The sequence below is a fragment of the Ochotona princeps genome, chromosome 9 (assembly GCF_030435755.1).
Source record: "Ochotona princeps isolate mOchPri1 chromosome 9, mOchPri1.hap1, whole genome shotgun sequence".
Lineage (NCBI taxonomy): Eukaryota > Metazoa > Chordata > Mammalia > Lagomorpha > Ochotonidae > Ochotona > Ochotona princeps.
The window spans coordinates 52,683,744-52,753,969 of record NC_080840.1 but is presented as its reverse complement, the minus strand read 5'-3'; the positions used below and the strand labels follow the sequence as shown (position 1 = coordinate 52,753,969).

At 40.2% G+C, this 70,226-nt stretch overlaps 1 protein-coding gene and 1 non-coding gene across 11 annotated transcripts; one reads left to right on the top strand and one right to left on the bottom strand.

Moving 5' to 3' along the window:
* Window positions 1–11,552: 11,552 nt before the first annotated feature.
* MYBL1 (MYB proto-oncogene like 1) lies at window positions 11,553–51,610 on the top strand. 10 transcript variants are annotated; one of them, XM_058668693.1, is made up of 17 exons: window positions 11,554–12,023; window positions 20,456–20,561; window positions 20,876–20,947; window positions 24,699–24,791; window positions 26,618–26,838; window positions 28,613–28,784; window positions 31,650–31,724; window positions 32,475–32,576; window positions 35,930–36,160; window positions 38,692–39,060; window positions 40,818–40,960; window positions 41,396–41,510; window positions 46,992–47,108; window positions 47,196–47,300; window positions 47,668–47,847; window positions 49,638–49,762; window positions 50,931–51,609. In XM_058668693.1, exons 1-17 carry the CDS (start codon window positions 12,004–12,006, stop codon window positions 50,959–50,961), a joined length of 2,277 nt encoding a protein of 758 aa, XP_058524676.1. In that variant the 5' UTR covers window positions 11,554–12,003; the 3' UTR covers window positions 50,962–51,609. The 10 variants fall into 10 exon arrangements, 9 of the variants coding, with proteins under 9 accessions (XP_058524679.1, XP_058524676.1, XP_058524678.1 ...); XM_058668695.1 differs by having other exon boundaries at window positions 32,472–32,576; window positions 36,062–36,160; XM_058668692.1 differs by having other exon boundaries at window positions 32,472–32,576.
* Window positions 26,205–26,311, bottom strand: LOC118757526 (U6 spliceosomal RNA). The gene has a single exon (XR_004995238.1). It is a non-coding gene; the product is annotated as a U6 spliceosomal RNA (small nuclear RNA).
* Window positions 51,611–70,226: the final 18,616 nt, after the last annotated feature.

Below are 70,226 nucleotides of genomic sequence, written 5' to 3'. Positions count from 1 at the left end.
ACATAGTGTTAGGGCAGATGATTTAGTTCTTTCTTTAGTAAATGTTAAAATGTTATGTTAAATTTACCTGGTACAGTGGAGCAATTAGAAAATTAATTCTGAAAAAGAAGTAATCTGAAATTCTCACTGCAATAGCCTTGAAGTTTTTCCCGTATTCTTTTTTTTTTTTTAAAGATTTATTCATTTTTATTGGAAAGCCGGATATACAGAGAGGAGGAGAGACAGAGAGGAAGATCTTCCGTTCGATGATTCACTCCCCAAGTGAGCCGCAACGGGCCGATTGCGCGCCAATCCGATGCCGGGAACCTGGAACCTCTTCCGGGTCTCCCACGCGGGTGCAGGGTCCCAAAGCTTTGGGCCGTCCTCAACTGCTTTCCCAGGCCACAAGCAGGGAGCTGGATGGGAAGTGGAGCTGCCGGGAATAGAACCGGCGCCCATATGGGATCCCGGGGCGTTCAAGGCGAGGACTTTAGCCGCTAGGCCATGCCGCCGGGCCCTCCCATATTCTTTTTTAAAAAAATATTTTTTCAGAAGTGAACCATTTATGGAGTGAACCAGCAAATAAAGATCGCTTTTTCTCGCTCCATTTTTCCCTCTCATTTTCTCTAAATCACTTTTTCTCTCCCTCTCTCTTTCTGAAACTCTGCCTTTAAAATAAATAAATATTCTTAAATGGTAAAAAAAATATTTTTTATTGGAAAGGCATATCAGATTTATGGAGAGGAGAGACAGATTTTCCATTTGCTGGTTCACTCTCTAAATGACTGCAGTGGCCAGAGCTGAGCCAATTCAAAGGGTACGGGGTGTCAAGGCTTTGGACATTCTACTGCTTTCCCCAGCCACAAGCAGGGAACTGGATGGAAAGTGGAGCAGCTAGGACATGAACTGGTGCCCATGTGGGATCCCAGCACATACATGGTGAGGATTTAGCCATTGAGCCATCATGCTGGGCCCTGTTTGTTTTGTTTTTCCTCAATAACAGAGAGGAAAAGGTCTTCCATCCACTGGCTCACTCCCCAAATAGCAGCAATGGCTAGAGCTGAGTTGATCCAAAGTTGGGAGCCAGGAGCCTCTTCTGGGTCTACCACATGGGGTGCAGGGGCTCAAAGACATGGGCCATTCTCCACTGCCTTCTGAGACCCTAAGCAGGGGGCTGTATCAGAAGTAGAGCAGCAAGGACATGAACTGACCCCTATATAGGATGCCCATATGGAAGCTGTATGGTTAGCCTCTTGAGCACTAGCCCCATAATAGTTCTTTTTTTAAAAGATTTATTTTTATTTGAAAGTCATATACACAGAGAGGAAGATCTTCCATCTGATGATTCATTCCCCAAGTGACCACAACGGCCAGAGCTATGCCAATCCAAAGCCAGGAGCCTGGAATCTCCCCCGGGTCTTCCACACGGTGCAGGGTCCAAAGGTCTTGGGTCATTCTTGACTGCTTTCCTAGACCACAAGCAGGGAGCTGGATGGGAAGCGGAACAGCTGGGATTAGAATTGGCGCCCATATGGGATCCTGGCGCTTGCAAGGTGAGGACTTTAGCCACTAGGCTACTGCACCAGATCCTATAGTTACTTTCATTTCTTTTTTTTTTTCTTCCTATAGTTACTTTCAAAGTAACACATGTATATGGTTAAAACCATTCAAAATGATTATTTAACAACAACAAAAAAAGAGCACACAGTTATCCCCATTGCTAACTCAACCATTTATCTCTGGTGAAAATTTCTGTTTTTTTTTTTTTTTTTTTTTAATGAGTGAGTCTGAGGGACAGAGAGACCAACATCCCTACATAGCTCACTCCTCAAATACCTGTCACAGCAGAGACTGGGTCAGGCTGAAGCCAGGAGCAGAAAAGTCAAGATCTGCCATTTGAGTGACAGGAATCTTTGCTGCCTGTCAGGGTCCACATTGGCAGGAAGCTGGAATCAGGAGCTAGAAATGGGCATTGAACCTAGGCAGTCTGATATGGAACTTGGGCATCACAACACATGTCTTCACTACTAGGTTAAACACCTACCCTGAGAGAAACTCAATATAAACAAGATGTTTATAGCTGTAGTCTCATCAACTTTAGTTGGTGTTGTTTCAGTTAGGAATGATGAGTCCTTTTGTACCTATTTAAAGACTACCTTCATAAATTTAAACAATATACCGAAGTCTGTTGATATGTCAGCTTTAGGCCTTATCTCATTACTCTTGTCTGTAAAACTGTCATTTCTATTATTTCTAATATTCCCATCCTTCCATTCTACTTCCTGGCTTTTATCAGCTATGTATTACTTTTACATTGTTAAGGCTTATGGTCTTTTTTTTTTTTTTAATTTATTCATTTTATTACAGCCAGATATACAGAGAGGAGGAGAGACAGAGAGGAAGATCTTCCGTCCGATGATTCACTCCCCAAGTGAGCCGCAACAGGCCGATGCGCGCCGATCCGATGCCGGGAACCTGGAACCTCTTCTGGGTCTCCCACGCGGGTGCAGTGTCCCAATGCATTGGGCCGTCCTCAACTGCTTTCCCAGGCCACAAGCAGGGAGCTGGATGGGAAGTGGAGCTGCCGGGAATAGAACCGGCGCCCATATGGGATCCCGGGGCGTTCAAGACGAGGACTTTAGCCGCTAGGCCACGCCGCCGGGCCCAAGGCTTATGGTCTTCAAAATAAGTTCTTGAAGCCATAATTGTTTTTTAGAAAGTCTTATAGCCTCCTAAAAGTGGTAAACTGAGGAGAACCCCAATGTTAAAATGCAAACAATTTTCTTTAATATAGTATCAACTGGAAGTGAAGCTTTCCGAGGCAGACACTATAAGTTAATTTGTGAGAATGATCTTTTTATTGTTTCCTGAGTATAAGTGTACCAGCAGTTACTCTGCAAGAAGAAAATAGGTTTAAAAAAAGCGGGAAGGGGGGTTGGAATAATTTGCAGAGGAAACTAATGCAGAAGTCTCAGAATTTACAAACAGCAGCATGGAAATTCATATCTTGTGGATATTATGTTCCCCAGCAACAAGTTATAAGCCTGTGTTAAAGATTTTGTGGTATGCTGGTAAATTATTTGGTTTTCTTTACATAAATTTAAAAAAAAAAAGATATATATTTTTTGAGAGTCAGAGGGAGAGAGACAAATTTTTCATCAATTTATTCACTCCCAAGATGGCTGCAGTGGCAAGTGCTGGGCCAGGCCGAGCCCATAAGCTCCATCTGAATTTACCACGTGGATAGCAGGGGCCCAAATGCTGGCTCATCTGCTGTTTCTCCCAGGCCATTACTAGGAAGCTGGTTGGAGGCAGAACAGCTGGGATAAAAACCATGCTCAGGATTGCCAGCATTGTAAGTGGAAGGTTTACTGCTATGCTACAATACCTGCAGTTTTCTGTTTTTAATGCCGTAAATACATTCTCTCATAATTTAGTCTCTATATTTTATTTTTAATAGTATTTGGAAGGCACAGTGAAAGGTAAAGAGATCTGTTGCTGATTCACTCTCCAACATGGCTGGAAGGCCACAGGTAGGAGCTTGGAATTCCTTTCTTGTGGTTTTCCCATGTGAGTGGCAGAGGTCCACATGGGCCACCTTCTGCTGTTTCTCCAGCTGCATTAACAGGGAGAGTATTGGAAATGGAGCAACTGGGACTCGAAGCAGTACTGAGACGCAGGGTGCTGGTGTTGCAGGTGGAGGCTTACCCTTGCAATGCTTGCCACCCCCTTGCTTCCTATCCTTTATTTTAAATCCTCAGGAAGCTCACTATGGTAAACAAGGCTATAGTTTAACCTACACAAATGATTGCTTTTTGAAGAAAAAGCATATTCCTCGTTATTATAGGCCAAAAATGTTGGCAGTTTCAGAGGGGGTATGTTAGTTTCCTATTACTACTGTACCAAAACACCATGAACTTGATTCAGTACGAACCTAGATTTTGGAGTTCAAAAGTGCCAAAAAGAGATGAAAGGGCAAACATTGTGGTAGCAGCAGTCCTGGATGCCCCCAGAGTGTTTGTTTCCTTGCATTTTCTGGCTCTTCGAGGTTGTCTGCCTTCTTTTTGGTTCCTGGAAGTCTCTGCTTTAGGTTAAGAGCCAGCCCTGTACCATCTTGCAACTTCCAACTCTCCTGCTTCCCTCTTCCACTCTTAAGTACTCCTGCGAGTCCATTGGCTCTCCTGCTAGTCCAGCATGATAATCTAGTCACGCTGCCAAGACACCTTTGCCAGGCAAGGTAATATGTTCATAGTTTCTGAGGATTTTGACATGATCATCTTTGAAGAATCATTATTCTACCTACCACAAAAGAGCAGAGCAAGGTTGGATAGAAACACAGACATTTTAAAACAGTTCTGCCCCTTACATTTTTTGTTTCTTTTGCAGTTGCTCTTACTTATTAGAAAAAAAAAAAAACTTGATTTTTTACCAAAGTTATTTTTTATTGACTTAGAAGGTAGAGAGAGAGAGAGAGATCCCTGCTAATGTGCCTGGAAAAGCAGAAGATGGCCCAGGTGCTTGTGTCCCTACCTCCATGTAAAAGACCTGGAAAAAAAGTCCAGGCTCCTGGCTAGGCCTGGTCAGCCCTGGCCATCGTGGTCATTTGGGGAGAGAACAAGTGGATGGATAAGTTTCTTTCTGTCTCTTCCCCTCTCTCTGTAAATCTGCTTTTCAAACAAAACAAAACAAAACAAAACAAAAAACAAGCTTTAACAAAATCCTTCTATCTTAAAAAAAAATCACCCTAAATGTAGAGTGGAGATGAGCAAACTTACTTGTGGTTATAAGAGAGAGGATGGAACAAACACCTCCGTATTTAAGCGACAGTTCTAAGCCCAAGTTGTGTTTTCAGATTGAATGTATGATGTTTTTATTTCTGCTGAAGCATATTATTGTGTTTTTAGCATTAGCAATCAAGACAGGTTTGACATACCATGCCTATATTTGCTATTTTCTTCTAGTATTTTCAGCCACCTTTGGAATTTAGCTTAATTCATTTTTTAAATAAAAAAATAGGAATTCATGTTTTTTTTAATTTCAAATATATTCATATTTAGGCTAACAAGGTGAAGCCTGCTTTGCTCCCATCTCACTTCTTTCTCCATTTTCAACGGTTAACAGTTCCTGTATTCCACAGACCATTTTGTAGAATAAGACATGTTTCCACATAGCTTTTCTTTTTTTTTGCTTTTTTTTTCAAAGATTTATTTATTTTTATTGGAAAGGTGGATATACAGAGAGGAGGAGAGACAGAGAGGAAGATGTTCCGTCCGATGATTCACTCCCCAAGTGAGCTGCAACGGGCCGGTGCGCGCCGATCCGATGCCGGGAACCAGGAACCTGTTCCAGGTCTCCCACGTGGGTGCAGTGTCCCAATGCTTTGGGCCGTCCTCAACTGCTTTCCCAGGCCACAAGCAGGGAGCTGGATGGGAAGTGGAGCTGGCGGGATTAGAACTGGCGCCCATATGGGATCCCGGCGGATTCAAGGCGAGGACTTTAGGCGCTAGGCCATGCCGCCAGGCCCTAGCTTTTCTTTTCTAAAGATTTATTTATTATTTGTATTGGAAAGTCAAATATACAGAGAGGAGGAGAGATGAAGAGAAATATCTTCTGTCTGCTGATTCACTCCCCAAGTGGCTGCAATGGCCAGAGGTGAGCCAATCTGAAGTCAGGAGCCAGGAGCATCCTCATGGTCTTCCACGTAGGTACAGGGTCTCAAGGCTTTGGGCCGTTCTTGACTGATTTCCCAGGCCACAAGCAGGGAGCTGGATGGGAAACAGGCTCCCTTGATTTAGAAGCTGCACCCATATGGGATCCCAGTGGTGCATGCAAGGCAAGGACTTTGAGCCACTAGATTACGGCACCGGGTCCTATACCATTACATAGCTTTTATTCACATATATGGCATCATGCTCATCATACAGTTCTTCTATTTTTTTTAAAAGATTTATTTATCTTATTTTTATTGGAAAGTCAGATACACAGAGAGGAGGAGAAACAGAGAGGAAGATGTTCCGTCCGATCTTCACTCCCCAAGTGACCACAATGGCTGGAGCTGAGTTGATCTGAAGCCAGGAGCCAGGAGTGTCCTCCGGGTCTCCCACATGGGTGCAATGTCTCAAGGCTTTGGGCCATCCTCAGTTGCTTTCCCAGGCCACGGCAGGGAGTTGGATGGAAAGCAGGGCTGTTGAGATTAGAATCAGCGCCCGTATGGACTGCCGGCTCGTGCAAGGTGAGGAGTTTAACTGCTAGGCAACTGCACTGGGCCCGCTGCTTTTTTTTTGTATCATACTTTACTATTTCTGTACTATATGTACACTATTTACAGTTGAGTGCCCAGGTAGCGGAGTGATTGACAGCTTGGGTTCTCATTCCAATCTTGGTTCTGCTACCATAAACCTAAGGACAAATTAACATTTTGGTGCTCAGTTTTATCAATTAAAAAAATTCATTTGGGCCTGGTGCGGTGGCTAAAGTCCTTGCCTTGCACACGCTCGGATCACATATGGGTGCCGGTTCTAATCCCGGCGACCCCACTTCCCATTCAGCTCCCTGATTGTGGCCTTGGAAAGCAGTTGAGGACGGCCCAAAGCTTTGGGACCCTGCACCCACGTGGGAGACCATGAGGAAGTTCCTTGCTCCTGGCTTCGGATCGCCACAGCACTTGGGGAGTGAATCATCGGATGGATGATCTTCTTCTCTGTCTCTCCTCCTCTCTGTATATCTGACTTTCCAATAAAAAGAAATCTTTTTAAAAGATTCATTGATCTGAAAGACTAAGTGGCACAAAGAAGAAGACATCTATGTGCTGGTTCACTTCCCCAAAGCCCTCCAAAGCCAGGCCTAGGCCAGGCTGAAGCCAGGAGACTGCACTTCCACCCAGGTATGGGTGATGCATGGTGGGACTCAGCAACTTGAGCCAGCATTTTCTGCTTCACAGGAGCATTAGCAGAAACCTCGGTCCAAGATTGAGTAGCCAGGACTTGAACCAGGAACTCTGACATGGAATGCTTCAACTTAATCTACCGTGTCACAATACAGGCTTGCAATTTTCCCATTTTAAAGTGGGCAAAAACAACAGCACCTAAATATTTCTTCAAATTGATATGATAGAAGTTGTGAGTACGACCCAATAAAAACACATGCAAAACAGCTAGAAAGGCCAACGATTTAACTGCCATTTAGCAGCATTTTCTCAGTTTTATACTGTTATTTCTGGCTACATAAATATTCCTTTATGCCTATGAACAAATTTGGGCCAGAAGGTAAATGCTTCTCAGTTGGAGTTCTAGTAGAATATACATTCAAGTGTGGTTTTTTGGTATCTGCTGAACTGTTTTATAACATCCATCAAAGGTGATACATATATTAATGAATTTTGTTCTGCATTGCTTCTCAAAACGATTATGCCGGTTCTCAGTACTACTACCAAGGAGTTATTCAAATCTTGTTGGCAAGATTAAGAAAAAAAAAATCTTCACTTTACTAGTCATAAAAAAGTATTTCTGATTTATTATGTGTACTTTTGCTCTACTTGTATGAGCACATTGACTCAAGCTCTTGCTTATTATTCACCCTTTCATTTGTTCCACAAATACTGTATTGATTGAGCATCTGAGTGTGTTACTATTCTAGGTGTTGTGGGGTGTGAACACGATTATGCCACACAAGTCTAGGGTTTATTAAGGAGTCTTTATTAACCAAGCTTGGTGATAACAGGGCCCGCTAGAAATAGCGAATCACAAATCCATATAGTAATTCAGCCAATTGAAACCCCAAGAGGAACAAATGGTCATTACCCTGAAGTCCATCCGTTACACTGAAGACCTACATCCCAGCTTCCCCAACAATGTAAGTTATCCTAAGAGATATGCAACGAATAACCTGGGCACACTTACAAAGCCGTATTCATCTTTCCCTGGCTTCTCTGCCCACATTCTACTACTGCTAGACCTCGTCTTTCCTGGGACTCTTGATAGTACACAAATTAGAAATACAAAGCATCATAGCATTGCTATCTTTGCTGTCCCCCCTAAGCAGTAAACAGAGGGTGAGAAATACAGGTGCGTAGAGGCCATGCTCAGGGGCTACCTGTCCTTGGGAAGCCAGAGAGCAAGCAGGTGCTGGGAAGGCCAAAGATCAAGAGTGCCAGAGCCAAAGGAGGCACAGGACCAAAAGAGCAACCCCCTCCCTGTCATGAGCCTTTTTAGGGGCATGTGAGGGGAGTGGTTAGACAATACCACCCCTTCTGAGATTCCAGGTGATGATAGGTAAGCATCACAGGTGGCAGGAGGGATCACCTACATGCTGGTGGGGAGTGGCTTCCAAGCTCCAGACTCTGAACTAGTTGCCTACCTCACCACATGGGGACTGGGGATCTAGCAGTAAGTATGTTAGGAAAATCCCTTGTGGAAATGGTTGCATTAAGGGCCGACATGATGACTCAGTAGTCCAATCTTCTACCTGCAAGTGCAGGTATCCTTCAGAGGGACCAGTTTGTATCCTTACAGCTCCACCCCCATCCAGCTACCTGCTTGTGGCCTGGGAGAGCAACAGAGGATGGCCTGATGCCTTGGGCCCATGCACCCACATGGGAGGCCTGGAAGAAGCTTCTGGCTCCTGGCTTTTGGTCAGGAAGCCATTGTAGCCATATGGAAAATGAAACAGTGGAAGGGAGATTATTGTGTCTCTCTCTCTATAAATCTGCCTTTCTGACAAAATAACCTTTTTTTTTCCTTAAAAAAAAAAAAAAAAAGGGAAATGGTTGTATCTACAGCTCTACTGAAAAAAAAAAAAAGAGTCTGTGCTATATGGCCCTCAAAACCATCATAACCACACTTTGAAAGCATCTGGACTCTCATTGTGGGAGGATGGGAAGAAGTAAGTCCCACCATTTGAATATTGTATCTTACCAAGGAAGCAATTTATTTAAAGATTTAGAGCAAAGGTGAATTACTACAGCACTGTTTATTATTTTAATAAAATTATAAATATATTTATCATGGAGCAGAAAGAAAACCCCAGACGAGTTTTTAAAAAGGTAAAAAAGTTTCCCCAGAAAGGTTCAGTTCTTGCCTGAATACTGTTTTCACCTTGATGGTCATTTAAGTGGAAAAATGATAAACATTAACAGACTATTCTGAAGGAGCTGAGAGTATATGTGGACTAGAGGTCTGTCGCAAGCCAAGAACACCTTATATCTTGAAGCAACCAAGTCCAGATGCTATCTCTCCTTCATATCTCCCTCCAGTTGTAAAATAAAGAAGGCTAAGTTGCTCTTCCCTTTTGAATTTCTTTAACATTAAAAAACCAACCCTACAGACTGCTAGTCTCCTCCAAGATAGGTATTAACAAAAGCTTGCATATCCTGCCCTTTGTAACCAGAGCTTTGTCACCCTGGCTTTCTGGGATATAAAAGTCTGTATGTTCTAAGGCAATGTGCGTCATTCTAAAGGCAGGGATGATGGCCACAGTAGTGTAATAAAATCATTTCTCCATTAAGCATCTTCTCGTTGTCTGTTCGATCAATCCTGACACTACTCAAAATCACTTCTCTGAGGTTGAGCTGTAAAAGGGAGAAAGAACATCTCTTTACATAGTTTCAGTCTTTAATTGTTATAAAAGTCACTATAAACATGTTCCAAACTGACAGAACCGTTTGCATCCCTGTCAGCCATGTGTGAAAGTTGTCTTTGCTCAGCATTTTCTTCAGCAGCTTTTGTACAGCTGGTTCTTTCCCCTACTCACTCTGATATGTGTAGTAGCCACTGCGGTTTTGATTTGCATTTCTCTAATGATTTATTGAGGTGGATCAGCTCATGCGCTTGTCATTTGTGTCTTCCTTGGTGGAACATCTCTTGAAATCTTTTGACCACTTTGGAAAGCTTTTCTTCTGTTTGAATTTTGAGAGTTCATGATATATTCTAAATAGAATCTCCACGTTCTGCTTTTAAAAAGTTCCAATTCTTAGATTTTGTTACATGTATGCTTGGGTCTTCAAGGGACTGAAACACTAATTTCACCTGTGCATGGTTTCATAATGGATTTAAATGGTTTTGTGATGTTATATTTCTATGGCACTGTTTTTCTCTGTATGTAAAATAGCCCAGGGAGGTGGGTGGGGGACAGGGAATATTACCGTACAATGTTCCGGTACAAGCCCTACAAAGGTATTCTGTATGAAACTGCAGCCTAAAATATAGCAGAAGCTCAGTTTCTTGTCAGTTTAATAAAGTATGACCCAGGAACAAATAGGAAGCTTCTGATTCCAAACAACTTTTGAAATCTGATGAAACTTGGAAACTAATTTCTAAATCTTTTTTTTTTTAAGTGGACTAGCAATCCAGTATGACTTGGAGGAAAAGAAGCTGCTTTACCTTTCAAGATCTATTTTAGAAAAAAAGGGAACTCTCAAAATGGAAACGTGTTTGACAGTAGCGCTTTGGCAACCTCCTCTTGACTCACATTTGCACCTGCATCTCTGATTTGCAAAAGATGATGTGGAGAATTTCAAAATAGCAAATGTCAGTTTGGTACACCATTGACATGGGGTTCAGGGCGCTATCCAACAGAGCATGCTGTCTTGCAAATTCTAATCCTTAACCGTGTCTAATCCTTACTGCAGCTGATTTACTACTAGTTCCCAGGCTTGGACCCTCTGCTGGGAGCTCCCGCGGCGCCACGGCGCACGCCCCAACCCGGCCTCTCGGGGAAGGTCACCGCCTCCCGCGCCCCACCGTCCCAGACCACCTGTGCCTTCCCGGCTTGTCCTCGGGGACCAAGCGCCCCCTCGCCCCGCACCCCAGCGTCTTTCCCCAAGGACAGGGCGCGACGCTTTGAGGACATAAGGCACACAGGCGTTATTTCCCTTTCCCTAAACACGTATTTTCACTTGTCACACTTGAGCTTATTCGCGAGGAAAGCAGGTGACATGCAGGTTCCTGCCACGGAACTATGGTCCCTCACTATGGTCTCCTGGATCAAATCAGCTCGCTTTTTTTTTGCTTCCAAAAATAAAAATTACCGCCGCGAAAATGTCAACGATTCGGTGGTGTGTCACACCCGAAGGCCGCGCCTAACGACCGAGGCGCGATACACAAACCCTAGGAGCCAGAAGGAGGCGGGTCAGCCGGGGTGGCGGGCCCGCTGTGCTCCAGGGAATCGCCTCAGGGCCGGCCCTCGGCCTCCCGGCAGGCGCCACACGGCCCTGGAGGGGCGTCTCCCCGCGCGCTCGGGGTCCGGCCCCGCTCGGCCCCGCTTGGCCCCGGCCCCGCGGCCGCCGTCTCCCGCGAGCCCCGCTCCAGCCTCCGGCTCCGCCCCTCGGCCCCGCCCCCTGGCCGCGCGCACTCTCCCCGCCCCGCCCCGCCCCGGCCCCGAACCCGCGGCCGCAGTCTCCCGCTAGCCCCGCTCGGCCCCGAGCCCCGCCCTGGCGTCCGGCTCCGCCCCCCGCGAGGCCCCACCCCCGCCTCCGACTCCGCCCCCCGGCCGCGCGCGCTCTCCCCGCCCCGCCCCGGCCCCCCTCGCGTGCGGGCTCCTCAGCCAATGAGGTTCCGGGCCGCGTGCGCAGATTCAAACGGCGGCTCTGGAGGGAGGCTGCGCGCGAGATTCGGCGGTGCGGACAAAACCCTGCAGCAGGCGCCTGCGAGCCCTGCGCAGCTGCTGCCCGCTGCGGGGAGAGGGGGCGGGGGTCGGCGCCCCGCGGCGGAGCAGCGCCGGCACCTCAGCCAGGCGGCGCCAGAAGCTGCGCGGAGGCCGGGCGGCGCGCCTCCTGACATGGTCCGGGCATCCCTGACCGGGCCGGGCCGGGGCTAGGACCACAGCGTTGCGGGCCGGGGGCGGGTCGCGGTCCGCCCCTCAGTCCCTCCGTCCTGCCCTCGCCGGGGACTTGTGTTCCGCGCTAGGGCGCCTCAGGGAAGGAGGGAGAGAGTCGCGGGGGCGGGGGGCGGGGAGAAGGAGCGTTCGCTGGAGGCTGGAGGAGGCTGACCTGCGTCCCCGCCCAGCCCGCGCCTATGCGGCACCTGAAGGATGGCGAAGAGGTCGCGCAGGTGGGTGACATCCCTTCCGCTCGGACCTGAGAGCGCCGGCTCGGCTCAGGGTCTCGTTCCCTTCCCGGCGTCTTCTCCCCCGCCCCCCCCATCAGGCCCTCCCCAGCCCCGGGGACAGCTCTCCAGTACCTATGGCCTCGCGGGGTTAGGGCGCAGTGGAGAGTTAGGGAGCGGTGAGGTGTAAGACGCAGAGGGTTCTCCAGCCCCAAAGCCGAGGCAGGTCCAGGCTCCTTAGCCCCTCGCGACCACTGTGGGGGGAGGCTTCTCCCCAGGTAAGTGTGTGCGCTGGGAGGGGAGATGCTGCGCCGAGAAAAAAGGGAGCGTGTCCTCCCCGGATGGTTTGAAAGCACAATTTAAGGTTCTTGACTGAATGACCGTACTGTCCGAACAGGAACTCGCGGAGAAACCCGAGCGGGAACCCCTCTGCCAACTTCGCTACCTTGAAAGGTTATGGGAAGTCCTCTGATTCAGCGCGGGGGGAGGACCTTAGAGATACTTTCTGTATTCACCACGCCCGGGTTCTCGCCTCTCTGGACATGTGTTTAGTATCTTTGGGAAGCAGTCACACTGTTACTAGCTTGATCTTAAAAACATTGTTGCTTCGCTTTAACACTTTAAGTGTCCTTAACTCTGTAACACCCAGTTGGGGCGCACATATTATTGGAAAATGTGATGCGTTTGTGCGTCAGTTTGTTTTTTACTTGTATGTCGCCACAGTAGCTACTCATCAGTTATGTGGAGTCATCACTTAGGTGTCAAGACTCTGGGATTAAAAAAAAAATCAACATTCTTGAATAAACCTGAGAAGATTCCAAAAATATTGACTTAGACCCGCAATGTCAGAGTCAGATCTCTTTGAGTTGAAATTTAAGAGTGAGAGTCATTCATTGCGGACTTAGGTTAATAAGTGGCGATATCGATATATTATATCCTATAACCTTTTTCAGATATTAAGCATCAGTTGTGCAAGAGACTGTTCCAGAAATGAGGGTAAAGTATAAGTAGTTTCTTATTTTATAGAAACTACCTTGTAGAAAAAAACCCCCGCAGTGGAACAAATGTATACACTTGCATATTTGTTTTCTGCAAGAGTTTTCAACGGAAGTGCTCTAATGACAGAATCTTTGGGGAGGGGGCTAATGTTACCAGATGTCTTTGCATGGGGCCAGTATCCACAGGATGAGAACCACCAGCATAGAACTTCAGGAACCCAATAACCCCTCCAACTTCAGAGACTGTTCTTTAGACTAAGAAATGAGAAATGATTTAATGATTAATTTGCCTGGATAAATTATTTTCTTTCATTGAGTTTTTGAGATCTAAACGTTTATTGTACTATTGACTTGTTAGCTGTTTAATTGGAGTGAATTATAGAGTGCTTTAGAGTCAAGTCTAAAATAATTGAATGTGGTGGGGTGAAGTTACACTGCCTGGGAATGTACATACAGTGGATATAGGAATAAATCACTAAACCTGGATAGTATTATTTCTTAGGGTCTTCATACTTGAATTAATTTCATCCTATAAATTATATTTCTTTTATATGTAAACATGTGTCTTATGATAAAAAGTGAAATATTTTGAAGCAGATATAATTTGTACATCAGGCAAAGTCTCTGTTGCATTTTGGCTAGGCATCAATGTATGTGAACCTAAAATATAGTTTTGAAAGAGAAAGGCAATAATTCAGTCACTTCAAGTTGTATTTTGAGATCTCTGTTATACAATGATTTAAATATTTTAGTGAAAACTGTGCTTTGCTCTATAAAAGTTTTGCATAAAGAGAATAGGCATAAATCCTGTAAAATACTTTTTCTGTGATCTGAAAAAAAAAAAACCACTAAGTGTTACCTCAAGTGTGAAACATCTGAAGGGTGTTGGTTTTTTTTTTAAATCTTTGTTTGTGATAGTTGTAATATGTCTCAACCAGATTTACATAAAGGAAAAGGTTCATTTGGTATTGAGACCTTATACAGTTTCAGATCCTATTGGGGATTTTAATATGATTTACAGGCAGTACTAAAACTGGGCTGTTATGAATATGTATTTGATTTTTAAGCATATTAATGAATACATAATTTTCGTTTTAAAAGTCCAGTTCTATCTTTAAAATAAACTTTAAAAATATCATTTAGAAGCTAGAAAGTTTTTAAACTTGTAACTGATTATTTATACTTGAAATAAACTATGAGTATACTAAACTGAAATGAGTGTGTGTGTGTGTGTGTAGGAAGCAATTTTACTGTGCTTCCAGAAAAGTGAGTAGGAGTGGAAATATACTGACAAACAATAACTAAAATTTTTAACTTGCTTTGTCGTAGAGCAGCAACGTTTTGGGAAAATAGGTAAACCTTGTCCCAGTTTTTTTAACCTCTTAATATAAAGCATTTGGATTTTATGAACTATAAGGTAATTTATATCTTTAATATATATCCTGTTTTGAAGACCTTTTATAATTTTTGTCATTTAGAAATATGTGTACATCATTGGAGTCAAATAGGAATGTTCTCACATTATTTTTGCTTATGGATAGCTATGTAGAATTGAATTTAGTATTTCAGTGTTGCTATTAACAATGGTCAAAGGTTATGTGAAGTCAATTTTGTCTTACTGTTATAATGTTTTCATAGTCCAGATTTGAAAATATATACACATATGCAGTACGTCGTATTGACCACTGGGTGGCCTGATTTCACGTTACTAATTCAACTTGAGAACTGTTCTACCTTGAATGTGATGATTCTTAAAAAAAAAAACTAAGTATACAGTTACCCTGTCCTTAAGAAGCATAGAAACACTTCTTAACTATTAGTAATACTTCTTAAGTAATCATAATAAAGATGTGGTTTTTGATTGTGACATTTAGACTTGAAGCAGTTTGTGATTTAAAAATGTGACCAATTTAAAGTAATATTGCTAGAGTAAATATTATAGAACCATTGATGTTTCTCTAAGACAGTAATTCTTTTTCTTTTCAAATAAAAACATTTAAAAAATAGTAAAATTTTTCTCTGACTTCCTTTGTTTTACTGATTTTGGGTGGTTAAGTTTAAAGATTTATTCATTTTATTACAAAGTCAGATATACAGAGAGGAGGAGAGACAGAGAGGAAGATATTCTGTCCAATGATTCACTCCCCAAGTGAGCCGCAACGGCCGGTGCGCGCCGATCCGAAGCCGGGAACCAGGAACCTCTTCCAGGTCTCCCACGCAGGTGCAGGGTCCCAATGCTTTGGGCTGTCCTCGACTGCTTTCCCAGGCCACAAGCAGGGAGCTGGATGGGAAGTGGAGCTGCCGGGAATAGAACCGGCGTCCATATGGGATCCCGGGGCGTTCAAGGCGAGGACTTTAGGCGCTAGGCCACGCTGCCGGGCCCAAGGGTGGTTAAGTTTAAATCCTTTGAAGTGGGATTTCTCCTAAATGTTTATCTTAATATCAAGTGTGAATATTTTTGTCTATTAATGGGTTGCGTCATGACGATCACAACCTGTTAGTTTATACCCCAATGCAAAGTTACTTTTGACAGCTTTCCTGGTCTAATGTTTTTGTTTATTTTTGTGCTTCCTTTGCTACTTCATAATTACTTCAGCTAGTTTTTCATTCAGAGTCTACAAAACTGTTTCCATTTGAATATATGAATTAGTTATATATTAGAAATTTGTAGAATAAATATGTTTTTTGGCTTACAATGAAAAGCAACAGAGTAACAAAGACCAAATTCCTTTCTGGGAAAGTCATTTCACTATTTGGAAATGGCTCATTTTTGTAACTACATAAACATAATGTTTGTTGAATTGCTACATATTACCTACGATGCAGAAATGCTGAAAGGTGATAGAAAAGGGAGAAAAAAATGATCTCTTTTGGTGGTGCCCAACCACTTGTGAGTGGTAGTACTTCCCTGTTGTTAAGTGATGAAAGTACAGTACTGGGCCTGGCACGGTGACCTAGTGGCTAAAGTCCTCGCCTTGAAAGTGCCAGGATCTCATATGGGCGCCAGTTCTAATCCCAGCAGCCCAGCTTCCCATCCAGCTCCCTGCTTGTGCCCTGGAAAAGCAGTAGAGGATGGCCCAAAGCCTTGAGACCCTGCACCCATGTGGGAGACCTGGAGGAGATTCCTGGCTCCTGGCTTCAGATCAGCACAGCACCAGCTGTTGTGGTCACTTGGGGATAGAAGCTCTTCCTCTCTCTCTCTCTCTCTCTCTCTCTCTTCTCTCTGTATGTCTGACTTTGCGATAAAAATAAAATAAATCTTTAAAAAAAAAAGAAAGTACAGTACTACTGAGGGTGCTGATGGGATTGTAGCCTATCCCTTTTTTCTTGACAAATTATATGCATCCTTAGGCATTTTCTTATTATAGCTAATGATATTGATGCGATCCTAGAATCTTTTTCTACCACATTTATTTGAAAATTATATAACCTTTCTGCAGTTACTTCATATATGTGTGTGTGTGTGTGTGTGTGTATAATATATACAATGTAAACAACTTGATACCAAAACTAAGAAGTACATAGATAGGTAAACTCTAGGAAAATCTCAGTGGTAGATGATTGTAAGAATTCTAGTACAGTACTGCCTCACGCACATGGCTTCAGGAACCCAGCTGCCTCAACGTGGAATGAATTCTATTATTCAGTGTCTGAAACTGAGAACAATACTGAGCATAAAACAATCAAACTTGTGAGACATTTCTATTCCTATGTTATGTTTGATTCTGTTTTGTGCTCAGCATGGCTGAAGACTATTTGGGGTGTCAGGAAACGATACTATTTCTTGGAGAATTTCTAGAAAAGGCTAGCAGTATCATATTCACTCTTAAAGAGTGCCTTACGTACTGAAAATTATTTCATGATTATTCCAATAGGTACTGTTTGTCAAAATTTAACCCATTTAGGTTCATTTGGATTTTTAAGAAACGGGAATGTCTTTATCTTAGATTTTTTTGTTGTTGTTGTTAGTCCCCCCCCCCCCAGCTGCTTTGAGACCACCTGCATTGAGAAAAGTGGCATTTCTGAGTAGGTTGGGAGGGAGTAAGGTAATTTTTAAAATACAGAGCATCTGGAAGATGTGAGAGAGTAGCAAAGATTGTTCATTGATTTTACACGTATTTGGGTGTTGATTACTGTGCTTGATTCGAAGAAATGTACATGATAGGCATGGTTTCTGTGCTCACTAGCTGGCTGGGAAGATTGGAAAATACAATAAGCATTAAGAAGAAGGAAGATGTTTGCTTGAGTTAGTGGATTTTAGAAATATGTTAAGTCGTTAGATGCTGAAGCAGCTCATTGACCCTGTCAGGTGACATTTCTGGTAGCTGAAGAAGGCTACAGATAACAGCTGTTTTTTTTTTTTTTAAGATTTATTTATTTTTATTGGAAAGGCGGATATACAGAGTGGAGGAGAGACAGAGAGGAAGGTCTTCCGTCCGATGGTTCACTCCCCAAGTGACTGCAGTGGCTGGAGCTGAGCCAATCTGAAGCCAGGAGCCAGGAATCTCCTCCAGGTCTCCCACATGGGGGCAGGGTCTCAAGGCTTTGGGCCATCCTCTACTGCTTTCCCAGGCCATAAGCAGGGAGCTGGATGGGAAGGGGGCTGCTGGGATTAGAACCGGCGTCCATATGGGATCCCGGCACGTGCAAGGCGAGGCCCTTAACCACTTCGCTATTGCGCCAGACCCACAGCTGTTTTCTTTAACTTTGTCCCTCCCTCCCCCAGCATAATTGAATGAAGCAAGTGTAGGTAGAGGGAGAGGTAGGAGCGGCAGATTGTTGTTATACATAGACATTTGTTTCAGGGAGAACATTGAAATATGAAAGTAGACTGAGCTAAAGAAGCAGACAAATATGGTTCTGTATAACTTATCTGGAAATTCAATTGACAAGGGAACAATCACTGTTGCTGCAAAGGGTGTAGACAGAATATGCTAAATCTCAGCCTTCACTTTACAATATTGCTGATTGCATTATATAGGGTGTATGGGTGTTAGAAATTACTCATGTGTTAACTGCATTCCAATAAAGTCAAATCTTCAAACTTTTGCTGTTGAAAATCATAATGTTTGTGAAAGAGTTGAATGTGACAAGGCAGTAACTTTCACTACTGTTAGATGATCAGCCTGTATACATACAACTGATTCTTTGTAATCCTAACCAACTACTATATGAAGTGTTATACATTTTCTCACTTAATTATATCCTCAAAGCTGCACTGTAAGGTTACAAAGTGAATAGTTAGAGCTAGAACTTTGCTTTAGTCTTAGAATATACCTGAGATTTGTCTTTGTTATCTTGTGGATTCCTGCTGCCTTCCCCTATTTTTCCGGTATATTGTACTTTAATGATTAAGTAGTGGATTTTGGAGGTTAACTATGTCATTTTGGTATGACTGGGCAAGAAGTTACTTTTTGGTTTCTGAGCACCAAAGTTTGAACAACTTTGCTGCACAGCAAGTTAAACTACTGTGTGCCATACTGGTGTCCTGCACTAGACATACACCATGTGTCATGTTATAGTCTCAGTTTTGTAGGGTGGTAAATATCAAAAGTGTTTTTCTGCCCTAGACCTTATGTCTGGGCAGATAATCAAGATGCCCAGGTGCCATCTCTATCTGCTGTATATCACTCAGCACGAGAGCTGCTCGCCAGCCACATGTGGTAATTGGGCTCTGGAATTATAGCTAAATTGTGATGTACAGTAACTACAAAATTCACAGATTTTGAAGACTATAGTAGTAGGCAAAAACCAAAATATTTTATTTATAAATGTTTATGTTGAGTACATGTTGAAATGAATAGTTTTGATATGGTGATTAGATGGTAGTATTAAAATTAATCTTAGCCATTTCACTTTTAAAATTTTTATCTTTATTTTATTTGCACGACATAGAGACTCAGAAGAGACAGAGAGATATTTCTCTACTAATTCAGTCCCCAGATGCCCACAGTAGCCAGAGATGAGTCATTTGAAGTCTGGAACTACATCTGGGCTTCCCATGTGGATTTTAGGATCCCAGTATTTAAGCTATCATCTGTCGCCTCTTGGGATGGACATTAATAAGAAGCTGGACCAGAGCCAGACGTTGTAAAATGGGATGTGGGTGTTTCAAGTGGTGATTTAAACTTCTGTGCCAAGTGCCTGCTCTTTTTCTGTCTTTTGAAAAAGATGACTACTAGAAGATTGAAAGTGCTGTTATAGACATACTCACCTGCATGTATCTCGGATGCCTTGAAAACAGTCCAAAGCCATTCTTACTGCCTCCATTTCATCTCCTTCCCAGAGTTCCAGCTCTTCTTTGACTTCTTTGCTGAATGAATAGCTCTATTTATGCACCCACATTTTGGAGTCATTCTTGATTCCTGCTTATTCTGTGTCCCGCGAATCCACTAGTTGCAAAATCCTTCTGCATCTAGTTTTGATTTTTTTTTTTAAGGGAAAAGATTATTTGAAAGGTAGAGAAACTGATTTTCTCTAAGCTGTTTCACTCCTCAAATGCCTGGAACAGCTGTGACTTGGCCAGGGCAAGAGTGCTATCTGGGTGTCCCACACGGGTGACATGAGCCCATGTAGTTGGGCCATCATCTGCTGCTCCTAGATGATGGGAGGGATGCCCACATCCCATGTCAGAGTTCTTAGGCTTGAGACTCAGCTCCACACCCGCTTCCAGCTTCCTGCCGCTGCAGACTCTGGAAGTTGACAGAAATGATTCAGTTGGTTCCTTCCCACCTAGGGAGACCTGGGTTGAGTCCCTGGTACCCAGTCCTGGCCATTGAGGGCATTGTTTGTCCTTTCCTCTTTCCTTCTCTCAAATAAGTAAGTAAATAAAAAACAAAAACAATTGTGTCAGTATTCTTCCATTTATTTATGTATTCTGTATATTAAAATATGAATGATGTGCTATACTTTGATCTTATAAATCAACATGATTTTTAGATAAGTGGCTTTTTGTTTTTGGTATTACTAATGAATTGCTTCATTTGTCCTATCTTTTTACTGATTACAGTCTATTGTTATGTTACATGCTAGTCATTTTTGGAATTATTGTTGAGATTATCCATTGGTGTTCCTTCTTTTGTTTCACCACACTCCAGCCATTGGTTTTTCTAAAACACTAGATATTTGTCATTTGCTGAATTACTTGAAGTGTTTTAAGTCTTTAGTATAAAGGTCAAGTAAAATGTAAAGGTCTAACTTGGGGTGACACATGAAATTATGATTTGGACGCTTTGGCATATTTTTGATGTTAGTAGAACTGCAGCATCCCCTTATTGCTTTAGATGTATTTATTTTTGTAATTTGAATAATCTTGTTGAAATTTGTATGTTTTTAAAGTCTGAATGACTTCTTCAATCATGAGTGCACACAGGTTCAGTGATTGAATTCACAAATTTAAATCACAAATTTTCATTTAAGCATTGTGGGTTTTTTTGATAGTGAGGATGAGGATGATGACCTTCAATATGTTGATCATGATTATGAAGTGCCACAGCAGAAAGGATTGAAGAAACTCTGGAACAGAGTAAAATGGACAAGAGATGAGGTAATTACCTGACAGAATTGACTAATTCCATGCTTACACTTATTGATTAATATGATTGCATTTATGAAATATACTTAAGAAAATGGGAGAGAAGTTTTTTTCAGCAAATAACTTACATATTCAAATTGAGATGTGAATATGGGTTAATTTTGCTACTGATAAAACAATATAGTGCATTAAACAACTCACAGTGACTTCAGTCACTCTAAAAATGTTCACCAGAAAAACTTGATAGAATTGGAAGATTCTGTGTATTCAGTGGTAGAGGAAAAAGGTGAGGACGAGTTTTCTGATTTTCATATCTGTTTTAATAGGATGATAAGTTAAAGAAATTGGTTGAACAGCATGGAACAGATGATTGGACTCTAATTGCTAGCCACCTTCAAGTAAGTGAAATACTACAGTTCTAGAGGCAGGTGTTTGGCATACTGGTTAAGACACTGCTTAGGACATCCACATCCTGTGTTGGGGTCTCTGCACTCAAGCCCTGGCTCTTCTCCCAATCCTTGCTTCCTGCTAGTGCATGTACCCTGGGAGGCATTGAGTAATGTAATCGGCCTGGGAGATCTGGGTTGGCTTCCTAGCTACTGAGTTTAACCTGATCCAACCTGGCTGTTGAGAGCATTTGAAAAGTAAACCAGTGGGTAGAAAATTTCTTTATCTAGCTACTGCCTTTTTGGAACACACACACACACACACGGCTTCTCCCAGTATGAGTTTCTCTGCTGTCATGACCCACTGTAAACATTGTTTCAGAAAATTGTATTTCTTTATTTTACTCTTATTTTATTTTAGAATATTTTCTGCATATTTTAGAGGGTCTCTGATTAAGGTGGGGAGGGTTGAAGTATGGAGGAAAGTGGGTGGGACAAATGTTTCATTTTTTTTTCTCCTGTGACTGCAGTGGAGAAAAGGGAAAACCCTTGCTGTCAAACTGCATCAGCACCTTTGATGAAGCCTTAGAAACTATGATGTGGGGAAGAATGTTCTCAAGTGTTACTTTGTGGGTTTGATAGTTCTGAGACTGCTGCACCAGAGTTGAGAAAATCTTTCCAAGGTCTGTTGCCTGAGAAAGTCCACTTTGGTTCATCACCAAACTCAGGAACATGGTGCTGGCTTGACCAGGAGAATGGTCCAACCTGTTCTGCATTCCGTCCTCTGATGAGGCACTTGGTGTCCCCTCCTGATCTAGATGATCTGGCTGTCATGTTCAACATGTGCAATTGGGCATGCTTTCCGCTGCAAAGACATCAGCAGCTGGGGAGGCTCTTAAGATTGCACCACATCTGTTATGATTTTCCTTGTGGTCAGGGTTTGAGAGCAGCTATTAGTTGGGGAGTCCCACAAGAAGCCTTATCTAGGATGCCTTCAGACTTGACTCATGTGTACATCAGTCTGTGCAGGGTCAGGTTTGGTTGGTCACCTGCACCAGGAAGTGATATATACCAGTGGATGTTGCTGCCTGTTCAGTTCTGCCCCAGGCCTCATCTCTCATGTGAGCTGATAGGTGCTGTGGCCTAGCCCATCTCAGTCCACCACAGGCTTGGTCTTCATGCACACCAGGGTACTGCAGCTTAGTCGGGGTGACCCTGAATAATCGCAACCAGGCCTTCTCATAGCCCTGATTTTCAAATGTGCTGGCATGTGCTGTGGTGTGTCTTGCATCCTTTCTGGTTCTCATGCACACCCATGGGTGCTGCAGCTTACCTCAGCCCACCCTACCCCCAGACCCAGCCCACAAACATGCCAACAGGTGCTACAGCCTTGCCCAGCCTGGCTCACCCTCAGCTCCAACTCTCACACTTACCGGTGGGAGCTGCAGCCTAGCAGGGGAGTCCCCAGAGTTTGCTTACGAGGCCTGTTCCCAGCCCTGAATCTTGAGTGTGCTGGTGGACACTTCAGCCCAGCCTAGCATGGCTCACACACAGTCTCGACTCTTGCTGGCAGATATTGCTAGCTCAGTGAGACATGGCCCACATCCTATCCTAGCTCTTGTGCGTGCTAGCAGGTGCTGTGGCCTGGCCCAGCCCAACCTGACCCAGACTTGGCCCACACAAACGCTGAGATGTGCTGCAGCCCTGCCTGGCCTAGCCTGCCCTCAGCCCATTATTGTGCTCCCTAGTGGGACCTGTAGCCCAGCAGGGGTGTTCTCCATGTTCCCCTATCAGGCTTACTCCCAGGCCCAAATCCCACATGTACTGGCAGGTGCTATGTCCCTGCTTGGTATTATCTGCCATCAGGTAGACAATACCAAGCAGTGTCAGGTGGGTTCCTGTCAGGTGAGCTCCATGGTTCAGCCTGGGTCAGCCCATTGCCATCCTGAGCTCTCTGCAAATCAGCAGGTGCTACAGTCCCACAGAAGTGAATCCACAAGTCCGCTATAGTATCTGCCCCTAGATCGGGTTCTCTCCTGTTTTGGTGGGTGCTGTAGCCAAGCCTGACATGGCCCACCCCCTGCTCCAACACTCTCAGGTGGGTACTGCAGCCTGGCCTGGCCAGACATGCCTCCCAACCCCATGTTTGTGAGGCAGCAGATGATGTTATTTAACCCAGCCCACGTCTCTCATGTGGATGGGTACCTTGGTCTGACTTCTGCTTCCCCTGCCCCTCAAACACCGCTTCAGCTCTCTTGCCTCCCTGCATGTGCAATAGCCCAGTCTGTGGAAGACCCCAGAAGTCATTCCTCCCCTATCAAACATGTCCTCAGCTGCCTCCATTCCAGTATGTCCCCAGACTCCCTTCCCCAGGCAATCTGCAGGCCTCCCCACCTAGGAGCTGGGGTGATGTGTCTCAGCCCAACATACCTGCTTTCCCCACATATCTTAAAACAAAAGAGTAGGCAACTATGCTGGCACACTGGTATAATCAACACAAACTTGGAATTAACCAGGCCCAGAGAGCCTGCCAGCTATTGGCTGCTTTTCTCTCAGCAGAGTACACTTGCCTGAATAAGAAAATTGTATTTTTTTAATGGATAATTTAGGGTATTGTATTTAATCATCTATTTTTCCAAAGTAATGTCTCTATGTTTTAGATTTTTGCTTTCCTTCTTCAAAACACCTCTGGTTTTCTGATTCAACTGTAGTTGATTGCTGAAAGCTTGAAATTAATCTCTAATCTGAAAATCTGCAACTTTTTGAGTAGCACAAAATTCCACCTCTGACCTCACACGACACACAGGTCACAGTTAAAATATGTATGTAGTAAAAAGTGTTGTATAAAATTACCTTCAGGCTATATGTGTAAGTTGTGAATGAAATATAAGTGAACTTTATGGTTATATTGGAGTCCCTTACCCAAAATATCTTATTATGTATATAGAAATATTAAACTCCCAAATCAGAAACATTTCTGATCTGAAATGCTTCAGGTAAGTGATATTCAACCTGTTATGTGTTTATTTAAGAACCTAAAATTACCAATCTAAAACAAGAATATGAAGCACAGATAGTGCTTTGTAAATTTGCTGACATATGGGAAAACATTCTAAAGGAAATTAAATATATTGAAATGTTTTGGTAGATAACCAATAAAGTCTTAAGCAATTTTGTTTTAAAAATTTAGTATCTAATGCTAGTACTTTAAAGTGTTTTGATTTTTAGAAATTGTACTTATTGCTCACTATACTACTCTTCACTTATTGTCCATTAGTGTGTGGTCTTATAATTTTACAAAACTTTTCACATAAATTCTTACTTGCTCCTTAATACACTTTGAATAGTTATGTGAGATGTTAAATTTTAATTTCAATATTGACTTTCAGAAACAGTGTTACCTGTGTTTTTATATCTTAACATAATCTGAAAAGTACTGTTATCTATATACTTGAGTCATCACTGTTGCCTCTCTGGGTGTGCAATAGTGGGAAGCTGGAACTAGAAGCAGAGCTGGGACTCGAACCTTGGTACAGGATGTGGGCATCCCTTATGGCAGCTTAACTACTACGCTAAACACCTGTGTTCCTTCCTCCCCTCCATTACTTTAATGAAAGAAAATAGAATTGGGACATAGGCATGGAAATTATCTATTACATGTTTCGTAAAGACTTTGTCCTTGAGGTTATATAACCTAAGTTTAGACTTACTTGCTTTTTGGAAAGCAGTTGTTTCAATAATGAAATCATCTAAATTCTTTCAGAATCGTTCAGATTTTCAGTGCCAACATCGATGGCAGAAAGTTTTAAATCCAGAATTGATAAAAGGTCCTTGGACTAAAGAAGAAGATCAGAGGGTAACACATTCATATTCTTTAACTATATAGGTGAACTAAATTTTATTCTTCCTTAATATATTGTAGTAACACATGAAATATATGCTAAAAATACCTGATTTTCTGGTTGCTTATGTAAGAATAGAATGTCAAATGTGTTGGAATATAGTGTTGTTTTAATTAATCAAATGCAGTCTAATATATGTAACCTCTTCTTTCTGGGAGTTGGGTTTGCCAAAGGGAAATCACTTGCTGTAAGCCTAATCGTTTGTGTGGAACTTAATTTAGGAATACTTAAGGTGGGTTTTTGTTAAAAACTGAACTCATGCTTTATAAACAGATTTTAATTCTGCTTTTAGGTATGTTGATCCATAAAATCAGGCTTAAACTTTTTCCCTTGATTCTAATAAGTCCCACAGTTAGATAGACATGTATCATGTTTCCAACAGGTTTGTGATTAATAAATTAACATAATTCTTTGTGATATAAAAGTTAGAGAAAAATAGAAGAATTTCCTTTCCTTCACTAGGAATTGCTTTTTAGTTCTTACCCTTGAGTAATGAAAGTTGCTAATGTAGTTGGGAAATCAGAGCATCCTTACTATTATAGAAAGACAATGAAAAAGTTACTTTACTAGGTTCAACCCTGATGGACACTGATAAATGTTAAAATATGTGGTCTTGCTTAAAAGTTTGAAATTTTGTTCTTTAAGGATAGTAAATGGATGCATATCGTGAAAATTTCAATATGTCCTAAATTTAAATTTCCCACCAATATAAAATGTTTATGACATGATATTTGATAGGGTAGTGAGGTAAAGTGGACTTGTAATAACTAATTAAAAACATTTAAATTAAAAAAATAAACTTGGAATATGGGGGAAAAGGAATGTATAAATTCTATTTTTTTTTTTTTCAGAGAAAGAAAGAAATCAAAAGCTAGTAACTATGGTGTCTTCCTGCTTCCGAATTGTTGAAATAATTTTCTGAATTATTTTCTTCCTCCCTACCTTTCTTTTTTTTTTTTGAATAAGAAAAAGTTTATTTTGAAAAGGAATAGAGAATTGAAGAATAAATGGAAAAAACCTATGGTTTTATAAATAAATGGGAAAAACCTATGGAAATATATTTTTTATTTTTAAAAATTATACTGGAATGACCTCTTCTTTCTTTTTCACTCTCTCCCTTTATCTATTGCTCCATCTCTGTCAGTCCACATTTTTTTCTCTAATTTTTTTTAATTTTAATTTTTTTTATTACATTGCATTATGTGACAGAGTTTTATAGGTACTGGGATTCCTCCCACCCCTTTCCAGACCCTCCCCCCATGGTGGATTCCTCCACTCTGCTGCATTGCCACAGTTCAAGTTCAGTTGAGATTCTTTCATTGCAAGCATATACCGAGCATAGAGTCCAGCATCTCATTGCCCAGATAAAAAATATGGAATGCTTCATGAATTTGCGTGTCATCCTTATGCAGGGGCCATGCTAATCATCTCTGTATCGTTCCAATTTTAGTATATGTGCTGCTGAAGCGAGCATCCCCCTACCTTTCTTAAGGTATAAGATTAGAAAATATATAAATCTCAACATTTCTAGTGTCATTTCAAAGTAATTGTGTATGAAAGTGACTTAACTTACAAGTCACTGTAATTAGCTTAGGGGTTCAGAATCAGCTCTTGAACTTGGTAAATGCAGAAGGCTTTTATGTATTAGCACAGTTATGTTTCCTAAATTGCGGTGGTGGCCTGGATTTAATGCATTTGTTTCAAATGGTGTTCTTGAGTTATGTTTTTAAATTGTTTTTAGGTAGTGTGTTTTTTTCAACTTTATTTTTTAATTTCTCAGGTTATTGAATTAGTTCAGAAATATGGACCAAAAAGATGGTCCTTAATTGCGAAGCATTTAAAAGGAAGAATAGGCAAGCAGTGCAGAGAACGGTGGCATAATCATCTGAACCCCGAGGTGAAGAAGTCGTCCTGGACAGAGGAGGAGGACAGGATCATCTACGAAGCACATAAGCGGTTGGGAAATCGTTGGGCAGAAATTGCCAAACTGCTTCCTGGAAGGTGCTTATAAAAATGTATATACATTTTTCTGTACTTAAGTATGATCTTGGTTACGTTACTATTAAATATATTTGCAAGTACTCCATGAGTTCTATTTCTAATAGAAAATTTAGACAGCGTAACTCCTTTGGATCATTTGTCACACATTGCATGGATTTTTAAAAAATTAATGTTAATTTTCATTTCTTTAATAAAAGAGAGAGAATGTCTTCCATGGGCTAGTTCACTCTGCAGATGCCTGTAGCAGTCAGGGCTGGGCTGAGCTGACAGGAGTCTGGAATTCCATTCAGGTCTCCCATGTATGTGTGTGTGTGTGTGTGTGTATATATATATATATATATATATATAGCTGGAACTCAGCCACTTGAGTCATCACCTACTACTCAGAATGCTTTATCAGGAAGCTGGATTAGGAGTGGAAGTGGTACTCAATCCCAGGCACTGTGATAGGAGATGTGCCCCTCAAAAACTCATTTTATATCAGAATAAACATCTTTCGGTTTCATTTTCCACGAACCTTTTGAAGTATCCTCATGTGCTCTGCATTGTTATGGTTCAGATGCTACTGATTGTCTTTAGCAGACCAGCCACCTTGGGGGGATTTCACATCACTCAGGTGGTGTGTAGTAGTTTTGTGTGCTGTCATGTCTATCTGTATAGTACTTAATGGTCTATAAAGTGCCTTTTCATATGTTCTATACTAATTATTGAATACTTTGGAAGTATGCAGGAGACATATTGCTGTCTTTGATTTATAGGTAAGGAAATTAAGGAATAGTGTTGAGTTTTTTAACAAAGTTACTAAACCTCATCTAGGAACTTCTGATGTTGTCAGTATTACATTGTAGTGCTGTAACATAAAGTAGGTTTTCAGTAAATCTTTGTATAGTTTATGGAAGATAGAATTTTTAAGTACTAGATTAAATATTTACATTTTTATAAAGAAAACTTTAGGCAAAAAGGAAGGATACTGTGATTCTGTATTTGCTTTCAGGACTTGGTTTCAAGGTTAGTATCTTTACCTTTGCTATTACCTCTTAGAATTTCTTTTGATTTTATTTCTAATTCTAATTGATGTATAATTTTACCTGTTTATGGAGTACCATGCTATGTTCTGATACCTGTAATGTTCAAAAATCTGTTTTCACACATTTGTATATTTTTGTGCTAAAGCTTTCAAAATCCTTTCAAAATACAGTTTAGTAACTATAGTCAGTCCACTGTGGAATTGAACACCAGAGTTTCTTTGTCCTTACTATAGTTTATTACTGTGTTTGGTAACAGCCTGTCTACTCTCAGCTTCTGTGAGATGAACTTTTTTAGATGGAATCTTTCTTTACCCCTCTATTCTTACATGACAGATTCATCTTGTCTCTCAGGTTATAACTTCAATGTCACTTCACGGAAGTCTTCCTAGACAATCAAATAAAATGATATGTTACTCACTTTTCTTACTCTGGTTTATTTCTACTTTATGCTGATATTTTATTTATTTATTTTTTCTCAGTTCTTCCATGCTGCCACATTTGCAATGAAAATGTAACCTCCATGACAGCATGGTGCTTATTTGCCCTATTCACTACAGTATCTTTGTTGTTAAAAAAAAAAAAAAAAAAAACTGTTACATGAGCATACAGCTTATCTTTAGAATTAAAAAATAATAATATTTTAATGAGTTATGACAATTTGCTTTTACATTTGTATAAGCAATACAGTATTAAAATTTATAGAATCATTTTGTTCTTTTTCTAAATTATACACTTTAATTTCCTAGGACTGATAATTCTATCAAAAATCATTGGAATTCTACTATGCGAAGAAAAGTGGAACAGGAGGGCTACTTACAAGATGGAATAAAATCAGAACGATCAGCTAAGCTTCAACACAAACCTTGTGCGACTATGGACCATTTGCAAACCCAGAATCAGTTTTACATACCTGTTCAGGCACATATTTTTATTACTTTTATTATTTAAAATTTTTCTTTAGTTGCATTTAGGAAGATGTTTGATTTCTTAATAGGACAAATATAATAACTATTAAGGGGGTATAACCATTTAGATTTCTAAACTGAAATAAAATGTCCTAACTTAGATGAGTCTTTTGGGAACAAATTCATTAAAGTGTTTGTTTTTTTATATGTAATTTTTACATTAGGAAAGTATGTACATTTCTTAATAAGCTAATTCTTTAAATGTTTATGGTTCAGAGTTGATGGTCATGTACTTTAATATCCATTATAATTTTTCATTAAGCATTTTTTGATATAATATTGCTTTCCTGTAAGAAATATGTGTATATAAAATAGTTTAAAGGAGATAATAGCTAAAATTCATTCAAGTCATTTTTTGGACAGTGGTAAATAATTTTTTTAAAGATTTATTTATTTTTATTGGAAAGGCAAGTTTTTTGGAGAAGGAGAGACAGAAATCTTTCATACATTTGCTGGTTCATTCCCCAAGTGGCTGCAATGGCTGGAGCTGAGCTGATCCAAAGCCAGGGACTCCCACGCAGGTACAGGGTCCCAAAGACTTGGGCCATCCTTGACTGCCCTCCCAGGCCACAAGCAGGGAGCTGGATCAGTGGAACAGCTGGGACATGAGCCAGCACCCACATGGCATCCTGGCCCTCGTAGGTAGAGGGTTAGCTTGTTGAGCTATTGCATCAACCCTACTGATTACTGTTAATGACTTTCAACTTTGATGATTTTAGTCTTTATTTGGACAAATTAATTGAAGTGAAGATTATCCAAGCTCCAAATGGAGCAACATATATTGTGGCTGCTTATAGTGCATTATCTTACTTGCCTGGAGTAGGTTAATCAATTTGTAGGAAGTTTGTTTTACATTTTCCTGTCAACTTGGCTGTCATGTCATTTAAATTTTTTGTCTAATTGGAGAGATAAGAAGGAAAGAGGCAGACAGAGAAGTGCCACCCCCTGGTTCAGCTGGACTGGGGCAAGCCCATGCCAGGAATTCAGTCTGGATCTCCTACACAGGTGAGAGGGACCCAGGTACTTAAGTCATTACCTGCTGTCCCTTCCCAGAATGTGCATTAACAGGAAACTCAGATGGGATGTGAATGTCCTAGGTGGTGCCAGCAGGTGATGGCTCAAGCAGTTGGATTCCTGCTACTTACGTGAGAAAGCTTGAGTGAGTTCTCATCACCTGACTTCAGCCTGGACCTGCCCTGGCTGCTTTGGGTTCACTAAAACAGGAGTGAACTAGTGTATAGGAGATCTCTGTCTCCCATTTCTCTCTTTGACTTGCAAATAAATAAAATTATAAATAAAAATTTTAAAATGTCTTCTCTAATTTTTCCACCATTTAATAGGTTTACAAAAAAATATATATTATTGCGATTGGCGCAGTAGCCTGGCGGCAAAAGTCCTCATCTTGCATGTACTGGGATCCCATATGGGCACAGGTTCTAATCCTGGCAGTGCCGCTTCCCATCCAGTTCCCTGCTTGTGGCCTGGGAAGGCAGTCAAGGATGGCCCAGAGCCTTGGGGCCCTACACCTGCATGGGAGACCCAGAAGAGGTTCCTGGCTCTTCGCTTCGGATCGGCACAGCTCTGGTTTTTGTGGTCGCTTGGGGAGCAAATCAGCGGACAGAAGATCTTGCTCTTGTCTCTCCTCCTCTCTGTATACCTGCCTTTTCAATAAAAATAAATAACTCTTTAAAAAAATATATGTATATATTTTCTTGTTTCATTCCAGTTTACAGGCAGCTTCAAAATTCATTTTTTTAACTTTTATTTTTAATTGGAAAGTCAGATATACAGAGAGGAGGAGAGACAGGGAGGAAGATCTTTCTTCTGATGATTCACTCCCCAAGTGACTGCAATGGCCAGAGCTGCGCCGATCCGAAGCCAGAACCAGGAGCTTCTTCCAGGTCTCCCACGCGGGTACAGGGTCCCAAGGCTCTGGGCTGTTCTCCACTGCTTTCCCAGGTCACAAGCAGGGAGCTGGATGAGAAGTGGGGCTGCTGGGATTAGAACAGGTGCCCATATGAGATCCTGGCACATTCAGGGTGAGGAATTTAGCCACTAGGCTACTTTGCCAAGTCTCGAAATTCTTACTACAAATGTTCTTAAAAAAAAAAATTGATATTTATCCTATTATTAACGTGTTTATTATAAGGGTACAATGGATTCTATTCATTTTTATTTTAAAAAAAGACAGTAATAGAAAATGTCTGTTTTTGTTTCTTTCATTTTTGGAGATTGACAAAGGTGAAAATAGGGGATAAGTCATTGTAGCCATCTGGGGAGTGAACCCATGGATGGAAGAACTCTCTGTTTTTTCCTCTGTCTGAAACTGTGTCTTTCAAATAAATAAATCTTCAAAACAACAAAAAAAATACAGAAAAACGTACTTAGTTTCCATCCTTGTGGGTACTTTGTAGACTGTTTTCTTCCTTTAATCATAGGAATACAATTATTTCATCTTGTCTTTAATTAGAAAGAGTACAATTCCTTCATTTTGTCCAGGAGACAGAATAAACAGTGTAATAGATTTAAAAAGATTTTTGGTAGAAGATGTAGATAATAGACTGATAACCTAGACTAGGTAATTTTTATATTTCATCTAGAAGTTGAAAGGCTGGGCTCTTCTTTATTTACACTTTTCAGTCAGTGGATTTTAGAAACATTCAATTATTAGATAAACCATTATATGTATTAATTTTTAAAATTAATGGAGATCCTTCTAGGCTTTTGTTGTAGATATTTTATCAAAAGATTTGTCATTTGCTTCAAATTTTAAAGTTTATTTACTATAGCATATAAAGTATAGTGTTTTACTTTGTAGATTCCCAGTTATCAGTATGTGTCACCTGAAGGCAATTGTGTAGAACATGTTCAGACAACTTCTGCCTTTATTCAGGTAATTTCTGTTTGTAATAAAAAAAAGAAGGAAAATGGTTCTAAATATGTTTTCTAAAGCTTTATAATACCTTTTTGAATGGATATGTTTTTCCTAATTGAATAGAATGTAACTACTAAGATTGAATAGACTAAAATATTCCAGATATAAACTTTTTTTTTTTTTTTAAAGATTTTATTATTATTGGAAAGCCGGATATACAGAGAGGAGGAGAGACAGAGAGGAAGATCTTCCATCCGATGTTTCACTCCCCAAGTGAGCCGCAACGGGCTGGTGCGCGCCAATCCGATGCCGGGAACCAGGAACCTCTTCCAGGTCTCCCACGCGGGTGCAGTGTCCCAGTGCATTGGGCCGTCCTCGACTGCTTTCCCAGGCCACAAGCAGGGAGCTGGATGGGAAGTGGAGCTGCCGGGATAAGAACTGGCGCCCATATGGTATCCCGGGGCGTTCAAGGCGAGGACTTTAGCCGCTAGGCCACGCCGCCGGGCCCTCCAGATATAAACTTTTTAAGTGATATAGATAATACAATATGTTTTTAAAATGGTATACAAATTTTCCCAGACCTTTTTTGCTAAATTGAAAATATTCACTGCCCTCTTTTTAGATACCACTGTGATTGTAATACTGAGTATTTAGAATTTAATAGCATTAATATTTATTAGAGAAAATAAGTATCGTAAGTTGAAAACCAGAACAGTAATACAATTAGGTAAATGCTCTGTTTTTCTTTTATTTAACTTGTTTCAGCAGCCCTTTGTTGATGAAGATCCAGATAAAGAAAAGAAAATAAAGGAACTTGAGTTGCTTCTTATGTCAGCTGAGAATGAAGTTAGAAGAAAGCGAATTCCAACAGTAAGAAATAAGCTTATGTGCTTAGAGTTTATTGTTAGAATCTTTTATATGTATGATTGCTTAGCTTTCATCAACTTGAAGCAAATAGGTGTTCAGATTTTTATAAGGTATAATCAATGTTTTCAAAATTTTTAACTTAGAAATTATATGACTTTGATATGCTTCTCTTTATAATAGTCTATATTGGGTTGCTTTCTAGATTATATATGTCAAGCAGATTTAAGGTGAATTATTTGATATTTGTAAAAATTGTGTGTGGTTTACATTAAGCTGGGTTTTGCCTAAGGCCTTCTGTGTAACCGTGGCAGTAAATGGAAAATGTCAAGCTGGGGACTAGTGTTGTGGTAGGGTGAGTTAAGTCACCATCTGCAGCGCTGGTATTCTATAGCCAACTGCTGGTTCTAGACCTGGCTGCTCCATTTCTGATCCAGTTCCCTGCTAATGCTCCCAGGAAATCAGTGGAAAATGGCCCAATGCTTGGGTCCCTGTCACCCACATGGGAGAGCCAGGTTCCTGGCTTTGGTCTGGTCCATCCCTTGCCATGTGGCCATGGATGGAAGAGCGCTTTCTCTCTCTGTCTTTCCCTGTCAATCTGCCTTTCAGATAAATAAAATGAAATCTAATGTTAAAAAGCTAGAAATAAAGGAATTTAATAGATACAAAAATTTATGAGCTCCAAAATATTTTTATTCTCTGAATTTTTTTTCCTGTTTAGAATAGGAATTCAGTAAATTATAATGTAATCGTGTTAAGAGCATATGAAAAGGGAACATGTACGTTTTCTGGTGTCTAGAATTCTATCAAAAGAGAATGTTTTGTATGGGATATTGCTTTTGGTTTTCAGGTATGAAGACTTTTGGGTGAGATTTGGTTGATAAGAATAACTAGGATAAGTAAATTAGGATAGATTTCAATCATTCTTGAAGAATTAACCAGGCTCAATGGATTAAAAGAAAAAAAGATAATTTTGTAATTTGGAAAATTTATGTTTAAATGACGAATTAAAAATATTTTGAGCCTTTTTAAATGTTTAGAAAAGGATTTTTTCAGTTTGGGAGTTAAATGGGAGGATAACAAAATGAGTGTGACTGGGAGCTCAGAGATACTTAGTGAAATAAAATAACCTGAGATCCTGAAGAGGTAATATTATTACATAATTATTATTTTAGGAGATATTAGTAAAAATGATGTTTATTGGTTTTTAATGGGTGAGGCATGGTATAGGATAAACAATATTTGTCTTAAAACTACAAAAATCAAGGGCAAAGAGGAAGAACTTGAAGTTAATACTGGCTTTGTTAAAAGCCACAAATAGTAATGTTTAGAGAGTCAATATTTATAAGTGATAATATAATGTTTAAGACATTTGAATTAAAAAAAAACACTGTGTATTTGTTTGAGAGGCAGATAGATAGAGAGACTGCTAATTCCAGTCTACTGAGCTACTCCCCAGCAGATCCATAGCCTGGGTCTCAGTCTGAAGGCACCTACCTGAGCCATCACATGCTGCCTCCCAGGGGCACATTAGTGGGAAACTGGAATTCAGAGCAGAGCTAAAACTTGAATCTGGGCACTCTAATATGGGATGTGGGCACTTACGCACTACAGCAAATGTCTGTCCTTATTTTGGATTTTTTAAAATAATCATCTCAATTTTTTAATTTTAAGAGGAAGAATGTAGCTACCTAAAAGAATTAGCGTTGTATTAAGAAGGAAGAAATGTTATTAATTTCAGTTTAGAACCTGCTGTCTAAACTTTATTCTCATAAAGATCTGGTTGAGTAAAATATTCTGAATTCTAGAAGGAAGTTGCTACAACTAATAGAATAGACTCCATTTACATATGTTAATAATGACCACAATTTTGCTGAACGTTCATTATGTGCCACTCTTGTGGAGGTTTTATTAAAAAAAATGTTCTTGGTAATCACATTACTAACTTTTGGAATAGGTAGAATGTTGAGAGATTCAGATTATGGTGTGTAAATATAATTACAACCTGGTGGTTTTTCTGTTTGGCCTGCTTAGTAATTTTATGTTTTGTCTTTTCTTTTTTTTTTTTTTTTGTACCTAGAAACTCATTTGAAAGGCATGTGGTATGGAAGCTATTTCCTAGAAATTATTGTTAATTCAGGAGATGACTGTGCTAATCAAACAATTATTTCAATTTATTTTATTTTTAGGAACCTTTAAAACAGATGGAACTTGTTGGACAACAATGTTTTTTCACCTTAAGTAACTTGAAACCAGACATGTAGTTACTGTGTATCTCTAAGACATTCCAGTAATTTTAATTTTTAATAGTAATGGATATTATTATTGACTGCTTCCTATGGACCAGCCAATGTGTACTCTGTATAATATAGCTATTGACCAGATTTAATCTGTAATACATTTTAAAATTTGGTTCCTTAGGTTCCTCCATGTTTCAGTTACTTAGATAGCTGGTGGCTCTCATTTTGAGAAACTGCAATTATCGAAAATTTAATCATCCTAGGAGGTTCTGTTGGACAGTTAACATTTTGTTTCTCATTCATGACCCTTCCATGTCTCTTATTTTTTATTGTAAGGCAGTAGGAAACTAGGCTTGCAAGATAGGTAAATTGTCTGATGTTAAAAAATGAAGAAAAATGGCATAGTCCCTGATTTCAGAAGATTTATTCTACAGTGGGAACACAAGCAAGAAACAGGGTGTAATATGATAAAGTAAATCATAAAGTTTTATACGATGATATAGGAGAGGTGCTTAATGTAGATTCAGGTAGTCAGGGAAGGGTTCCTGGAGGAAATACAATTAGAGCTCAGTCTTACAAGACAGGTGAGAATAAATACTAGCAAGATAGATGATTAGGACAATGTTGTGAATGGATTAGAGACAATTAAATAAGCAAATAGAGAACTTGTGAATATTTCAGCTGTATTTTAAGTGAAAAATAGGAGTTTTCCTTCTGGATAGGTTAGGAAGTGCTCTAGTACAAGACATACAAAGGCACTGCAGGTTAATTAAGAAGAATTTACCAAGAGTCACAGGTACTGCAGGAAAGCATGGGAATGAAAGTGTTAGAAGACGAATTTTAAAAGGAGAAAAAAAAAGGTTAAGTTCTAGGAGTTTGGACTTTACACATCAATGTTTATTTTACCTCACCATAATTTTATGGGTGAAAATGTAATCATTAAAAAAAAGAAATGGTATGAAAAAACTTACACAATTTCTGAAGAAAGATAATATGTTTGCCACTACGTTTTTAGCTGAAATGATGTGCTAGTCTAGAGAAAAATTCATTTAAAATTTGAATTTATGCCTGCTTTGAGAAAAAGAAATAATACTCAAATTTCTTTTGTACTTTTAGCAGCCTGGAAACTTTTCTAACTGGTCTGGTAGTTTCCTCATGGATGATAGCATGTCTAATACTCTAAACAGCCTTGAGGATCACACTAGTGAGTTTTATAGTATGGATGAAAATCAGACTGTATCTGCTCAGCAGAATTCGCCCACGAAGTTCCTGGCCGTAGAGGCGAATGCTGTGCTGTCCTCTCTACAGACCATCCCGGAATTTGCAGAGACTCTAGAACTTATTGAATCTGTAAGTTGGAAAAATGTGAGATTCTTTTTTTTTTAAAGATGTATTTATTTTTATTGGGAAGGCAGGAGGAGAGACAGAGAGGAAGATTTTCTATCCAATGGTTCACTGCTCAAGAGGCTGTAACAGCTGGAGCTGCGCCAGTCCGAAGCCAGGAGCCCAGAGTTTCCTCTAGGTCTCCCATGCGGGTACAGGGTCCCAAGGCTCTGGGCCATCCTCAACTGCCCTCCCAGATCACAAGTAGGGAGCTGGATGGGAAGCTGGCCTGCCAGGATTAGAACCAGTGTCCATATGGGATCCTGGCGTATTCAAGGCTCGAACTTTAGCTGCTGTGCTATCACACCGGGCCCAAAATGCAAGATTCTTAAAAGCTCACTTTAATTGTGTATTTTTCTGTTCTGAAATTGAGTTTAAGGGACATTGACCAGTTTCATGTCAAACATTAGTTATTGTATGCCAGGCTTAATTTTATTCTATTTTGCAATCACTTCTTATAAAGAAAAAAGTTTAAATGTCTCTCAAATATGCACTTTGTATAGAATATTTTATTTTATTTAAAGATTTATTTTTATTTGAAAGAGTTACAGAGAGAAGGAGAGACAGAGAAATCTTCCATCCACTGATTCGCTTCCCAAATGGCCACAATACCTGGATCTGGGCTAATCTGGAATTAGGAGCCCAAGGACTTGAACCATTCTCTGCTGCCTTCCCAGGCCGTAAACAGGGAGCTGGATTGGAAATGGAGCAGCCACACGTGAACCAGTGCACAAATGGTGTGGCAGTGCAACAGGTGGAGGCTTAACTGGTCACACCATGGTGCCACCACCTTGTATAGAATTTCTGAAGATCAGACACTTAATTCACTTTTAATTATGGGTATACAAGTTTTACATTAGAGAAAGCTGGAGATTAGAGAAAATGATAAAGATGAAAATTACAGTTCCTCATAGTGGTGGGCATTTCACCCAGCTGTGATGTCCGTGCCCCACCTTAGGTTAGCTGGATTTGGTGCCTGGTTCTAGCTGCTGAATGTAGGTTCCTGTTAATGCAGACTCGATAGGCAGTACTGATGGCTCAAGTGGTTGATTCCTGGCCACCTGCATTGGGGACCTTGGTAATCTTTCTGATTCCTGTCTTTAGCCTGTGATCTGGGTCACTGTGGGCATTTGGAAAGTGGGCAAGCATACAGAAACTTTCAAATAAATAAGAAATAGGAAAACAAATTTATATTTCCAGAATTAGTAATTTGATGTATTCCTTTCAATATGTTTTCTATAGATAGAAAACACAGGCATGCACACATACATACATATATACACACTTAACCCCAAAGGTACACCCTGTGTTACTGCTTGTAGATTTTTAAAAATCTGTTTTGAGATGTATCTGTGTTCCTGTGTCTTAGACTTTTCTTTTGTCTTAGAGTTCTATAATGACTTAATAATGTCATCATACATTGCAAGAAAATACACCCAATATTCTGTTGTTGGACATTTTAGGTGATATCTAATTTATTGGTATTATCAATAACAATGTACTTATATAAAGGTTTTTTTTTTTTTTGGTACAAAATCCTGATATGTCCTTAGGTTAGATTGAATTTTTGGATCAAAATATATCATCATTTTAAAAATTGTTATTTATTTATTTGAAAGGCAGAATGGCAAAGGGAAAGAACAAAGAGATCTTGTGATCGCTGATTGGCTCCCAAAATGCCTTCAGCTGCCTGGGCTGAGCCAGCCTGCAGCCAGGGACCTGTAACTGCACCTGAGTTCCCTGTGTGGCCCAGGTACTTGGCCATCTGAGTAGGTGGAGTCTCCTGCATGCATGTTAGGGACTCAAGGACTTTAGCCATGAGATGCTGCCTCCCAGGGACTTTATTATCAGGAAGCTGGAGGCAGCCGTGGCTCAAACCCACACACTCTAATAGCGGATATAAGCATCTTCAGCACTGAACTAGCAGCACACCCTGATGGATTATGTTTTCTTATGACTTAAAATAATGTTTTCTCCAAAATGGAATACTTTAAACTTCATCTACTAAGTTAAATGAAATATTATTCTGGAATATTCAAATTGATAGAAAAACCATGCTCTTGGTCTCCTTGTGATACTATGGCATGCCATAGCAGAGTGCTGGTTTGTTGTCCTTCTATCCAACCTCCTGCTAATGCACCTGGGAAGGCAATGGAGGGTGACCAGGGCCTTGGGCCCCTACCGCCTATGTAGGAGACTGAATGGAGTTTCTGGCTCCTGGCTTAGCCTGTGCCAGCCCTGCTGTTACAGCCATTTGGGGAGTGAATCAACCAATGGAAGATCAGTTGATCGGTCTCTACTTTTTTTGTCTCATCTCTCTTTCAAATAAATAAGCAAATCTTAAAGAAGAAAACATAATCTATATTACTTAAATGATCTTTCTTTTAAAAGTATGTCTAAGAAAAACCTGTTTCTGCTGATTAAAAATGAGTTATGAGCTGTGCAGACCATCATCCTATGTTCAGAATTTGATTTAGTTCAGAATTTATTTATTGCAGGATCCTGTAGCGTGGAGTGATGTTACCAGTTTTGATCTTTCCGATGCTGCTGCTTCTCCTGTCAAGTCCACTCCAGTTAAACTAATGCGAATTCAACATAATGAAGGAGCCATGGAATGTCAATTTAATGTCAGTCTTGTACTTGAAGGGAAAAAAAACAGTTATAACGGTGGAGACAATGAGGCTGTTCCTTTGACATCCCCAAATGTGGCCAAGTTTAGCACTCCACCAACCATCCTCAGAAAGAAGAAAAGAACGCGAGTGGGTCAGTCCCCAGGCAGTGAATTTGGTGATGGTTCATTCAGTGATGGTGGTAATATAGCACTAAAACACACACCAGTGAAAACACTACCATTTTCACCTTCACAGGTAGTATTGTTGTTTTATGTGTATTTCTAAATGTTGATAAGCTGGGTTAAATTAGGCCTTTAGTATTTGGCTAGCAGTGGGTTGTTTTCCTAACACATAGCAGTAGATAACATACTTCAATCTATATTGGAATGCACACACATGAGAGCATATTTATGAAATGCCTCACAGAGAGACAATAGTGTCCTATAATTTTCAAAACTCAAAAAGTTTTCTTTATCATATAGTGTCATGTTTTAATGACTTATCAGAAAACAAGCCCAGAAAGATAAAAATTATTTGCTCAATGTTATCTAATGAGTTGATTGATGTCCAGTTTCCTGACTGTTCGTAAGATATAGCTGATAAGATATAAGGAAGATCTTATGTATTCAAAATAGTTTAGATTTTAGTTTACCTGTTGGTTTTACCTGCTTAATGTTCCTTGGAAGAAAGTTAGCAGGTTTTCTAGCCATGTCGAGAACCACCTGCTTTCTCCTCTGGTAATATCCCTAGGCAGCAGATGTTTAGATTAAGGCAGTTTTTTATTGAACACTTGCCATGTTCCAGGCTATGTGCCAAGCGCTATTCTTATGACATCTCAGTTAATACTTTTTGAAGAAACTTTAGCAGTTAGGGGAAATGAAATTCTGAGGTTGGACAGCTGTCCAAGATCACAGTAAGAAATAGAGCTGGATTTTTCTAAAAGAGTTTTTGACAAAGTTTAAAAAGCTTTATAGAAGGAAGAAAGGAGGCTAATGCTCAAATAGGCTTGAAAATGCTGGACTATTACTGGTGGTATGTTTTGAACCTGGAAGATGTATTAGTCACCTGGCTTCAGGGAATATTGTTGACATAAATGTCAGTGTGACTAGTACATCCATTCCTTCCCTGCCCTCAGAGAGCATTCTGGAGAAGGTAAGGCAGGGTTGAGCACACTAGCAGTGTTCTGCAGTAACATGCATGAACTTTTTGTTGCAGTGTAGATTCTAAGGTACTTGTATCCTATAGCAAAGAACTTGAATTTTATCCTGTAGAAGAGGGTTTGATTACTACTCTTAAAGTTGAGATATTAAGAGACACAAATAATGGAATTAGGATTCGTTCCAGTTGGAAGTAGTCTTGTAGTCCCAAATTCTTATATCATTGCTTGTGTTTATCAACTACAAGTAAATTCTTGTTTCACAATTGGATTTATGTTAAGACTCACTGAGTGACTTGTGTGGTTTAGAAAATGGATAATACTTGTGTGGTATCAATTTTGGGTGCCTAAATGTGCTGTGATGTGTTATAGATAGACAGATTTGAGAGGCAGCTGTTCCTTATCAGCAAAGTAGTAGTATTATGTTCTGAATTTATGGTACTTTTTAAAAAGGACATTTAAAATAATTTATTAGAAATAAAGCTAAAAATCATGTGTTTTTCTGTTATATTGTTGTACAAAATTGTGGAAGTTGACATGAGCTTTTTAAGGTTTCTGTAGATTCCTGTCTGACAATATAGGAATCTGTAGAAATGGTCTTTAATATCTGTTAGAAGATTGTTTCTTGAGTGCTTATTATGTGCTAAACACTGTGCCAAGAGCTGAAGAGGCAGTAATGAGCAAAACAGAATTTCTGCCTTTATGGAGCTTAATTTTCATGAAATGGAGGTGTATATAATATTATTTGTAGCATTTTCCTAAGATGAATGAGAAAACAATTTGCAATTTTTGTCAGTCTAAAATTTGTATAGAGATCTTGACATTCTAGAACTAACAAACTCTCTTCCTTTTTTAGTTTTTCAACACTTGTCCTGGAAATGAACAACTTAATATAGAAAATCCTTCTTTTACATCAACTCCTATTTGTGGACAAAAATTTCTCATTACAACTCCTCTTCAAAAGGAAACAACTCCCAAAGATCAAAAAGAAAACGTTGGGTAAGTAGATGCTAAATAAAGACGATGACAAGATGAAAAACATGTCAGTAATAATTTCAATTTTTGTCCGTATAAATGGCATGTGTCAAAAATCCCTATCTCTATAGCACTTAGAATTGTTTTAAAAAGTTCAAAACATTATATTTTATTCCTAAGGTACTTAAAATCACCTAAATGTAGTATAACACTTTGATTTCAAGCAAAACAATGTTTTTACATTAGTTTTTTTTATATTAGTCCTTTTTTAAAATGTAAGATGATTAACTGGAGTAAGAATGACTTTAGGGAGGCATGCTTAAAATTGTCTCTACAGTGTTTAAATAAAGCATGTGAATATACAGGAAGACTTGATGTATGTGTTTACCATGGCTTTGCTTTACTTGTATGGAATCAAATTGTGACTATAATGGAGATATCTAAATATCTAAATGATAGGTTTAGAACACCTACTATTAGAAGATCTATATTGGGTACCACACCGAGAACTCCTACTCCTTTTAAGAATGCGCTTGCTGCTCAGGAGAAAAAATATGGACCTCTTAAAGTTGTGGTATGTATATTGTTTGTTTTTAGGAATTTTCTTAGTTTTAATAGAGCAAATTGTGATTTTTTTAATCATTTTTATTTTTAATATTTAAATATATATGCACTGAGTTTATTTATAAGTTTGTGTTATAGTCTTATTCCTTAACGTGTAAATAAATCTTTGTTTTACTTATTTTGAATTTTACTTTGTATAGATCATCTAAAGAAAGAAAATCTAGTGTTACAATCTTTTTCTTAATACTAAAACCCACATTTTAGTAGATTTAGTAGCAATTTAAGTATTTTATTGGAAAAGAAGATTTACAGAGAGAAGGAAAGACAGACAGAAAGATCTTCTATCCACTGGTTCACTCTGAAAATAGTCACAATGGCTGGAGCTGAATCCATCCGAAGCCAGGAGCCAGAACTTTCTTCTGGGTCTCCCACACAGGTGCAGGGTCCTAAGGCCTTGAGCCATCTTCTACTGCTTTCCCAGGCCACAAGAACTAATGGGAAGTGGAGCAGCCAGGAGATGAACTGGCACCCATATGGAATGCTGGCACTTGCAAAGGGAGGATTAGCCAATTGGCCCATCACATCAAGCCCAAATAAAATTATTTTGATATACCTGAGCACTTTCACACAAACATTTAGGAAACTGATTGATCAGGGTATGTCTTTGAGGCTGTTTCCATTATGCAGAGATCACAAAAGCACAGTCCTCATTATTAATGGGAAGCTGAGAGATGATTATAATGTAGGGACTTGTCTTGGATTTCAGATAGAACATGTTTAGTAGTTCATGAATTAATAGAGCTGGCAAGTGGTCTAGTTATCTGTGTTATTATGCATATTGTTACCTTTGAAATACCTTAGAAAAACCTTGGAATTCTAGAAGACAGATTTTTGACAAGTCAGTTTTTGGGTAAATTAATTAGTAAATTAAATTCTTGCTTACTTAATCAATTTTCCACTAAAAGCATGTCACACACTCAAATGTTCTACTGCTTTCTTTTTTTCCTGAAATTCCTTTTAAAATGTGTAATGGGCTTGAACAAGTCTTGTTACTTATAAACACTCATGTTCCCTCTAGAGCTATCTAGATTTAAAATTTATATATATATACTTAATAAATGTAAGATTATGTTGTTTTTTTTTTCTTAGGGTTTATTTTATTCATTTAAAGGACAACTATAGAAAGAACCAGAGAGAGAGCACGCCAGGGAGACAAATATGTTATCCGCTAGGTCACTTCCTAAAATGGCGACAAAACAAATGAGGCTGGGCCAGGCTAAAGCTACATAGAAGCTCCATCTGGGTCTCCCATGTGGGTGTAGGGTCCCAAGGACTTGGGCCATCTTCTACTGCTTTTCCCAGGCATATTAACAGGAAGCTGGATTGGAAGTGGAGCAGCTGGAACTTGGAGTGGTGCCCATTGGCGATGCCAGCTTTACAAGCAGTGACTTAACCCATTACATCACCATGGCAGCCCCAAGATCATAATTTATGTACTGTTTACAACCTGTATTTTAAATTTTATAGTAAATAGTGCATTTATTCTATAATTACATTTGCATAGGTTTCAATTGTGTAGACTTACATAATTGGTTTAACTGACCTGTCCCAGTGTTTGACATTCATTTTAAGTTAATCATTATTTTGGAGAATATTGATTGTGTGCCTAGCAGCTACTTGGTACTCTGCTAGACTTTCAGGATGTAATGTTAAAATTATCTTGTATGGGTTTTGCCTTCATAGAGGCAAATTTGCAGGTAGGCATATTAACAATGATTTGAAGGCATCTAAAAGTTCTGTAGTGGGACAGGTGCTTGGTTTAGCTGTTAACACACCTGTGTCTCATGTTGGGGTTCTTGAGTGTAGCATGTGACTCTAGCTTCTGACTTCAGCTTCCTGTTAGTGCAGGCCCTGGGAGACAGTAGTGATGGCTCAGGTATTTGGGTTCTTGCACCCATGTGGAAGATGTGAATTGAGTTCCCAGCTCCTGACTTCAGTGGCACACCTCTGACCATTTGAGGATTTGAGGGAGTGAAATAGTTGATGGGAGTGCATTTATTTTCCTTCTTTACTCTCCTCCCTCCGTGTGTGTGTGTGTGTGTGTGTGTGTAAGCATGATTTGACCAATATGTGCACAACACAAGCTGAGCCAGTTCGAACCAGTACCCATATGGGATGCTGACACTGCAAGGTGGTTGAGCCACGCTGCCAGTCCTTAGATTCCTTTTTAAGAACATCCAGTCAGTGCCTAATGCAAAGGCTCAATGGCTAAATCCTTACCTTGCCAAGTCTGGCACCCATGGGCACCGGTTTGTGTCCTGGCTGCTCCACTTCCTATCCAGCTCCCTGCTTGTGGCCTAGGAAAGCAGTAGAAGATGGCCTAAAGCCTTGGGACCGTGTACCTGCATAGAAGACCCAGAAGCTCCTGGCTCCAGCTCAGCTCTGGCCGTTGAGGCCATTTGGGGAATGAGTCGGCAGGTGGAAGATTTTTGTCACTCTGTAAAATCTGATCTGCCTTTCTAATAAAAATAAATATAATTTATAAAGATTTATTTCATTTTTATTGGAAAGATATTACAGAGAAGAGAAGAGATGGAGAGGAAGATCTTCTGTCTGCTGTTTCACTCTGCAAATGGCCTCAATGGCCAGAGCTGAGCCAATCCAAAGCCAGGAACCTCTTCTGGGTCTCCCACACGGGTGCAGGGTCCCAAGGCTTTGGGCCATCCTCTACTGCTTTCCCAGGCCACAGACAAGGAACTGGAAGGGAAGTGGGGTCACTGGGATTAGAACCAGTGCTCAAATGGAATGCTGGCTTGTGCGAGATGAGGACCCTAGCTGCTGGGCTACCACGCTAATAAATAAATCTTCTAAGAAAAGAAAGAACATCCAATTAATATGTGGTTGTTGAAATAAAATCTTTAAAATAGAAACCTTAGAGAAATAATAATACTTAAAGTTCCTGTGTTTCTCAGATTCTAGAAGAGAAAAATCTTTAAATTATATATTCAGGATTGGGAGCCAGGAACTCAGGCTGGTCCAGTTCTACTTCTACAGCTGGGATCCAGGAATTCATTCTGGGTCTCCCACTTGGATGACAGGGACCTAACTAGTTGAGCTATCACTGCTACCTCCCAGGTTATGCATTATCTGGAAGCTGAGTTGGAGAGTGGAGCCAGGCTCTGATTTGTGATGTGTTTCCCAAGTGGCTTCTTAACTGTGTGCTAAGTGCCCACCATGGTTAAAATAATTTTAAAGGAAGTTTTACTTTTAAAATTCATTTTCTGTTTTACTTTGTTTGCAAGGCAGAGATAGAAACGGAGAGAGATATTTCCCATCTCCTGGCTCATATCCTTCTCCTACCCCCAAAGGTTTGCAACAGGTAGGGCTTGTCCTGGTTGAAGCTGAGAGTCAAGAATTCAGCCCAGGTTTTTCACGTGAGTGGCAAGCACCCCGCCATCTGGGCCATCACCTGCCACTTCCCAGGGTGTGTACTAGCAGGAAGCTGAAATCCAGAACTTAGCCAAACTTGAATCCTGGGCATTCTGTTAGGGATGTGGGTGTCCCAAGCAGCATCTTAAATCATTGAGCCAATTCCCTGCCCCTCTACTTCCAGTCTAAAGCTTTTGTAAGGGCTGTTAATTCTTATTTAGATGTGAGTGTTATTCTCCCTAACTTTCTTGGATCTGAATATAAACTGCTGGTCATTAAATCCTGCCAGACTGTTCTTTTATTTAGTAGAGATTTGCCTCTTCATGTCCTGTAAGCAGATCTTGATAAGGTTATAAATTTGATATAATTCAAAAACTTTTCTGGTTAAAAGGTGTTTATATATTTTTCAGTATTTGATTTTTAAGGCAGAGTGTCAGAGGGGTAAGATCAGATACAGGGAGTAAGATCTTCCATCCAGTGGTTCATTCCCCAGGTAACTGCAACAGTCAGGGCTGGGCCAACTGTAGGCAGGAGTCAGGAACTCTGTGTCCTCCACGTGGGCCCATGCACTTCAGCTACCATCTGCTGCCTTTGTAGGAGAGTTTACATGGAACTGTATCAGGGTGGAGCAGCTGGGACTTGAATGGGCGTTCTCATATGGGATGCTTGTGTTGTAAGCGGTGACTTAACTCACTGTTCAAGAACATTGGTCCCATGTTTACCTGTTTGATACAGAGCTGGATGAAAATGAATTTGATACTATTTTATAACTCAGCACACATTCAGCTGTCTCTCTGGAGCCTGTCTTCCCACACCCTAGTACACGATGCACAAAAAAGCACCATCCTGTATATCAACACAAACACATGCTTTCTTTTTGAAAACTGTGTTTCAGAGATTTAATTTGTACTTAAGGGTAGGTGTACAAAGATGAAAAAAACATGATCATTATCCTTAAGTAGTTCACAGTCTTAGTGATAAGAGAAACACATTAGCTAGTAATTACATACTATATGATAACAAAATGATGAGTGCTAGTGTGCTGCCAATTTGTTCTACACTTCCTGTTTTTCCTGTTGTTGTATTAGATTTTTGGAAAATAATCTTCTTTTTAGTTCTGAAGGTCCTGATTGAAGCAAGGGGATATAATAACTTCTTCAAAATGAAGACTTAAAAAAATATTTATTTTATTTTTATTGGAAAGTCAGATATACAGAGAGGAGGATAGAGAGGAAGATCTTCTGTCCATTAATTCACTCCCCAAGCAACTGCAGTGGCTGGAGCTGAGCCAGTCCAAAGCCAGGAGCCCAGAGCCTCCTCCAGATCACCCATATGGGTGCAGGGTCCCAAGGCTCTGGGCCATCCTTGACTACTTTCCCAGGCCACAAGCAGGGAGCTGGATGGGGAGCGGGGCTGCCAGGATTAGAACCGGCAACAATATGGGATCCCAGCGTTTGCAAGGTAAGGACTTTAGCTGCTAGGCTATTGCTCCAGGCCCCAAAATGAAGATTTTTTGTTTGCTTGCCTAGTATGAAGAAGTTGTCACACTTCATTGTGTGCTTGAAAATGTGCAATATTATTTTTGACTTAAAACACGAGTTAAGGACCCAGCATGATAGCTCAGTGGCCAAATCCTCACCTTGCAACTGCTGGGATCTCATATGGGTGCCAGTTTGTGTCCCATCTGCTCCACTTTCCATCCAGTTTCCTGCTTGTGCCCTGGGAAAGCAGCAGAGAATGGCTCACTCAAGTCCTTTGACCTAGGCACTCATGTGGGAGACCCAGAAGAAGCTCCTGGCTTCAGATCAGCTCAGTCCTGACTGTTGCAACCACTTGGGGAGTGAACCAGAGGATGGAAGATCATTCTCTGTGTCTCCGCTTCTCTCTGTAAATTTGACTTTCCAATAAAAATAAGTCTTTAAAAGATATGGATTAGTAGCCATACAGACTAGAAGAAAAGTAAGCCAATACAGGGACAGTATAAAAGATGTGTTTTTTATATGTAAGGAGAAAAAGGAATTGCTAGAAATGACTTTTTAAAATCCTTTTAAAAACAATTTAGTCGCAGCCACTTGCCTTCTTGGAAGAAGATATTCGGGAAGTTTTAAAGGAAGAAACTGGAACAGACATATTCCTCAAAGAGGAAGACGAGCCTGCTTACAAGGGCTGCAGACAGGAGGTAATCATACAGAGTTATTGTTCACAGAGGTCTTACTGAGTCCAAGAAACTTTGCCATAATGTTTCTGTGTAAACTGTTCCTTTCAGCCTACTGCCTCTGTGAAGAAAGTCAGAAAATCCCTAGTCTTAGATAATTGGGAAAAAGAAGAACCAGGCATTCAGCTACTGACTGAAGATGTTTCAGACATGCAGGTTTGTAAAGAATTATGTTTTTAAATTATCATTTTAAGTCTTAGTGGTTCTTCTATCATGGGAAAGTTTTCATTGATATTCTACATAATTCAGAGAAAATCTATTAATTGTAGAAATCCTTCGGCTTACCTTGTCGATGCATATGTTGTCAGAAAATGGTAGTTCACAACACTTTAAATTTCAGTATGTATCTTTGGTTCATTCTCAAAATATTTAATTTTATTATATCGCTAGAGGTTTTATTAGGATCCAGGTGCTCCTTGGAGGGAACTGAATAGGCCTTCCATTACTACTTACTCAGTAGTACCTCTGCTTTTCTCCATTTTTGAATTAGTTATTTTATTTTCCTCTTTGTTTTTTCTCTTAGTCAGAAAATATATTTTCAACATCTTTATTAATGATACCATTATTGGAAATACATGACAATAGGTGCAACTTGACTCCTGAAAAACAAGACATAAATTCAACCAACAAAACATATACACTTAATAAAAAGAAACCCAACCCTAACACTTCCAAAGTTGTCAAATTGGAAAAGAATCTTCAGGTATGGATTTATAAATTTCTTTAGTGATTTTTGTTGCTTATTCTGTGATCATTTCAGACCTACTGATCACAAATTATACTTTTTTTTCTTTTAAATTCATTAACTATAGCAGTAACTAATATTCACCATTGTTTTGTCACTCATGGGTTTGAGAGACTCGTTCATTAAGGGCACATATAAACAGTAATTGAATTATAGTTAGACTCTTGATAATTTCTTAAGCACAATTTTCTTTTTAAATGATTTTATTTATTTGAAGGACAGATAAAAATGACACAGAGAGATCTTCTGTGCGCTGATTCACTCCCAGATGCTGGCTAGGGTTGGGCTAGCTCAAAGCCAGGAGCCTAGAACTCAGCCCTCCTGTAGGGGTGGCAGGGACCCAAGTCCTTGAGCCACCACCTGCTGGTTTCCATGGGGCATGTTAGTTGGAGCTGGGGCTTAAATCCATGCACTGTGATACGGGCTGTGGGTATCTCAGGATTAACTTAACTTTGGCACCAAATATCTGCCCTGCTATTTTTTGTTTAAATGGAGGATTCCTAAGTGTACTCCTGACATCTCTTTCTGCTATTACTGATGGGTAGAGTCCTAATTGCTTTTCAAAACGAAAAATGGTTGAAACAGTTTGAGAATGATTTTGCTAGAATGAGAATTTCCAGGAAACTTTTTGGATCAAAAGTTGTAAAACTAAGTCTTTTTATTTATTGCTTTATAGGCAGTATGTAGTGTCAAGTGAAAATTGGACAAACTTTAGCTGCCTTACCTTTAGTGCATCCCAGAGAATTTTAGAGCTCCTTAAAGAGGAAAGTTTCTTCTTTGTGGCTAATATTCCTGACATTTAAACATCCTTGAAGATGTCATTGGCAGTCAATTATCTGTATTGATCCGCTGCTTTGAAAGAGCCACGTGGCACATTCTTTAAATTCATTTAAAATTATTTGAGTTGCAGGTGTTTAATTGACAGCACTTTGTCGAAGTTTCTTATTTAGCAGATCATAACTGTCATATAGTGATCATATAATAAGGAAAGAAAGCAAACGTAAAATTTACTTGTGTAAGGAACGTCTTTTTCTATTTGTAAGAGCATGAAGCACCCATTTTGGTTCAGTTTTTGACATTACATCCTTTAAAATCTTTTGTGAAGCAATAAAAACATTTCTGTTCAAGTGAAGTAGGACTGATATTATTTGTGGGAAGTTGGAGACAAAACTTTTAAGCTCTATCCGTAGGCTTGTGAACCACAAAGCTACTTTAAAAATTGAGTTCAAAGCAATTGGTTATAAGGCAGGCATTTGGCATAAAAGTTAAGATGCCACTTATTATACAAACACTCCTTATCAGAGGGCCTTGGTTTGAGTCCCACATCCACTTCTGATTCTAGTTTTCTTCTAGGGTGCACCCAGGAGGCAGCAGATGATGGATTAAGAATTTGTGCTCCTGACACTGATGGGGGTCTCAAATTGAGCTCCAAGCTCTTGGTTTCAGCCTGGCCTAACACAAGCTATTGCAGGCATCTGGGGACTGACTCAGCAAATGGAAGAATTCTGTCTTTGTGTCTTTTTCTTTCTGTCTTTCAAATAAAGTAGGGGGGGAAAAGAGATCATAAATATTTTAGTATGTATTTTTAAAAATATATAGCATTTAAAAAGAAACATTGCCATTATCAAAACATCTAAAAATAATTACTTATAAAATACCCAGTTAAAATAACTTAAAAATCTAATCATGAAGTAATATGAGTAGTAAATTTAGTAGTTTTCATGTCACTATTAATATTTCCTTCCTAGTCAAATTGTGAATGGGAAACGGTGGTGTATGGGAAGACGGAAGACCAGCTTATCATGACTGAACAAGCGAGAAGATACCTGAGTACTTACATGACTACCAGCAGCACTTCACGAGCTCTAATACTGTAACTGTTACTAAAACAGAACAAAATGCCCCTTCCTTACTGTATTCTACACTAAATTAGGTTTTAATATATTCTGAAATGGTTTGCATCTTTTTTCATATTAGGCAGGAAAAAGCTACTACGCCACAAAGTAAGGGATAGGTAATTTCATTGTTTATTTTTAAGAGATGGGATTTTTAAAAAAATTGTTTTTAAAAAGCTAGATGGGAAAATAATAAATGTTCATGGTTATTTGCAAAGTAAATTCTCACATCTTTTCTTCACAAGATCTATATTGCTATTCTTGATGCTGCAGTTTTGATATAGGTAGATATGGGTCCTTAGGGTCTCTGAAATTAGACTGTATGGAAAGCACACAGTTTTATGAAGTACTTTTGAATATGTGCTGATTTACTTGTATTACCATTAACAAAGAAACACAGTGGAATGGAATTCAAAGGATAGAAAGTTGCACTACTAACTTTTGATATTTTTCAGAAACAATAAAATTAACTACAGTATTAAGTGTATTTATTTGAACATAGTACTAAAACAGAAAGCATTGAGAAAGGTTTTTCCTTGTTAGTACAGAGTCAGTATTTTCTTCATGAATCTCAGAAGAACTGAGAGTTTTGTTGAATGTATTGTACAGTTTGTAGGAGCAGGAGAACTTTGTAAATTGGAAAAAAAAAGGTCTGGTTTTATAATTTATTTTCATTTTAAAGCTTAAATGTAGATATTTATATGTATACAGGGTGTCTAGAAGCCAGTGTTGTTTCCTGTTATTACAGCTAACATGGTGAAGAACAAATTTGACGTTTAAGTGTGAAACAGTAAAGTTAAAAACTGCAAAGAATACAATATCTATACTGTATGTCACATCTACCTAAATATTGCACTATACCCTTTAAATCATGTTGGTTATAAAATAGTTCTGAAAATGTACTAAATAATAATTTAATATTTTCTTTTTAAATTATATTGGGGGTCATATAAATTAATCTGGTGATTTGTATATGTGTTTGGAATTTTTGCATTTTGTTTAAAAATGATATGGTACCTTGGTCCCTAAAAACAGTCTACACTTAGAAATTTGTTGTATTTACTCAATATTTCAGAAGTAGAGAACATTATTGTTTATTTATAAAACTGTTTTGTCCTTTTATAAATGTTTTGTGTTTCTCTACAGGTTACAACAGTGCTTCAGTTGCCTGTTTTAGGTGTTTGCACTTATTTTACTTCTTGAAAGAATGTCTTTATTTGCTTTTGTGATAGAGATTTTATGTAATTTTTTGAGACATAATGGTGTGCTGTCAATTTAAACACTGGCAGATAAACAGAATTGTACACTGTAGTTTGAATTATTTATAACTGATGCACTCTCTCCCTCTCCACTCCTGAAGCATGCTGCTATAGAAAATAGCAGAGTCGGCTTGCTGCTATGAGAGAAGGAAGGAGCGACCACCACTTGCACTGTGTGAAAAGATAGAACGCAAATGATGGCAAGTTCTCAAGTTAACTGAGTGGAGTCAACCATTACCAACAAATTCTTAGAAATAACCAAAATACTACTAAGCCTAAAGACAAAACAAAAACAGCTCAGTATTTGCTGATTTATTTTTATGTTGATAGAAATGGAAATACTTAAGCATTGTAATGCTTTGCCTAGCTCTTCAAAAGTAGACCTAAGAGGATTTTAAACTACTTAAATAAATACACTTGTTGGTTTTTACATATTAGTTGTAGTGAGAAGTGAGGAGAATGTATGGTACTAAGATTATGCCTTGTTGACAGCAAACAGAGAAACCCAATATGAATCTTCTTAGCGTTCTTGCGAAGTATGTTGATTGCTTTCTGATTAATGAACTTCTCTTTTACAGAAAATTCACTTTGTAAAACCGATGATTGTAGTAAAACCATACTGGATCAGTTCAATTACATAAAACTAATTGTTGTTTTGTGTTTTAATGTGGACTTTAACCTGTTTGGATGTACATATTTCCCACCAAAGTCGAATATCTTGGAAGAGCTATATTTTTTTAAAGCATAATTTTTCTTCAGCATTAAATTATCCCAAGTGGTATTATATTATAGATAAGACTATACTTACTGAATATATTGCATGTTTGAATTGGTATTGGTTGAATCCTCCAGTTAAATGTTTTGTTGCTTTTCATAAAAATATTAATCTTAAATATATCAGGCATCTTGAAGTCACCTTTTTCTGTTGGTATTCATTTGAATTGCTTTCAGTCTGTTATAAAGGTGTCACATATACATGTAGCAGCCTTACTTGCATGAAAACTGACTACACATTTATAATACTGCATTTTGTTGTAAGGTGTTCACATTAATACAGCAGTTACCATGACTAACTTGAGCTTTTTCATGTATGAAAAACTCCATTATATGAAAATCTTGCATATAATGTGGACATATATTAACATCCAAAATAAAGCATCTGTGTACAAGCTGACTTGGTATTGATTATTGCTCTTTTGTTTTGTGTTTTGTAGAATTAAAGCCTTAGGAATTGATCACACATTCTGTTCTTAGGCTTTTTTTTTTTTCCTTCAAATTGCTTTTATAGGAGACTTGGTCTGTTAACACAGTGTGAACTGCTTACTGAACCTCATTTGGTACCAGATTTTGAACTGCTTTTTAGATGCTTCCATACAATTGGTCTGTTGACATCTTGAATGTAACATCTCTAAAGCAGATTCCTTTTTCGCAACTTGAATCTGTGCTTCCTTTGATTCTGCCTCTGACTATTGCCTTTTCTTCATTAACCCGCTGAGCAACCTCTCTCCCCTCCAACACTGAAATCTATAGTAAATTCTCAACCTGTGGAAGTCCACTGTTTGTTGAGTCATTGGGCTTTTGCTGTGATCTCCACCATAAGTAACTGCAGTGGCATTGGAGTCTCATCTGGAAAAGGCCGGTGGTCTCTGCAGTATGACATCACCTCCTTGAATGCTTTGTCAGCCAGATTCTACCATCAACCTTCTAGGCTTAGAAATTTGTTGAAGTTGTTAACTCACTAAAAGTGAGTTTCCACTCAATGGAAAGCTTATCTCAGGTTTGTAAGGTTTGTAAGACTGATGCGTGAAACTGCATTGCCAACTGCTTAGTGAATGGTGTGAAATAAAACTACTAAGAGGACTAGGCATGTGTTCTTTAATGTGAACAGAAGGGAACAAATATAAAACAGATCTAAACACATCTCTCATTGAAACCCTCCTGTAAGTAATAATTCTCCTTCACTTCCTCTCCTGGATCTGCCCAGCCTTTCCACACTTCATTTGTCAAGCACGCTGGTGACTTGGATCTTTCAAGAACATGTATGCGTGTGTGGTGCCTCTGCTTCCGTGGCTGGGTTTGTAAAATTCTGAGTGCCTGCTTGTCTTTGTTTCCCTGAACTCTCAAAATCTGATTCAGTCCTCGGCACAGGTCTGTAAACCACTTCCTGGCTGTGTAGGCTTCCATAAAACCTTTGTGCTAGACTCTGTATTTCTGGGACGTAAGAATTACTATTACAACACTGACATTTCTGTAGCATGATATTTAGAAAAACCTCACTAAATGTTAAATTGAATTTTAGGATATGTGGTGCTGAAGCAAGCACTAAACTGAATTTTTAAAAGCAGTTATGACTGTTAGAATATTAACTGAAAATGATGTAAATGTGAAATTACATAGTGTAAACTAGTTTTACAGCAAAAAAAAGCCTGTTACTTAAAAATCATATGCTCTTTTTATAAACATGTAATTTCTCTGCTTAGCTAGTAATAGAGGGAAAGGCCTGCCAGCTAAGCAAACCATTAACTTTTAATGTAAAACATGATAGTAGGCAAAGATGTACTTCTTGATGTATTCTGAGGTGAAAATTTATTATACTTAGATATAAATGGAACCAGGTGAAGTTCATTGGAACATACCTTCTCCTATCTTTTAAAAAATAAGTATATATATAGTCAAAGCTATGTCTGATTTGTCAGCAGAAAGCCAAGAGAAAATACACTTGAAAAAGAATTAACATGTGGCTAATGTGTCTAGAAGAGTGTTTTGAAAATTTTTTTAGCATCTTGGCACAAGTACAGTAAAGGCTGTTGACTTTGAGTAAACAGTGTTTAAAGTAGTGAAGTGTACTTCTCTTGTTTCTGAAATCCTCAGAGTTGGTGTGCTTATTCAGGTTCCAAGTACACAATGTACTAGATTTGATTGGATTTTCCTGGCCAGCAGAGAGAAAGAAGGTGGGGGATTCACTTCTTTCATATTTAACTGCTGTAATATTGCCAGCCATAGCTCAAAGGTTTGAAGAGATTCTGACATAAGCCCTAATGTGGTTAACATTTATTTAAACCCTTTGCTAGTTAATGGGAATACTAAGGTGAATAACCTATAACCCTTTCCTTAAGGAAGTTGATATTCTAGAAGGGTAGAGGAGTAGCATTTATTCTCCCATGGCCAGAAGTGAGATGGATCAAGCAGCCGAATTCCCTGTTGAATGCTTTAATGTTCATTGTGAATAGAGAAATATTAGTATTCTGCCTAAATAGTGTAACTTCCTCCTGTCCCTCATGCATGTATGCAGAATTGACTGGGTTAGGTTGTTCAGTGGTTTCTTGCACCATCCAGGAAATTCACGGACTAAAAGTTTTGAGCTAACAGTTTTTACCGTTTGCCAGCTACTGTGATAAACCTTTTACATCCATTGTCTCGTTTAATGCTCACATCATTCAATCCTCTAAGGTAAACAGTAATACAACTAACTCAAAACTTATTTTTTTGGAAATCAATGTGAGCTCTCCCCTGATTCAAATATGCAACCACTTGAAGTCCCAGGAGCTGGAAATCAATCAAGGTCCACCGCCCGGTGACAGACCCAGTTACTTCAACTATCATTGCTGGCTTAAGGGCTGAACTGGGCTCACATACCAAATTGCCAAACCTAGAATTGATTCATCTTGAATTGGCTGAGTGGGGCTAATGTAATCCCAGGGATCTTTAAAAGACAAGCATAAGAGATTGGACTCCAGAAAAAAAAAAAATGTTCCAGGGCTGTACCATTAGAGAGGTTCATCAGATCATCAGACATTTCTGGCTTTGGAAGTGGCAGCAGGTGAAATAAATCAAGGGACGTGGGTGACCTCTAGAAACTAGAAAATGCCAGAAAATGGAGTCTGCCTCAGACCTCCACAAGGATTAGCAGGCCTGCTGACCTTGATTGTAGCCCATGGAAACTCACTTCAAACTTATGAGTTCCAGGCTGCAAGACAATAACCTTGTGTTGTATTAAGCCACTAAATTTATAGTCATTGTTATAACAGCAATAGGAAATTAATATGGCCTAGTGTAGTGCAGTAATTTCTCATTTTATAGAAAGCTAGTGTCTTTCTTCAAGTTTCTGTGACCAAAATTAACAGGTTACAGTGGCTTGAATAAAATAAACTGATATCCCTTGAGCAGAAATGATAGAATACTGAGTCAGAGCCAAGTGGATGACAAGAATTCAACCAATCTAGAAGTGAAATTGTCTAAGGAAAAATCTATAGACTTGCTGTAATGGAGACAATGACATTATTTATTATTTATGTGTTTTTTAATTTGAAAGGCAGAGTTGCAGAAAGAAGGAGAGACAGGGAAACAGGAAGACCTTCCATCTGCTGGTTCATTCCTCACATGGCTGCAATGGCTGGAGCTGAGCCCATCTGAAGTCAGAAGCAGGAGCTCTTCCAGGTCTCTCACATGGGTGCAGGGACCCAAGGCTTTGGACCATCCATCCTCCACTGCTATCCCAGGCGATTAGCAGGGAGTTGGATGGGAAATGGAGCAACCAGAACAAAAAAGTCAGTGCCCATATGGGATGCTGGTGCTGCAGGTGCAACATTAGCCTGTTACACCAACTTGTCAGCCCCTATTACATTATTTTTAAAGAATTTACCCAGTAACTGAAATTACAAACCTTTGGCCGTTTCAAGTTTTGTTTTGTTTGGTGGGTTTTGTTGTTGCTGTTGTTTGTTTTTGACTTTTTGGACTATTTTACTGTAAGACATCATGGTAAGAGTAAACACAATACGTTATTTGAAAGGCATAGGGACAGAGAGAGAAGGAGAATTTTCCATCTGCTGATTCACTTCCCTAATGATTGCAGTTGCCCGTCTGGGCCAAGCTGAAACCAGGAGCTGGAAATTCCATCTTGGTTTCCCTTGTAGGTGGCAGGATCTCAAGTACTTGAACCATCATTCACTGCCTCCGCAAACACATTAGCAAGCAGCTAGATTGGGAGTGGAGCAGTCAGAATTCAAGCAAAAATGGACACCAGCACCGTAAGCAGTGGCTTACGTGCTGCAGCACACCAGCCCCTGTGAAGCAGTTTCCTGTGGAAGGTGATAGGTTCACAGGTTCTTGGGGTTCAGACTCATCGTTAACAGAGTTGTCATTTAGCCATGTTTAGTCATTATTTAGCATTGCTTAGTCATTGTTTACATTATTTAGTCATGCTAGCATTATGCATTGCTGCAATTTTGGCAGGATAAATTGGTAAAAAATGAAGTAAATACAACATATTAGTATTCAGAAATCAGTTAATTCAAAGTGCTAACCAAATAGCCCTATATATGATGGTTTCATATCAAATGCCTTTTATTTAAATATTCCTGACCTTTTTAAGCATGGAAAAAGGCTTCTTTCTGGTTTTTAAACATTTAATCATTTATTCTAGAAATCAGAGTTACAGAGAGGGAAAGACAGGTTGAGGTGGGGAGAGAAAGAGAGAGAAGGAATGGAGAGAGGGAGAGCACACGCGCACTTCTGTTCCCTGGTTCACTCTCCAGATAGCTGCAAATCAGGAAATGGGAGCTTTATCCAGGTCTTCCACATGGGTCCAGGGGCTCAAATACTAGGCCATTTCCCATTGCTTTTCCCAGGCCATTAGCTAGAACTCAAACTGGTGCCCACATGTGATGATGGCATTACAGCGGGCTTTACCTGCTATGCCACAGTGCCAACCCTGGGAAAAGATTTCTTTGCCATTCATTTATTTATTTTTTCTAGTAAATGTACATCCATGTGTGTTGTAGGGGTAGTATTCTCCCCAGCCTCTCTGGGATGGACACTTTCTCTTAATTAGGAATCACTATTCATAAAGCTACCTTGATGTTACCAAAGGGAAAATGATCTCACTTCAGTCTAGAGTTTGAAAACTATAAAAGCCAAATTTTAAGATCTGGAGGGGCTCTTATGGTGGGATAGGAGGTCAATCCTTTACCTGGTAGTAGTGCTGGCATCCAATACGGGCACTGATTTATATCCGGGCTGCTCCAGTTCCAATCCGGCACTCTGCTTATGCCCTGGGAAGGCAGCAAAGGATGGCCCAAGTCCTCATGCCATGGGCCGAGGCAAACAGATGGGCCACATTATCTTAAGGGAGGTGGAATCATAAGCCTTAGCAGGTATACATCTTTTTATTTTTGTAAATTTTTAAAATGTATGTATGATTCATTTTGCAAGGCCAGAAAGAAAGATATAAATCTGTTGGTTCACTTCCCTAATGCCTGCACTGTCTGTTAGGCCTGGCTAAAATCAGGACCCAGAACTTCAGCCAGGTCTCCCATCTAGGTGACAGAGACACAAGTACTTGAACCACCGACCTGCTACCTTCCTGTGCTCAGCTCTACCAGAAAACTAGAGCTGAAAGCAGACCCAGGACTCTAACCCAGACCCTCCCATCATGGAATATGAGTTGCAAGCAGTGGCTTAACTACTGCATCAAATGCCCACCCCTACTTTTGTACATTTGATTTAAAAGATGAATTCAATTCCATCTGTGACAAGATATATGGTTACTACTCATCATTCACTTTTAGAATTTAAGAAAATGTGTGTATTCATGTGTATATACATATTCAATGTTATCAAGATGTTTTAAACATATTATTTTTATATTTCCTTTATTTAAAAAGAATTATTTGTTTTTATTGGAAAGGCAGATTTACAGAGAGGAGAGACAGAGATCTTCCATCTGGTGGGTCCCTACCCAAAGGGCCTCAATGCCCTGAGTTGAGTAGATCCAAAATCAGGATCTAGGAGCTTCTTCTAGGTTTCCCAAAGGAGTCCAGGATCCAAAGGTTTTGAGCCATCCGTCACTGCTTTTCCATGCCACAAACAGGAAGCTGGATGGGTAGCGGAGCATCTGGGAAATGAACCAGTGTCCATATAAGATGCTGGTAGTTGCAGGAAGAGGATTAGCCAGTTGAGCTATGTATGTATGTATGTATGCATATATTTATGTATTTGTATGTATATATGTATATATACATATATGTACGTATATATGAATATAAAAGAAATATAAAAATCAGAGAAACCTTGGAAGCACAGGCTATACCTCACCACCCACTCTTTAGCATTAACTTGGTAACCTGTCTCCTCTCTCCAGAAGGCCAAGATTATGAGTGACCCACTGTCCTATCTGCTGGTCCCAGACCTGCTTAGGGGAGAAGGCTAAGGTCTCATTTCCGGTTCTCCTCTGCACTCCACCCTGCGGCAGCTGCCTCTGTTCCTTCTTTGTTATAAAGTCAGATGAACTCCATACTGAAGCTGCAGAAACAATAGTTGTAAGAGTGCTTTCTTCACAAAGGCAGGAGTAAGGCAAGGTGCATTATTCAGAGTGCAATGAGACACACTGATATTATTTACCTGTTGAGCTATTAGCACCTCACTTCTCAGAGGTGGTTAGGATGTCCAGTACAAGCTGGTGGATGCACCTGTGTGATCAACTGTAGAATAAGTAACTGTGAGACAACTTTCAGCACTCCCCGTGAGGCTTCTCCTAGTGTTTGCAGAAGTTAATGGCAGGAGAGGATGACTTTCTTAGTGAGGAGGTAGCGACAGGAAATAGTTAATACAAACCTTTTGTGGGTTTCTGATGAGATAGGCAGGGTCCCAGTGGAGTAAAGAAAAAACGTTAAGCAGTGATTTGTAAAAAGCCAAATCACGGAGGTCAAGGAGTGCCTCTGATGACTGCGGGCCACCAGATCGGCCAGCCCTGAGCAGTGTGCGCTTCCACTGGGGCGTGAAAAGCCTCCCATCTCTGGCTTTTGTTCCAGAAGCAGACCAGTTTGGGCAGGAAATTCATTGGAGATGGCTGCAAATTAAAAACCATAGAGTTATGAATGGCCCGTCTGCTTGGACCAGAGCCGTTGAAGCACTTGGATCCTCTAATCTCTTTTCTAGCTGCCTGAATGCATTCAAATCTCTCTCTCTCTCTCTCTCTCTCTCTCTCTCTCTCTCTCTCTCTCTCTCACACACACACACACACATTAATTAAATAATCAGATTTTATTAAGCACTGTCATCAGAAGAAATAGTCCAGAGGAAGAATCAGGAGAAAAACATCAAGAAGTGCTGCTTCTCTTCATTCTTATCTTAGTTATAAATTGCTGGACGAAGCTGTTTACAACAGGAATGAATCCAAATATCCATGAAAAGTGGCTTAAGAGAAGGTATAGATTGTTGAAAAATGCTGAGAGTATGGAATGAAAAGATCAGTTCCTTTTCTAGCAAGCAACTTTGAAGGCAATGCATGTAACAAACTCCGAAAAAGTTTGTAGGAAATAATTATGCTTGGATATAATTTTTTTGCATCAAAGTAAATTCATCTTTTCATTCTATTTTTTCCACTGGTTGCTTTGCACAGTTTCATTGACATGTTCCCCTCTCTAGATGGATAAAATGATTAACTCTTGGAGGTGACCAAACTGAAGACCTCATAAATGTTTTCGGCCTGCCCAAGCTCAGAAGTGGGTTTATCGTAAAGAGAATGAGGTTTAAATGTCAGGGCTCTGCTTGCCTGGATCTCAGTTCAGTGCAAAGAGTCGCTGGTGTGGTGAGTTGGAGGGGAAACCAGATTGCCATCAGAAAACATTTCTATAGAATCACTTCTGGCAAATTGTTTGAAGAGATTCAGAAGAAGAGACAGAAATTTCTGCATCTCCAGAAATGTGTGGTTATTTCCTTTCTCATTCCAAAGTAGCTAGTTCCATTCCTAATTTTTAATTCTTAACATAGGACCCCCCATTTTATTTTTGCACAATTTGAGCTGGCTATGTGACACAGTAAGACATAAGCATCCCATCTGGAGCATTAGTTCGAGCCCTGGCCGCACCACTTCCAATCCAGCTCCCTGCTTAGGTGCCTGGGAAAGCAGAGGAGACCCATATGGAGGGCCAAGTTCTTGGCCGTAGATGGCTCCCCCTCAGTTATTGGGGTCATTAAGGGAGTGAGTTAATTGATGGAGGTCTCTTTTTCCATCTTTTCTTCTCTCTCTGTAACTCTGATCTTTCAAAAAATAAATAATTTTAAAAAATAATTAGGAAGAAACCCACACCATCAGCCTTTTCATGTAGGTGATAATTTGTACAGCTAGGGTTTGATTAGATTTCAAGGTCTGTCCCAGTTTCATATAATGTAGAAACCCAGAAAACTGCAAATGGGACATAAAGGGAGAAACACAGAGTCAGGGTATGAGAATTATAATTGCTATAATGCAATTTTAAATTAACTTAATACATTTAATATATAGTTTTAATAAAATATTGAAAAATATCTTTAAGCTAAGAGTTATGCTAACATTTGCAAATGAATGAGTTTTTATTTTCTCTGAAAATTTCTGAAGTGTTACATTGTTTTAGTAGTGTAAGATAAAACTGGAACTAATTTCCCACATTTAAAATTTTTACTAGTTTGAACACATTATAGTGCCAGTTGTTCAAGTTTTAAGTGTTTATGAAGCATGGGCATGTTATCAACTGTTGAATTTTTAAATTCAAGAAAGTTTCTGGCAAACAGCTTGTTTCCTCTTGAGGTGACACCTGACATATTATTCTAATAGAAGAGTAAGGTAGGGATTATTTCCAAGCATCAAAATATTGCATTATTTTATAGCAAATCCTTGACATTCATTGTGCTGAACTACCTTCTTTCTTTTACAAAGAAGAGCTAATATCACTTATCCTTTCTCCACATGTGGTTTTGTTTGTTTGTAAACGGGTGGTATGATGGGAAAAGGGCCTGGAAGTGCGCCAGGATCCTCAGCCTTGCTTTAACACCAGCCTAGGTTGGTGAACTCGACCTCCTTCTCTAAAGTTCGGTCTACTCTTCAATATAGTTTTGGAAGTTCTTGCCAGAGCTATTAGACAAGAAAAAGCAATTAAAGGAATACAAATTGGAAATGAAGAATTAAAATTATCGCTATTCGCAGATGACATGATTCTCTGTATAGGAGAACCAAAAGACTCAGTCAAAAGACTATTGGAACTCATAAGAGACTTTGGCAAAGTAGCAGGATACAAAATTAATGAACACAAATCAATGGCATTCGTGTATACAAATAATTCCGCCACTGAGGAAGAAATTGTAAGTACAGTTCCCTTTAAAATAGAGGAAAGGAATCTTAAATACCTAGGAATTAAGTTAACTAAAGATGTGAAAGACCTCTACGATGAAAACTATAAATCATTTAAAAAAGAAATAGAAGAAGATCTTGAAAAATGGAGAACCTTACCATGTTCTTGGATTGGCAGGATCAACATCATCAAAATGGCCATATTACCGAAAGCAATATATAGATTCAACGCAATCCCAATCAAACTCCCAGCAATATTCTTCTCAGAAATAGAAAAGATGATACAGAAGTTCATCTGGAACCACAAAAGACCATGAATAGCTAAAGCTGTCTTGAAAAATAGAAATCAAACCGGAGGAATCACAATTCCAGACCTCAAGACATACTATAGAGCAGTGGTTATCAAAACAGTCTGGTCCTGGTACAGAAACAGAGAAGAAGATTAGTGGAACAGAATAGAAACACCAGAAGGTGATCCACACATGTATAGTCAACTAATCTTTGACAAGAAAACAGAAAACAATCCAGGTAAAAAACCTGGTCTATTCAATAAAAGCTGTTGGGACAACTGGATAACTGAAGCAGGACCCATACCTGTCGCACTATACAAAAATCAGCTCTAATTGGCTCAAGGACTTAAATCTACACCCAGAAACCATTAAACTACTAAAGGAAAACATAGGAAGCACACTCCAAGATATAGGAACAGGGAAAGACTTTTTAGAAAAGACGACTAAAGCAACAGCGATCAAATCCAAAATGAACAAATGGGACTATATCAAACTAAAAAGTTTCTGTACAGCAAAAGAAACAATTTAAAAAGTGAAGAAACAACCTACAGAATGGGAAAAAAATTTTTGCATTCTACACAAGTGACAGGGGACTAATATCTAGGATCTACAAAGAGCTTCAGAAACCCAAGGATAGTGAAAAAATAAACCCTGTAGCAAAATGGGCAAAGGAAATGAACAGACGTTTCTCAAAAGAACAGATACAAATAGCTAATAAATATATGAAAAGATGCTCAGGCTCTCTAGCCATCAGAGAGATACAAATGAAAACCACCTTGAGGTACCACCTAACTCCTGTGAGACTGGCCTACATTCAGAATTCGAAAAACAACACATGCTGGTGTGGATGTGGGGAGAAAGGTACCCTCCTTCACTGCTGGTGGGAGTGTAGGCTAGTACAATCATTGTGGAAATCCATATGGAAAGTGCTTGGAAAATTGCAAATAAACCTGCCATATGACCCAGCAATCCCGCTCTTAGGAATATACCCAACAGAAGTGAAATCTGCATACGAGAAGGGGATCTGTAATCCTATATTCATAGCAGCACAATCCACAATAGCAATGTCATGGAAACAAACCAGATGTGCGTCTAAGGAAGAATGGTTAAAAAAAATTGTGGTACATCTATTCAATGGAATATTATTCAGCTGTCAAGAAGAACGATATTATTCTATTCAAGACCAGGTGGTCCCAACTAGAAACTATTATGCTCAGCGAAATGAGTCAATCACAAAAGAATAAATACCATATATTCTCTCTCATATAAGAAAGCCAACATGGAAAGGTAGAGTTCATCAAGTGCCCATGGAGTTCTGATCTAAATATAGATTGCTGCAAGTCAGGTCCCACGGCAAGAGATGGTGAAAATTCTCTGTTCTAGGCATGTTGGCATTTCATGGATGAAGTAACAGCAGAGTATATTTAGCATGTTGTGAACATGAATATGGCAAATTGGCAGTTTCCGTCAGTTGCTGGCAATAGTTTAGAGTGATGACAAATATTATTTTGATTTTTTTGTGTGTTATTTAGTTATGAGGAAAGTGTATGGTAAGCAGTCCATTTGATGGTTTACTAATTTCCTTGTTGTTGAGAAGTCCGAGTTGATTATGTATTTAATATGATAACCATTTGTGTGCTGTGAATTGCATTAAGAGTTAGGTAGGGCAGAGATGATGCTTACTAAATGTACAAAATGGATTGATGAGATTAGCCAGTTAAATCTTTTCACCAGTAAGGCACTCAACAGCCCATGAGATATTTATTAAAAATGTCATGTAAGTCCTCTTATTTTTGTATCATAGTGTCAAATAGCAGTAAAATAAACATGTTAAGATCCTTAATCTAATGCTATGTTTCACTGTAAAATTTACCTTTGTTAAAATTTGCTTCTGTTCAAATTTGTTGAGATCGCACGTAAAAGTATCCTAATATTACTTTGGCTGGTATTTTCTAATTACTGTATAATATTTTGGGAATGCAAATTTTATTTGAATGTCAACTACAGTTAAGCATGTGCCGTTTGTTTTTCTTGCTCAGGTTTTGTAATTTGACGGAATGTTTTTATTATAGTTCAACAAATGTTTGCTTTATTAAAAAAAAAATGAGAACTGGCATGTCTGTTACCAACCTCTGAAGCAGGATGACATACCTATCAACTATGGGACTGCTTAAAAAAGTGAGACATTTTTGTGGCCAGTGTCAAACTACTGGTCATGACTTTGGGAAACCAGCCATTGTAAACAGAAATCTGCCTCAGATCTTAGAGCAGAGGCCTAGGAGGCAGAGGCGAGAATTGATGAAAAGAACAGGAAACCAGCTCAGTCTCATTCACTACTGCAGTTCAAGCGTGCAGTATGGTTCTAGGCATATATGTGGGTACTTGAGAAACCTCAAGTTAAAAGATAAGCTTAATTTGGTACAAAAATATTTTTGCACTCCCTGTATAGTTTTTTCCATAGTATGCATTGCCATGAATATCCTTTTTAGCTGTTGCTCAGTAAATACATTTAGAATAAATGTATACATGAATATGTGCAAGAATGTTTAAAGGGGATGTGCAGTGGTGCAGCATGTTAAGCCAATATTTGGAATATACATATTCCATACCAAGTACCCAGGGATCAAGTCCCATCCTTGCTTCTGATCCAGCTTCCTGCTAATGTATATCCTGGGAGACACCAGATGATGACTCAAGTACTTGAGTTCCTGCCATTCATGTGGGAGATCTGGGTGAAGTGTCTGGCTTCTAGTCTTGGAGAAACCACACATGGGGGCCAGATCTGATAGAGCTATTAAAATCCTGGTGAGAAGTTGAACTTTTATCCTAAAGCAGATTGGGAACTATTATGTCCCTGAGTGTAATCAAATAATTACTTTTAAAAATTAGAGTGTATGTGTGACTATGATGTGCACGTGAAATTATTGCTATCAAAGAAATAATAGTTGAACAAAAAAGAAATTTGAAAAGGCAAAAAAGAGGCTGGGGTCATGGAAGAGAGGGAACAAGGCTGTCGCCCCATGTGAGTGCTGTGGCTTGGGCCTGGCCCTGCTCCCCTCCTCCTGGAGAGCTACGCCCTGTGCCCTGAGACTTCCCTTGTATCCTCTGGTCTTAATCAGCGACCAGGACTAGGGTGGGCAGTTCACACTAGTGGTTGGTAAGCCTCAAGTGCATTTAACTGACTAGAAGTAGTAAATGCAACACATATTTTAAAAAGGATTTATTTTATTGGAAAGGCAGATATACAGAGTGAAGGAGGTACAGAGGGAAAGCTCTTCTGTGGGCTGGTTCATTCCCCAAGTGGCTATAATGTCCAGAGCTGAGCTGATCTGAAGCCTGGAGCCAGGAGCTTCTTCAAGGTCTCCCGTGTAGGTTCAGGGTCCCTACACGTGTAGGACAGGACTTTGGACTGTCCTTGACTGCTTTCCCAGGCCACAGGCAAGGAGTTGGATGGGAAGTGGAGCAGCTGGGATATGAACCGGTGCCCATATGGGATCCTAGTGGATGCAAGCAAGGATTTAGCCACTAGGTTATTATGCTGGACCTTGTTCATCTCTATGAGGAAGTCGGCTGAGTGACTCCCAGGGCAAGAAGATGGCTGTTGTTTGGTTTGATTCCTTTAATTATTTTCACTCACTTCATATTTTTCTCCTTTTTAAAAGACTTATTTATTTTTATTGGGAAGGCAGATCAGATTTACAGAGAGAAGGATAGACAGAGAAAAAGATCTTCCATCTGTTGGTTCCACTGTCTAAATGGCTGTAACAGCTGTAGCTGAGCCAGTTCAAAGCCAGGAGCCAGGAGCCAGGAGCCAGGAGCTTCTTCCAGATCGCCCACATAGGTGCAGGATCCCAAAGCGTTGGGTCATCCTCTACTGCTTTCCCAGTCCACAAGCTGGGGGCTGGATGGGAAGTGGAGCAGCTAGGAAAGAAACTGGTGCCCATATGGAATCCCAGCACTTTCAGGGTGAGTAATTAGCCACTGAGCCATCACGGTGGGCCTGCACTTTAACATTTTTTAAAAGATTTATTTATTTTTAGAGAAAGGCAGATTTACAAAGAGAAGAAGAGACAGAGAAAAAAGTTTTGTATCTGCTGATTCACTCCCCAAGTGGCCACAATGGCCAGAGCTGAGCCGATCCAAAGCCAGGAGAAAGGAGCTTCCTCTGGGCCTACCACACAGGTGCAGGGTCCCAAGCCTTTGGGCTGTCCTCGACTGCTTTCCAGGCCACAAGCAGGGAGCTGGATGGGAAGTGGAGCCAGATGCCAACCAGAACCCACATGAGATCCCAGAACATTCAAGGTAAGGATTTAACCACTGGACCACTAAACTGGGTCCTCTCACTTTAACCTTGTAACATGTTTAAAAAGATTTATATAATAGTGAAAAGGGGAGAATGAGGTAGACAGATGTTCCATCTGCAGGTTTATTTCTCAAAGGGCTGCAACAATTGAGGCTGGGCAGACTGAAGCCAGGAACCAGGAGCTTCATCCTGGTCCTCCATGAGTGGCAGTGGTCCAAGTACCTGGGCCATGATCCCAGGTTCAGAGCAGCTGGCATTCAAGTTGGCACTCTGATAGAGAAAGTCAGTGTCTTAAACTTCAGCCTAGTCTCGTGCACCCCCTCCAATGTGATATGAAAGGCGAATGTGTTCCTAGGTTTGCGATGGAGCAAGTGGCATTGGAAATTACTTCTTTAGGTCATATTATAAGTTTAAGTGTGAGAGTTGAGGGCCTGGTACAATATAGCCTAGTGGCTAAATCCTCGCCTTGCATGCACGAGGCTCCTGTTTGGGTGCTGGTTGTTGTCCTGTCTGCTCCGCTTTCCATCCAGCTCCCTGCTTGTGGCCTGGGAATGTAGTTGAGGATGGCTTAAAGCATTGGGACCCTGAGCTTGAATGGGAGACCCAGGAGAAGCTCCAGGCTCCTGGCTTCAGATCAGCTCAACTTCAGCCATTGTGGACACTTGGGGAGTGAACCAGTGAACAGAAGATCTTTCTCTCTGTCTCTCCTTCTCTCTGCATATTCTGTCTTTCCAATATAAATAAATAAATCTTTAAAAGAAAGAGAAAGAGGTGAGCAGAGTAAGAAAATGAGTGTCTGGAATTCATTAGGCCACTGAATAGCATGCTTTATGGAAGAAATTCATCCAAAAATTGGGATTAAAAAAACCCAAAACTGTCTCTGTAGTGTATTAGGTCGAGCTGCTGCCTGAATACAAAGAAATATTTTTCTAATTCTGCTGTCCATAGGAAGGACAATTCTGCTTGTGGGAGGGTGTGCTTGTCTCTGAGGAAAATGGATAAACATATTGTATTTTTAAGGAAAGCTAAATTAATCAACTTCACAGAATAATCATTTATTCTCACATTCTTTATGTTGGGGTGTTCAAACAATATTTTGAAAACAATGAGAATAGTTTGCATTTGGCAAAATAGGTTCATTTCTGGATCTAACACTTCTCCAAACCCTCAATCTCTTTGAAAGCTTGAAGGCTGTCAGTCGGTTGACACCTGGGCTGTCCTGTAGGGCTGCAGGGAGAATCAGCAGGGAGAGTCTGTTCTTTAGCCCCGCGACAAGGATGGGAAAGTTTGCTCAGTTTGCAGACTCTTCATTTGCTTTGACCCTTACATACATTCCAGCTCATAACAATCCATCCCCTTCCAGGCTTCCAGGTGCTCCCAGGAGCTGCTGGCAGGAAAAGGATTTTTAAGGCCTTTGTTTTTTAAACTTGGGAGCAGCTGTAATGACTTCCCATTATGTGGAACGGTCACCTAATTGGTCATCTGCAGCTTGAAATGTGGTGTTGGCACAATTACAGCGGATGGGTCAGGGAACGAATGTAAACAAATCTTACAGAAGATCCCTCTATCTCTAATCACACGCCTTATAATAGAACAAATATTGATCGGTGATTCCTGGCTGGCATCAGGAAACTTATGCTTACCTTATGAACTTTGGTTTTCTTTTCTTTCTTTTTTAAGATTTATTATTATTTTTTTTAAAATTAGAAAGTCAGATACACAGAGGGGAAGATCTTCTGTCTGCTAATTCAATCCCCAAGTGGCCGCAACAGCCAGAGCTGAGCTGATTCAAAGCCAGGAGTCAGGAGTTTCTTCTAGGTCTCCCACATTGGTGCAGGGTCCCAAGGTCTTGGGCTGTCCTCGACTGTTTTGCCGGCCACTAGCAGGGAGCTGGATGGGAAGAGCGGCAACTGGGACATGAATCGGTGCTCATATGGGATCCTGGCAAAGAGAGAACTTTAGCCAATAGGCTGCAGTGCCCGGCATGACTTCGGTTTCCTTAACTTCAAAGTGTAGAAAGCCCTTTACCCCCTTAATCATCTCTCTCTATCTTTGCTGTTGGCTTTCAGCTTTTTGTTTTGTTTTGTTCTGTTTCGAGAGGGAGATATGAAAACAGAGAGCTGGTATCTGCAAGTTCACCCCTCAAAGTGCTGGAGCTGGCCAGGAATGGGGTAAGGCCAAAGCTAGAAATTCGGTGCAATAGAGTGAGCCATCTGCTGGCTCACTCTGCATGTCCCTACAATGGTCAGGACTGGGCTAGACTGATACCAGGATCCCAGAACCCAATACAAGTGTCCCATTGGTGTGGTACAGACCCACCCATGGTAGAAGCCATCCCCTGCTTGCTTCCAGAGTGAGTGGTGGCAGGAAGCTGGAATCCAGCAGAGCTGGGCTTTGAACCCTGGCACTCCAATATGGATGCAGATGATCCAAATGAGGCCTTGGCTACTATTAAACACTTGCCCCAGTGCCACATTTTAGACAAGAAGGCATCATCTTCCCACCTGCTTCCCCACCAAGTTCCGTGAAGTTATTATGTGCACTCCACTCTGTTTTCTTTCTCCTTGTAGAGGGTACAGCTTCGGGAGGCGTGCTCTGTGACTCGCGCCCCCAAGAGCGGACCCCTGTGCCTTCTCAGCCACCCAAGCTTAGTGCCCTTGCAAACTTCTCTCCTTCCCTCTCAGCTCCATTCTCCCCACTCGCTTATCCTTGCACGTTGAATAAACCCCTTCCAAACCTTCCCCCTCTCTGTGACCCTGAATGGCCGAACTCCACTTCCTCCACTCCCTTCTGATTACCAAACCAGTGCCTGTTTGTGGTCTTTCCTTTTTCTCTGACTCCTTGGGGGTGTGTGCCAGCATTGACGCCTCTTGCCCTGATCCACTGTGTGCTGTGGCCTTTCCTTCCCTACCGACCTTCTGGTTTCAGCTTCCTTTCCTACAGTAAAGTCTCTAGCCTCTGCCTGAACTCCTTTCACTGTAGAGAGAAGTAAAGAAACAGTGTGCCAACAGGATCTCACCTTAATGTTCCCTCTGGTGACTTCGTCTAATTCATGGCTTTAAGCAACACCTACATGTAAATAAGACAGCTGTCCCCAGCATTCACTTCTTACATTTCTTCTATTTTATTATACAAGTATTATTCAATGACAGAACATATGTGAAATCAGAAAATACATGAGTAGGCAGCTAGGGCTGGGAATTTGGCCTGGTGGTTAAGATGTCAGTTGGGACTTCAATTTGAGTCCTGTTTCAAGTGTGAATGCTTGGGGTCAATGCCTTTCTCCTCTCTGGACTTCACCTTCCTCCTCACATGAGCTCTGGGAGGCAGAGGTGATGGCTTACGTGAGGTGTGAGGGCGCCCTACCACTCACACTTGCACTGGGTTTCTAGCTTTGGCCTTACCCTATTCCTGGCCAGCTCCAGCAATTTTAGGGGTGACCCTGTGGATACCAGCTCTCTGTTTCTATCACCCTCTCGAAACAAAACAGCACAAAACAAAACGAAACAAGCCAACAAATCAAAAGTTAAAAAAAATATATTTTTAACGGGGGAAATCCGTTCACTACCCAGAAATCATCACTAACATCTTGGTGTGTTGGCTTCATTTGCATCCTTACACACACACAACACAGAAAACAAATAGACCCGTGCTATATACACAGTCTTGCGCAATCTGTTTTTGTTTGTTTGTTTTTACATTTTGGGCAGTCTGCGGCTATTCTGGGATGTTAACATGCATAGGACTCCAGCATCCGCTTTAATGGCCCACAGGACATTTTGCAGTGTAAAATTAATGGAACCCAAATCTTTCTTAATCGTTGCAATTGTTTCCAAACTTTTGCTATCACACAGAACGTGAGCACTGCCTACATTTCACTGGCGCCTTTGTCCTTGGGATCCCCTGTGTTCTGTACGGGGAATCATTCCAGGGTGCGCGTGCCAGGTGGGGCTCCAGGGCTCCTACGCCCACAACCTCACCCCTCGGGCCGGTAGGACGGTGGGTGCCAGCCCCCCCGCAGGGCAGGGCACCCAGCCCTCCCGCAGCTCCGAGAGCCGCTGGGTCCCGAGGGGTCTGAGTGACCCGGCACTGCGCCTGCTCCGGGTGCTTGGCGTAGGCTCCGGGGCACAAACGCGCAGCGGGCAGCCCTTTGTGCGCGCCAGACGCCAGATGGGGCGCAATTAGGGACGGCCCCGCGGGTCAGATGGCTGCTCCCCCGGGACCTGCAGCCGCCGCCGCTGCAGCTGGGGACGTTTTGGCGGGAAGAGAAAACAAATTCTTGAGAGAGAGACATTTTCTCTGTGACAACCCATGGGACAAATGATGTCTTTCCCGGTTTTATGTGTGAGCTGGGGCGGGGTTGCGGCTCCGAACTGGGCTCTGCCCTCCTGGGAGCAGGCGTCCCAGGGCTGGGCTGTGGGATCTGGGCCAACAAACGACGAGGAGTTTCCATCTGGTCTTTGGGGGCAGCGACCAGAGCGATGT

Bases quoted from the DNA above. Each gene is read 5' to 3' on its own strand.
- MYBL1 (XM_058668690.1), top strand. From the start codon at position 12,004: ATGGCGAAGAGGTCGCGCAG. The intron at 39,061-40,817 runs GTAGTATTGTTG...TTCCTTTTTTAG, and splicing joins TACCATTTTCACCTTCACAG to TTTTTCAACACTTGTCCTGG. The intron at 47,301-47,667 runs GTTTGTAAAGAA...TTTTTCTCTTAG, and splicing joins AAGATGTTTCAGACATGCAG to TCAGAAAATATATTTTCAAC.